A 72,089-nucleotide genomic window follows, 5' to 3' on the forward strand; every position below is an offset into this window, starting at 1 on the left:
TCAAACCATACATGTAATGACTAGTATTTTGACGGAGTAAAATAAATTTTTTCATGAGTCCTTATAAGTCCAAATCACAAAACGCCTTAATCATAACATATCTATTATAGTCATTTAAATATACAATTTTCCATAATTTTTGAACATTGGTGCAAATTCTTAAGAATTTGACACGTCGGTACAAGTGGGGGCGTCACAATACATAAGTGCCAATTTCAATCCACACTTCGAACATTTCAGCCTACATACTTCCATAGGAGACGAGGTAGAAACAATAGGTGGAAGATTCATGTAAATTTCTTCCTTTAGATCACAATAAAGGAAGGCATTTTTCACTTCCATTTAGTGAAGTGGCTATCCTTGTGAAGCAGCAATTGAGATGACCATTCGTACTATATTTTTTTTTGGCTATAAGATGAAAATATTTTTTGTATTAAACATCATATTTTGCTTGTTATGAAAGACAACTAAGTTTTCCTTACAGCAGCCAAGGGCACCATCAATGCAAAGCTTGATCAAGTGGGCCCATTTGCAGCTTTTGCGTCTCACATTCAGAAAACACTAAAAAATTTCTCATGTATGATTATCCTTAAGAGCTCGAAATTCTTTAGCCTCTAAATAGAATAAAGGATTGAGAATGGAGACCAATGCAGTGTGAAATCAATAAGAATTTGAAGAATGAAAGATTCTAGAAGAATATCTAGGAGCAGTGGCATAATTCCAGCTAGTAGGCTCAGGTGGCGGATCAATTTGCATATGCTTAGGTGGCAGATTTGGCTAGGAAAGTTGCAAAGTTGTATGTTTTCTTTAGTGGATAAATTTAAGTTCGAATCTTTTAGGAGTAGAATTAAATTCATCAAAATTTAAAAGAACAAAAATCTCTAGCAGAGATTCAACATGAGTAAACAAGATAAATTAATGTTCAAAAAATATGACTTGATGAGTGATTTGAAATTTTCCGGAGCCTGGATCATAACAATCATAACCATTATGATAAGTTCGATAAACAATAAAATTCATATCTAATAGAAAATAAAATAGAACCGAACAAATTATTTGCCCTCTTCTAAAGGCTTCTACTTATTATACGGAGAAAAACAGATATCATAGAAGAGAATTATTGAGTAATTTTCTCAACCAAACTTGTTATGATAAGAGAGAAATTAATTATATTCCTAAGAGATAAATATTCACAGTCGTATTAATTAATTATACAGATATCTAGCCATTATTCAGAAAGGGTAATTAATATGGAAATTAATTCATGTCTAGTAGATGGGTAGCACTCACTTTTCTTCAAGTTTGAGGGCATGAGAACTGCCAAAAGTTAGCATTTTCTCTAGGCACTTTTTGGTTAATTAAAAATAAGAAAAAAGGATCAAAATACTCCCTTGACTCTTGGTGAAAGATCAAAATAGTCTCTAACTATATTAAAGAATCATTTTGGTAACTCAACTCCTTAAAGACGTGGGAGTTTTTTTATTCTTTTTTAAAGATTTTGATTCATTTTCTCTAAAAATAAATCCATTCCATAAGATTTCTTAACATGATAGATTGTATCAAAACGAACGAGATTCAAAAGCACACAAGAACATGTGCTGCTTATCTCATTGTCAAAAGTTGCACCAAAATATCACCTCTATTAAACAAACGTGAATTGTCATATCATTCTTTTACCATTTCAATAAAGCATATAACAGAAATAAACAATGTAAAGCAGAAATAAAAATTAACTATTACCTGTTTATTTCCCCTAGAGCCCAAATGAGGTGTAGCAACAGTTATGAAATTCATTGCTTTTAGTCCACATATTGTTCCTTTAGCATTCACACCATGGGCACCATCTGCAAGATTCACTTGGGATTTTTCTACTGTTCTGTATAACATTCCTATTGTGTATCTTGCAACCAATCCACCCACAGAGTGCGCAATAAAAGAAATTTTCTTAAGTCCTGGTCTTTTACTGATGAGATCAACAACCTATTTAAAAAGCCTCATCAGCCATAATTTACATAAGAGTAGGACCTCACTTCATTCTTTCAAATTTATAAGAAAAATTCTAACCAAGTAGCAAAATAGTGCTCATCGAAGTTTAACACTCATAAATGTAAATTCTCATTTCATTATCTAAATTACAGACCAACCTCTTCAGCTAATCTTTCACCCATAACATCAACACCATCCAAAGTAAGTTTGTTCATGTTGCGCTCACTACCTGTAATAATATAAACATATACAAGCAAACAAAAGAAAATAATAGCCTAAGCAAAAATAAATAAAAAATAAATAAAATGTAGAAAAACTTAATTAGTAAGAAATTATACACGTGAGTGTCATAGTTAGTACAACAACAACAACAAGCCTTTGTCCCACTACGTGGGGTTGGCTACATGAATCCTTTTTCTCTATTGTATCCTATTAAAAGTCAAATTCTCATTTAAATCTAATAAAAAAAGATCATTTCTAATATTTTTTAGCCAAGTCTTTTTAGGTCTACCTCTACCTTTCTTAACATAAGTCAAATCTAATACCTCAACTTTCCTAACCGGGTCATCGGAAGGCCTCTGTTTAATGTGACCAAACCATCTAAGTCGACTCTCTCTAATCTTATCTTCCACTAGAGGTACTCTAACCTCTTCACGTATATGCTCATTTTTTTCCTATCTCTAAGGGTAAAGCCACTCATCCACCTAAACATCCTCATTTCTGCAACACTTAACTTAGTATCAGCTTCTCTTTTAATGGCCAACATTCGGTGCCATAAAGCATTGCAGCTCTCACCACCATCTTATAGAATTTTCCCTTAAGTTTGAGGGGGACTTTTCTATCGCACAACAAGTCCTATGTATTCCTCCACTTCAACCATCCAACTTGAATTCTGTTGATAATATCCCCATCTATTTCACCATCACTCTGAACAATAAATCCAATATATCTAAAACGTGTAATCTTATTAATGATTTGATCGCCCAAAGTCACAATCCCATCACTAGGTCAATTGCTACTAAAATTACACTCAATATATTCAGTTTTAGATCTACTCAAGCGAAAACCTTTAGACTCTAAAGTTGACCTCCATAATTCAAGTTTGCCTTCAACTCCCTCTCTAGTCTTATCAACAAGAAGAATATCATCAGCAAAAAACATACACCAAGGTACATCTTCTTGCAAATGTCTAGTGAGAACATCCATGACTAAAGCAAAAAGATATGGGCTTAAGGCTGATCCTTGATGTAATCCAACCGAAATAGGAAAATGCTTGGTCAAACCACCATGTGTTTGAACACAAGTAATAGATCATGCATACATATCTTTAATGATTTGAATATAAGAGTTATTAACTCCTTTCTTTTCAAGAACTCTCCATAGCACTTCTCTTGAAACTTTATCATATGCTTTCTCTAAATCAATAAACATTATATGTAGATCCTCCTTACTCTCTCTATATTTCTCCATCAAACCTCTCAATAAATGTATGGCTTTCATAGTAGACCTACCCGACATGAATCCAAATTGATTTTGTGAAGCATTAGTTTCATCCGCAACCTACACTCCATAACCCGCTGCTATAGTTTTAAACTACGACACATTAACTTGATTCCTCTATAATTCACACCCTCCTGTGCATCACCTTTATTCTTAAAAAAAAAAAGAATTAACACGCTCATTCTCCACTCATCTGACATCTTTTCAGTATACAAAATAGTATTAAAAATTTTAGTAAGCCAAAAAAATCTTCATCTCCTAAGCATTTCCACATCTCTATTGGAATATCATCAGGTTCAACAGCTTTTCTACACTTCATTTTCTTTAAAGCCTCTCTAACCTTGGTTTTACTAATACGCCGAAAAAAAAAATCTTTATTTTCATTTAGGGTGCTAAAGTTACTAAAGTCAATTGTATTTTCATATTCTTCATTAAGAAGTTTAGCAAAATATCTCATCAACCTTTGTTGAATATCATCTTCTAAGAAAAATATTTTTTGATCTTCATCCTTAATACATTTCACTTGAACTAAATCCTTACTACTCCTATCTCTTTGTTTGACTAACTTATACATATATCTTTCTCCCTCCTTAGTATCTAATCTATTATATAAATTATTAAAAGCTAAGCTCTTTACGATTAAGCTCTTTGCATTGCAAATAGCTTTCTTAGATTTCTTACGAGCCTATTTATAGCTTTCCCAATTATTAGAATTTTTACATCTAAACTAATTTTTATAACAAATCTTTTTATTTTTTTATCTTTTTGCACATTTGGATTCCACCACCAATTATTTTTACTATTAAGAGCTTTTTCCTTCGAAACTCCAAGCATATCTTTTGCAATATTCTTAATATCACTATCCACTTTTTTCCATATAATATTAACATCCTCATACAGAAACAGAAAAATTTTAAGATCTAAAATTTTACTCTAAAAAATATTTTTGTTAATATTCTTTAAATGTCCCCATCTAATCCTAGAATATTGTTTTACTTTATTTTTTATTTTCTATCCCTTTTATCTTAAAGTCCAAAATTAATAATCGATGTTGGGTACATAAATTTTCACTTGAAATAACTTTACAATCTTTGTAATCTAAACGATCTAATTTTCTTATAAGAAAATAATCAATCTGTATTTTTCTATATCCATTTTTATAAGTGATAAGATGTTCATCTCTTTTATTAAATAAGGTATTAGCTATTAAAAAATCATCAGCTAAAGAAAAATCTAATAAGATCTTACCACCTTTATTTGTTATTCCAAACTCGTGGCCACCATGAATGTTTTTAAATCATCTATCTCTCTACCAACATGTCCATTTAAATCTCCTCCACTAAAAATATTTCTTCAAGAGGTATCTTTTGTATTAATTCATCTAAGTCATTTCAAAATTTTAATTTGAACTAATATCCAAACCTACTTGAGAAGCATAAGTACTTATAATATTAAAAATCTTAACATCAATAACAATCTTTAAAGTTATAATTCTATCTCCAATTCTATTAATTTTTATAACATTATCCTACAAACTCTTATCTATAATCAAACCTACACCATTTCTAGTACGACTACTACCCGAATACCATAGTTTATATCCTAAAATATCAATATCCTTAGCCTTCTCTCCAACCCATTTAGTTTTTTGAATGCACAGAATGTTTATCTTCCTATAAATTATAATATCTATTAATTCCATTAATTTTTCTCTAATTGAGCCTATATTCCAAGTTTTTATCGTAATTTTAGTTTCATGGACTAGCTTCTTTGCCCACATCTGTCCTTGATGTGGGAACCTTTGCCTATTTAACACTGCACCCGTGCGCCAATGTAGCGGCCCTTGAACATTTGTCGCTGTATTCAGGCCATACAGTGCGCATTTCCAAGGGACGCCCTAATATTAACACAATATTTTAAAGGATTCATGTCATGATTATTCAATAAGTTTTACGCTGGCTGTCAACCACCTAACACAACCCTCCACTTTTCTCATTCAGGACTTAAGACCTGACAATGATAGTGTTAAGCGTAGTAAGGATTTAGTAAACTTTTTAATACTGAAAATCCCCAAAAACTTAATAAGTTACTAGGCATAGACATAAAAGATTAAAAATAGTTAATGAACATGCACACAACATTAAGTCACTGTTTTATTAACCCCAGAACGGTAGTTGGTGATCTGAATCTAAAACTTTGTAAATATTAGAATTATGGTCATTTGGAATTTAAATTTTTGCAAGTTTAAACATTAAATTTGAACTTAAGCTTTTTTATTTTTAAATTTTAACTGTATTTAACCTGACTTTATATCATGTCAACTAATGCCTTAGGTTCTTTTCCTTTTGGCCCCTCCTAATTTCTAATCCAATAGCCACACAACTTTCAAATAATCATATTAATCTTGAGTTGACGCTATAATTGATCATGAAATCATTTCCAATACTAATACAGGATACCAAATGTATCTTATGGAGTGGCAAGACAAGCCTGCATATGATAATTAATGGTTATTTCTATAGGAAGTTAAACAATTATGCCCAACTAAAATTGAGAAATATCAACTAAATAATTTATTGGTACTAAATATTTCAAGGTAGGCAAAATTTGATGTAAAACTCAAAAATCTGTAGTCCTTGGAAATGTAAATGTTTGTGTCAGTAAGACTGGTTTGAAATTTGGGCTTGCGCAAATATAATTTTTTAGCAGGAAATTTGAAATTTTAATTGTAGAAAGTTTGTTTAAATGGGCGTTTGTATTTACATACATATTGTTATCTACTCCTAAGAATGTTGTTACCTTATTTTGGGGTTGTTTTGGAGCTTATCATATATTATTTAGGTAATGTTGCTATTTTTGAGAATCTTTCCTCTAGACTACATATGAGTCAGTGTTCCTTGCGGCTAATTACCAAAGCTATAACTATCTTAGATTTCCGAGACCGTAACAAGTATAACAAGGACATAATGAAGTTAGAGATTGCAGTTCTTTAACAAATCCTTTAAATTATAAAATTTCTCGTTTTGATGACTTTTTTATTTTAATTTACTTCCATTTGAGCACTAGAAATAAGGATCTGAGGTATATAAATTAATTAATCTTGGTTGAATAAAATCTTGTTGTAGAAATGCAGATTCTTCTCTTTCCCTCCTTGTCAAATGTAAGAGTTAAAATTTTGGGATAGACTCTCTTGGAAAAATCATGTAATTTCCATTTTTTTATATCTTTCCACTCTTCTTCCTTCTTCCCCTTTTACTATACTAATCATTATTTGATTATTTGTCGAAAGCACGTTTAAATTTTATTAGTTTGTCCACAATATAGCTTTCTTTCTTTTAAAGGGGATTTTTCTATCAAGTGCATGATACTCATGATCCTTAAATTTTTTTCATAATCTATAGTAGAATATCATAAAATTTTCATCTACATAGATTTTTTTTTTTCATCCTAGACAGTAAATCATTTTTTTAAGATTAATAGATCGTACCCCTAAAAATTATGATCTATTAATGGCATTGTAATCTATCCTCTGATGTTTTGGAATCTCAATATTTTATTGAAGATTTCTTTTCTAACTTGAATTACCAATTTTGACTAGTGATATTATGTCAGTTGGTCACTGCCCTTTATCTCCATTAGGGATGCCATGGGTTTGGAGGCCCCCTAGAAGAGAACATTACCAGTATCAGATTAAGCCCTTCACAAAAACTGACAAAATAGATTCCATTTTTCCTTACTGGGAATAGGATAGTTTCCATATTCAGCAAGATGTTTGCTGATATAAAGTTTTCAAAAGCAGGATGGAGAAGTTTTGCTACAAATCATTTTTTTAATTTTGAAATGCTGAAACTAAGCTACAGTAAAGTGGGAAAATATCAATACATGTGCTCAGTAAGAGTTTCCTTACAGTGAACAATCACTTTGTCTTTAAGAGCCTTCGCAAACTGGTTTGCAGCAAACTTCCAGTCATCAGTGCTGCATATTAAATCAAATTCAGAAAGGAAGTTTTTTAAGGTGAAAAGAGAAAGGTTGAGTTTTTAGAAGAATAAAAAACAAAGGATCGTTAAAACAGCCAAGGAAATAGTAAAAGCATTCCAATAGCGGGAACAAGCATGTAAACACACACACGTTGATTTTAAAGTTAAAATAGTTTGATCAACCACAAACATTCGAAAGCGAAAATAAGAATCACCACCCCAACCAATCTCTGCCTGCCACCCTCCCATCACCCAACTCCTTCCTGCACAATTCACCCATCTGTTTACACCGCCATTGTTCCCCCACAAAAAGTCCTACAACTCCCAAAAACCAGAAAATAAATGATCAGCAGGATTCCCAAACGGTGCACAAAAGATGTAATAAAAAAACTAATAAGTTTATTCGAGCTTATACACAAAATCGCTAAAATATTGCACCATAAATGGTATCATGACCGCGTGCAATGATAACAAATGTAAGTTATTTTCGATAATGCTATGATAATATGAATAAGATCTCAAATTAATGAATGTTTATAGATGCGATAAATTTTCCTCGTTACATTTTCTAAGTTGTTCTTAATCACACTCTTAGTGTTAGAACTTATAAGTCAATCATTCGTAAGTTTAAATACAAGCGACAAAACAGCCAACAAGAATTAGAATTAGAAATGTAGACATACCATGAACCTATAACAAAGACATAAATGAATTGAAGCATCCGTGAAATAAAACGTATATAAACAGCAGAGAACGGAATGGAGAAGGAAACCCAAAATTTATAACAATTAGTAATTACGAAGCTACATGGTACAAATTCCAACAATCTCCACCTCCAACATCAAGTCCTAGTTCTTCGTCGTCTTTGACCAAAGTTTATATTATACTAAAAGATAACTCCGATTATTAATTACATAGTAACCTGTATGCTAAAGATCTAAATGAACCAATAAAAAAACATATCATTACAACGCCCACCCACTTGATCCATATCGTATCCTATCCATATAACAATTTTTTTTAATATTTCTTTTTCCTAGGTCAAGACAAGCAAGTTGCCCTACCTATGTTCATCCATATCCTGAGAGAATTATAAAATTATTATCAAATAGTTATTTTACTACCGCATACCCAGAAAAAAAAAACACTTGAATCCATCTGTAGCCAAATGTCTCACAATACACACACGTCGCCGACTCACCGGAAAGACCAACCACATTGAAGATCTCAGGAAAATAAGAAAAAACTTAAGAGGTATGACTTCTCAGAAGAACTAAAAATGGACAAAAGGAGAACGGGGTTTTGACCACACATAAAAACAGGACAACACCGAATTCAGTCTAGCACCAGTCAAATTCTTCTACTTATCCTCTACGGTAAAGCAAAAAAGATCAAAGAAGAACGAAACTGAAAAAATCATAATACCTTCCTAGGATTCCATGAACCATAATGACTAGATGATCGGCTGAGGCGGATACATCCGAAGAGCTAACATCGTCGACTCTTTCGAAGCCAGATTCCTCTGTGTAGACTCCACTATCGCTACCCATTTCTTTTTGCTCTCTTGCGATTCTAGTTTCCACGGTCGATTGCAAGCAAACAAGAATCGCAGAGAGAGAGAAAGAGAAATAGAAGGAAAGGGGGGTTTTATAGCCTTCGGGCGGGTCGCCTGACGGGGCCCGATTAAGTGGAAAAGATCTTATCTGAAATTGTGCACTCAAATAAATCACACCCACAACTTCACCTTATTTTGCTTGTATTTAGTGCAGGTGGTCAACAGAGTCGAGTTGAGCTCGAGTCAGACCCAACTCGAGCTCGACTCATGAGCTCATTCTTGAGCTCGAACTCAACTCGTTCCACTATAAACGAGCTTGAACTGCTTGACGAGCCTTCGGCGGTCCGATCTTCCTTTAGTGAACTATCATCTCCCGCGCTGTAATCTTCGCGGTTTGGTTTGCCTTCCGTGAACTCACAACTCGCAATCCTTCGCCTCTTGCAGTCCACGAACTCCAACCGCGCGTGTGGTTTGCCTCGAAAAGGCACACTTGTTCATGAACTCCTTGGGGGTATTTTTTCTTTTTTGAGAAAATATGCGCTAGATTTTGAATTCGAAAGTGGTATTTTAAAACATGCTCACGGGATTTCAAAGCAATAGGTGGGTCCGGTGGGATTCGAGCTGACTCGATAGCTCAAGAGCCGAGTCTCATCAAACTCGTACTCAATTTAGTTTAATAAACGAGCTCGAATTTAAGCACAAGCTCTCAATAAATAAGATTCACAAGCTCATAAGTGAGTTGAGCTGGAACATGCTCGATCAACTCACTTACAATTAAATTATATGCTTTAGACATGAACATCTGAACGCGCTTAGGGAAAGCGGTTGGTGTTTATAAGTAAACTTCGCCAGCTGTCGGTTTGAAACTTGGAAGAAATAAAAAAGATGCTGCTTGATCCACGCGGGAGTTAAAGCCGCTAAAGGAATATATAACTGCCACGTATATGAAAGAGATACGAATTTCCTGATTATATTTAAGAGGGTCATCTTAATTAAATTTTTTTGAAATTTTTTTTCCCGATTTTATAGGTGACGTCATTCGAAATTTAATGCAAAATTTAATAAAGTTTTTAATCTTAAGCTAAATATTTAGATCATACAGTTCATTTAATGGTTTATAGGTGAGATAGTATGATTCAAACGGATAATTTCAAAAAGCTAAAAATGGAATGATTTACACATTTTAAAATTATAATGAAAATTTTCTTAGGATTATTTGAGAGATCAAATATTTTTTGAAATTTATATGCTTACAATCAAAATGAGCATCTTCATGAGAAGAATTTAATTAGCTAAATATTGATTAATTCTAAAATCATTGGCACATAGATGCTGAAAAGATGTCAAATAGTCAAATAATTAATTTAGATTGTTCGATAAAGTGCTCTAATTTTTTAATAGAAGTAACCAAGATGTCGTCTGACGAATATATAAACAAATCATATACAAAATAAAGATGGGGACTTTTAGGGGTTCTTCGATTTGCTAAAAAAGAAGTGTCAAGTAAAAATGAATGCAGTGTAAAAGGAATGTAGTGTATTCGAAATGTTTAAAAATTACTTGGATGAGCTTAAAAGGAATGCAAGATTTTTTTTTATTTAGCTTGAAGTAAAATTAAGACAATGTAATGTAAAATAATTGTGGTGGCTGGCAGCGGCCGACGACGATAGATAGTGGAGGCTGGTGATGGTGGTTGGGGGTTTGATGTGGGTGGTGGTTGTTAGAAGCTGTGAGTGGTGGCAAAAATTTGGTGGATCTCGGTAGCAGATGACTAGCAATCGGTGGTGGCAGGTGACAATAACTTAGTTGGCTTATGGTGAAAAGAGAGCTTGGCGAAAATTAGGTGAGTTTATAATACATCAAATATGAAGTATGACATGAAAAAATCTACTATAATTTTATGCTGCGTTTCATTTTCATCAAACCAAACACCCAAATTTTATTTTGCACTACATACCTTTTGCTTTTCATTCTTTTTTCAAAAAAGTAACCCCTTGGTGGAAAGAGTTCTCAAGCTTAGAGAATTCTAGAGTTCTACTCATCACTGAGCAATATCATCATCGACTGACAACACTGATCTCCAAAACCAGTCAACACTAATACATGTTATTATCGTTGCTGGATGCCCACCATAGCCACTGCCAAAAGCCAATGGATGACAAAAAATAATGTTATTATCTTATGTATCTTTTTTTTTTTTCATTCCCAACATGTGAGGTATATTTTTGTTCTCTTCACTAGATCATATTGAGTCAATTGTAATATCATCTATACTTCGAAGATCTTATTAGGCTCTACTTCTATCTCCATCACTCAATTTGATTTGAGGGATGCTATCAAGTATGATGAAGGTCGTCTAGGTCTTTATTAACATCTGAACGCGCTTAGGGAAAGCGGTTGGTGTTTATAAGTAAACTTCGCCAGCTGTCGGTTTGAAACTTGGAAGAAATAAAAAAGATGCTGCTTGATCCACGCGGGAGTTAAAGCCGCTAAAGGAATATATAACTGCCACGTACATGAAAGAGATACGAATTTCCTGATTATATTTAAGAAGCTCATCATAATTACATTTTTTTTATTTTTTTTCCGATTATAAAGGTGACGTCATCCTAAATTTATTGAAAATTTTAATACAGTTTTTAATCTTAAGCTAAATATTTAGATCATACAGTTCATTTATTGGTTTATAGGTAGGATAGTATAATTCAAACGGATAAATTTCAAAAAGCTAAAAATGGAATGATTTGAGTTCAAATGAGTATAGTTTACACATTTTAAAATTATAATGAAAATTTTCTTAGAATTATTTGAGAGATCAAATATTTTTTGAAATTTATATGCTTACAATCAAAATGAGCATCTTCATGAGAACAATTTAACTAACTAAATATTGATTAATTCTAAAATCATTGGCACAGAGATGCTAAAATGATGTCAAGTAGTAAAAGAATTAATTTAGATTGTTTGATAAAGTGTTCTGATTTTCTAATAGAAGTGATCAAGATGTCATATCAAGAATATATAAATAAATCATATACTAAATAAAGATGGAGACTTTTAGGGGTTCTTCGATTTGCTAAAAAAGAAGTGTCAAGTAAAAATGAATGCAGTGTAAAAGGAATGTAGTGTATTCGAAATGTTTAAAAATTACTTTGATGAGCTTAAAAGGAATGCAAGATTTTTTTTTATTTTATTTAGCTTGAAGTAAAATTAAGACTATGTAATGTAAAATAATTGTGGTGGCTGGCAGCGGCTGACGACGATAGATAGTGGAGGCTGGTGATGGTGGTTGGGGGTCTGATGTGGGTGGTGGTTGTTAGAAGCTGTGAGTGGTGGCAAAAATTTGGTGGATCTCGGTAGCCGATGACTAGCAATCGGTGATGGCTTTAGGGTATGAAGTATGAGATGAAAAAATCTATTTTGCACTACATACCTTTTGCTTTTCATTCTTTTTTCAAAAAAGTAACCCCTTGGTGGAAAGAGTTCTCAAGCTTAGAGAATTCTAGAGTTCTACTCATCACTAGATCATATTGAGTCAATTGTGATATCATCTATACTTTGAAGATCTTATTAGGCTCTACTTCTATCTCCATCACTCAATTTGATTTGAGGGATGCTATCAAGTATGATGAAGGTCGTCTAGGTCTTTATTATATGCAAATTGATCAATTGATAGATTTGCAACAAATTAGGGAATTTTGTAGGAATAAAATATTAATCCCAAAATAGTGGAAAGTTTTTTTTTATAGCTTCATTTGGGATTGATTTCAACTTCTTTAATCATTTGAAGGCTTATATATCAAGTTGTAAGCTTGACTAATAAACATCGTCATTATTAGGTTACTCTCTCTTTATCTCTTGATAGCTGCTCTAATTTTTCATGATCATTTTTCAATCTAAGACTCTATTATAAATAAAAAAATTAATTTTTATTTAAAGTATTGTTGCTTAGATCTTAGATTTTTCCAAAAAAAAAAAAAATTCCCTAAAATTTATTTGAAATTATGAATGTGTCGACTATTAAATTATAAATTCAAACCAAACTTAATGTGTTATATTATTATTATTATTTATGAAATAAGTTTAATGCTTCTACACATAATTATTCATCATCAACATCATCATATTAGTAACACACACAAAATTACCAACCTCGTATTTTACTATCTCTAGCTTTATAGAATGGAGAGTTGGACGATAACTTTGAAATTTTTTTTATAGGTATCAATAAATATAATCAGGAAATATCTTATGAATAATTGTCAACATCCTTAAGCTTAATTTCGTATATAACAAATTTATGTCTAACACCACTAACATTATTATTATTATTATTTATATCTTCTAACTATAAAAGGGAATGTTTTGCATGCAATTGTTCTTATTAGAAAAAAAACATTGATTCAAAAGGGATGACAAGCTATGAAATATACTTGATCTATTCCATACTTAATAATGATTAGGATAGCTAAATACTATTACATACTTAATAATGAAGCACCACTCTTTAATACATAGAAGAACTACTCTAAAGTAGGATAACTAAATATTATTCTATACTAAATAATGAGAGTAAAGAAGAAATCATGGCGCCAAAAACAAAATTCATATATATCTTTTACATCTTCAAAGTGACAAAGTAAGAGCACAAATGCATGACATGTGACTTACAAGCTTTTTGTTTTTCATAGGACACATCATCAATATCTTCATTAAACCATTTCACATGCTCAACAAATCAAGCAGCCACATCAAGTCTTACAAGTATGGCCATTAATATACTCATTAAGACTTCATTTGAGACGGCTTTTTTATTACTTTTAAAACATAATTTTTATGCTAAAAACTCTGTTTTAAAAAAGCAGTAAAAAAATCGTCCCAAATGAAACCTAAATCTTACTAGTTTTTTTATGAAAGCTCTCCGCAAAATAAAATTGGTAGGGTTTAACAAAAGTGTGTTCCATTGTCATTTGAAATATCACATAAAGTTTAAAAATACATATTCTCTCACATGAAAATTCAAAATTGTGCTTTAAAAGTATTGTGGGTGCAAAGAGGTATAGTAGGACTGCACTTAAATTGAGATTTCGTTGTACCCCTGCATTTCTTAGGCATGGGCTGATCCATTTGTTTTCTCCGTAAGATTTCATACATTTTCTCATTGGACATGTTTGAATTGTCAGATACTATAGTTTTTTTTTTTTTGTGACGAGGAAACACTGTCTTTACGCCAATGAAAATCCCGGTCGACCTAGCATGCAATCCACACCAATTTACACGAGTCAATACTTAAGACTTTCACTGCTTGCCAAGGGATTCTAGCCAGGACTTGGGCTTTGCTTAGCCTGCTCTTCACCATCCGGACAAACAGCGGTGGGTGTCAGATACTATAGTTTCTTTAACATCAAAACATGCAAGAAAATTAAAAGCATATAGTAACTGCCAAGGCCTATAACTGTGCAATCAACAACTGCACTGTGAAGGCTTAAGAGGGCTATATTTACAGCCAGGTTTTTGTTGGGAGTTGGCTGGAATTATAGAAGATGGGATTCCTCACTGAGAGGAATAATTATTACGTCCAGACAAAAAAATTAAAAATTCGGATTTTAGTATCGAGTTCCAGGTGATGTGGCGCGTGATTATTGATCTCTGAACGTGTCCAATAACCGGACGTGATAATTGCTCCACTGAAAGAAGACAACCACGTCCAACACAGCACGCTATCTCAACTTTGCCTCCTCTCTAATTACAAGCCTGGCCATGCTTCTACGCAAGGCGCAGTACTAACGTGCCGATAAAGATTTCAGAACAGGATTACGAAATCTCATGAGATGAAGCATGGCTTTGCTATTTCGTTCATCTAATTAACTTCTCACCCACAAAAACATAGAAAACCCTAACTATCTTTCTATTTTGATTAAACCAACTAAAAATATGAATCCTACATTTTTTTTTACGAAATTTCTTTAAGGACCATCACAGCACTGTTTAACACAAATGAGAATTTATACAAGGAGCTTTTGTTTATATAAGGAAATATATACTCATAATTTCGGATTTAGTTTTGACAGCTTTCTTAATGATTTTTAAAATAATATTTTAATTAAAAACTTTTAATTCATTTTACCCACCGGTGCTTAGCTTAGTTGATGGACGAGTATGATTGGAACCCCCAACCCGTACTCCGTTCCTCTCGAATGACAGCATCTCTTAAGTGGGGCCAATCAAGTGTAGGCCAAGAAATTTTTGAGGTGGGTGCCTCTTCTAGGTCAACCGAGAATTAGTCACGCCACCAAGCGCCCTTTAAGGGGTGACAGCAGATGGATATCTCGTTCCAAAAAAAATTTTTTGAATTAAAAATTTTTGTACTAAAAAATTGTTTCAGAAAACAATGAGAAAGCTATCTCAAATAAAACCTAAATCTTCCCTGTTATATTTGAGTGTAATTCAGACAAAATATATATAACTTCGCTTGAACAAAATATATTTCAATACAATACCTTCATGATTTTCTTCCATGACTCAAAAACAAACAGAGCCATAACAACAATAAGAAGTTACTACAAAGGATACTGCCAATAGAAAAAAGGACAAGCAAACCCCAAAAGCAACGGTTCCTGACATTAATTTAATGAGCTTTTAGGTAATGTTCAACACTTGTTTAGGATGGAAATATTATAATCAAAATTATCTTCAAATTATAAATATTGCAAACTAAGTACTGTAGAACAAATAAAAAGTTTATGCAAAAATTTCTTCTAATCTCTTTTACATTCACTAAAAAAATAATATAGTGCAAAACTGAGATACTGGTCTTCTACCTAAGAACATCCAGCACCTTTTACATGATAAATCAAAATAAGGAAAAAAAAAAAAACAATAGTAACATCATACTTACCAAATCATGATTACAGGAAGCCAAACCAGACAAAATATCTAATAAACATGATATTGCAGGCCAGAGTTCCATATTATTTGCAATTCATCAAGAACCTTGCAGTATCTTCGGAAATTGGCAGTAACTGCATCTGTTGAGGCATACTTGCTTCTATCCAACTTCAGACCTCGAAATGTTCAAGTTCTGACCTTGAAATGTTCAAGTCCATGCGGATAACTGTGAAACAACTACACGGAAGCTTCTAACTGATGGTGTTCAAGATTTCTAAGAACTATCCTTGCAAAAACCTTGGCTTCTATTGGAGCTGATGCTGATGCAGCTGCCCCTCGCAACGCTCTAGTCACCCCAGCTTTCTGCAGGAGACTAGCATGGTGCATTGCATGCCTTCCACCAGGAATAGTAAACTGCAATTTTTTCATTGTAGTCTTATGATACATCTTGGTATTTAAAATAACAAACAACTTCAAAAAAATTCAACATAAAACATATTTTTATTGATGGAAAATCAAACACAACAAAACAAGATACAATGGTCTTCTTTCGATATGAGGACCTTCTCTCTTAAACCCTAGATCTAGATGCCACTAAGATCCCTCACACAAGATAACTACAATACTCAAAACAAATTTCTGTCTCCAAAAATAACATAAACTCTACTACTTATAGCAAACAATAAAGCAATAAATTCCAAAATAGCCCTCTCCCAATTCCCTCTCAAATCAGCCCCCAAATTAGCCCTCTCCAATTAGGAAATATCTCCTAATTAATACCCTCCAATTCAGCCCCAAGTCAGCCCCCAAATAAGTCTCCTTCCTAATGTGTTTCTCTCCTCAATTTGAAATTCAATTAGGAAATGATTTCCTAATTGATTTCCTCCTAATATAATGTTTTAATTCTATGTTGCCCCACCCCCTTAACCGGCTCCCCCACCGGAGCTGAAATTTGCTAGATCGACCAGACCAGTGGCTCTTGGGTCGGCTTGGTGCTGACCCTTGCTTCCGCCATATCAATATTGCTCCCCAAAAGTCCCACCTTGTCATCAAGGTGGAATGCAGGGAATTGCTGCTACATAGTCTTCCACCTGATCAACACTTCTTTGATCCCTACTACTCTCGGTCGCAGTCCTTTGCATCCAATGGTTCCAACAACACCTCCATCTCCTTTGTCAAGGTCGGGGGAAGTGTCAAGGAAGGAATATGCTATCCTATCATCCGTTGCAGCTGGGACACATGAAACATCAGATGGATGGCTACCTATGGTGGTAACTGTAGGCGATAAGCAATGGTCCCTATGCGCTCCATTATCTCGTAGGGACCAAAATATCAAGGGTATAATTTATCATTCCGTTTCTGTGCCAGGGTTAATTTATCTTTCCGTCTCTGTGTCAGGGTGAAGCTTTAAGTAAACCTTGTCCCCCACCTCGAACTGTATGTCTCGCCTATGCGTATATTCCTTCTTCATAATTTATTGAGCTACTAAACAAATGTCCCTTTAGCTCCCCCAAGATCCTGTCTCTGTCCTTCAAGTATTGTTCTATCGAAGCCACTGGTCTGCCGCCTTTCCCATAGTATATCAAGCAAGGAGAATCTCGTTCGTATAACACTTTGAACGGTATAATCTGCCATGCCGAATGAAAGACGTGTTATACTAATAGTCTGCCCAAGACAACCATTTGGACCACAACTTGAGTGTATCTGATATAAAGCACCGCAGATAGGTCTCCATACTAAGATTAACTACCTTTGTCTGCTCTTTCGTCTGAGGATGATAAGTAGTGCTTCTTTTCAGGATAGTCCTCTACATTTCGAACAATTTCTTCCAGAACTGGCTTAGGAAGATCTTGCCCCTATCGTTAGTGACAATTCTTTGTTCCAAAAAATACTTCAAACTTCTTTGGTTTGTTCTAATGATAAAATGCCTTCCGAGGAGATATGATCGCCATTTCTGAATGGCCAGCACAATCACCATCAACTCCCTCTTGTAGACTGACTTGAGCCTAGCCCAAGCCGTCAACACCTGACTAAAATAGGCCATGGGCCTCTGGTTCTGCATAAGTACTGTTCCTAGCCCAAAGCCCAAAGCATCTGCCTCCACAAGAAAAGGTTGGCTAAAATCCAGAAGGGCTAAGACTGGCACACTAGTCACAGCCTTCTTCAACTCCTCAAAAGCCTGGGTTGCAGATTCTCCCCACTTGAAGTTGTCTTTTTTGAGATGTTCTATCAATGGCCTTGCTATTGATCTGTATCGCTTTACAAACATTCTGTAATAGCTAATGAGTCCCAAGAATCTTCTCAGCTCCTTTAGATTCTTGGGTATGGGCCACCTAAGCATGACCTCAATCTTACTCTAATCAGCAGCGACTTCCTCCTGAGATATCACATGCCCTAAGTACTTCACTCTAGGCTGGGTGAAAGAACACTTCTTATTGTCAAATAAAGAGCGCTCCCTTAAGGTCGACAAAACAATTTCCGGGTGCTCTAAGTGCTCCCCTTCGGATCTGTTCTAAACCAATATATCGCAAAAACCTCTGTAAGTAGGGTTGGAATATCCTGCTCACCAGGGACTGGAAGGTGGCCGGTGTGTTAGTGAGACCAAACAACATCACCAAAAACTCATAATGTCCCTCGTGTGCTCGAAAAGTTTACTTGTGGGCGTCTTCAGGTCTCATTCTGATCTGATGATATCTAGATTTCTAGTTAATCTTGGAAAATATCACAGATCCATGCAACTCATTTAATATGTCATCAATGACAGGTATGAGAAACATGTATGGTATCATATCTTTATTTAAATCATAATAGTATACGCAGAATCTCCAGCTCTCATCCTTCTTCTTCACCAACAATACAGGATTTGAGAAAGGGATCACACTGACCCTGATGATTTCATTTTCAAGCATCTCCCTAATAAGCATCTCAATCTCATCCTTATGGATATGAGGATGTCAGTACGCTAATGGGGGGTACTCTTTCCTTCAGAACAATAGAGTGCTCGTGTCCCATGGGGGTGGCAACCCCTGGGAAAGTTGAATACCTCCCTGACCTACTGAAGCAAGGGCTGGACGATGTCTGGAATGTCCTCTTCACCCTCTGTTTCTGCTCCCTCCAGACTCTGGAGCTACACCAAGAATCCCCCTCCTTTCCCTTGAAGGGTACGCACCATGGTTTTCAATGAAACCATTGCCTTATATAAGCTAGGGTCTCCCTTAATTACCACCCTTCTCCCCCCCCCCCCCCCCCCCCCCCCCCCCCCCCCCCCAAACTGAATCTCCATGATCAAAGCCTTCTCGTTCACCTTGGTCTCCCTCAAGGTATTATCCATTTTATGCCCAAAATCAAATCAGTACTTCCCAACTCTAATGGAAAGAAACTCTCCCTGTTGTGGATCCCTTGCAGCTGTATCAGTAAACCCTGACATATCCCTCTACTCCTTTTTACTTTTCTTGTAACCATCATCACTCCAAACCATCTTGTGTCTATCAGTTTCAGCCCCAGTTTGTCTACCACTTGGTTCGATATGAAGTTGTAGGTATCCCCACTATCTACCAGGATTGCCACTACCTCTCCTCCAAAATGCCCCCTTACCTTCATAGTGTGATTGATGGTGAATCCCATTACCGAATTCAATGAAACTTCCGCCACCTCCAAATGCACGGGCTCCTCTTCCTCTTATTCCTCCTTCAATTCCTCTTCCTCATCCACCTCTTCCCCATCACACACAATGAGAACTTGCAATGCGTGATTTTTACACCTGTCCTTGTGTAAATTTCTTGTCGCATCCAAAACATAGCCTTTTAGCTCTCTTGTCTTATAATTTAGTATTAGTCAGCCTCTTGAAATCTCCTCTCAGTCGGGCTCCCAAACTGCCCTCCTTGACGTCTCCCTTTTAATTGGTACAATCTGCACCCTTGGTGCTAGGAAGATGGTCGACGTGCGATAAGAATCTCCTCCACTGCCCCATTTACTACTCTTCTGAAGTGACTTCTTGTTCTAAATCATCTGTGCTAACTCCATCGCCTCTCCCAGACCACGAGGTCTTTCCACCCATACTACTGCTCTTAACTCTGGTTTGAGGCCTTTCATGAAGTTGCTTTCCAACACTTCCTCTGATAACCTCCCTACTCGTCCAGACAGAAGCTCAAATCTTTCACGATACTCCATCATAGTGACAACCTGTGTTAAGGCAAAGAATTGCTCATAGTAATCTCCATCCTGCTGGGCTTGAAAACGCTCCAACAAGCATTCCTTGAACTCATCCCACGAATGGATTAGGTACCTTGCCTCTCACCATTGGTATTGTGCCAGTGCCTTCCCTTCCGGATATAGAGCGGCAACCATCAGTCTCTCATCTTATGTCAACCCGTTCACTGTAAAATACCTCTCCACCCAATATATCCATCCATGTGCATCATCCCCTTCAAATACATACATTTTCAGCTTTGTGATCTTTTGATCTTCTCTGCCCTAATGTCCTCTTCCGCCCCAACACCCCCAATGGCACGAACATTGTGGTCCCTCCACGGTTACCTCTCTTCCCTTCTCCGTTCATATCCTCTCCTTCCTCCAATTTCAGTCCATTCCCTCCTTCCTACATACTCCCTACCCATCCCCCTTCTTGGAATAGGCTCCAAGTGGGTATTCACTCCTCTTCTAAAATTTTCACCTCCCCGTCTTCCCTCGGCATGTCATCTTCCTGGTTTCATCTTGCTCATGGCAAGACCATTTTAGTATGAAGCTCCAACATCCGCTCCATCATCTCCTCCATTTTCCCAAACCTTCCTTCTATGGCTGAAATACGTTCCCACATTCGCTCGTAGTTGCCCTACCTCCCCCTCCAACCTTTCCTCCAATGCCTTAACTCTTTTTCCAGCCATTGGTAATCGGATCAAGGTTCTCCCGGCGATAAAAAACAGTTTTGACGGGCTCTGGCCTCCAAACAACAAAATTCAACGGACGAAAAGGAAGATCGCTATAGAAATCAGCAACAAAAACCCATATTTCGATCCAGGAACGTGCTCTGATACCAATTGGATACATCTTGGTATCCAAAAAAGCAAAATACTTCAAGAAAAATCAACACGAAACAGATTGTTATTGATAGAAATTCAAACACAAACATAGCAAGATAGAATTGTTCTCTTTCGAGAGTAGGACATTCTCTTTCAAACCCTAGAGACCGCTAGGAACACTCACACAAGAGAACTACAACACTCAAAACAAATTTCTTCCTCCAAACATAACATAAACCCTACTACTTATAGCAAACAATAAAACAATAAATTCCAAAATAGCCCTCCCCCAATTCCCTCTCAAATTAGAAAATATTTCTTAATTAATTCCTTCCAATTCAACCCCCAAATCAGCCTCCTTTCTAATGTGTTTCCCTCAATTTGAAATTCAATTAGGAAATCATGACTTCCTAATTGATTTCCTCCTAATGTAAGGTTTTTATTCTCTATTGGGCCCCACTCCCTCAACCGGCACCCCCCCCCCCCCCCCCGCCCCCCCCCCCCCCTCCATCCGCCGGCCCCACCTGGGCCGAAATTTGTTGGACCAGTCGGTCCCGTGGCTCATGGGTCTGCACTTGCTTCCGCCGTATCATCTTATAACCTCAAAGCACACACCTAGTCCATCAGATTATGCCCTCAAGTATAATGCATGACTAGCATCACAGTTTACACTCCAAAACCTGATAGAACATTGTGTAATCTATCAAAACCTCACTAAATCCAGCTGCTCGGGACAACAACATTATTTTGCAAAGTTGCAAATTGGTATGTAAAATTTATGATCATAGATGAGTATACACATTCTAACAAAATCCTCAAATTAGTACACATATTGTTAAAGAGGTCATGCATATAGTATTATTAAATGCCTAAAATAACTTTGGATGCATGCAAAAAAAAAAAAACTTTGGATGCATGCCTTTTAGATCCTTCAATGAGAAAATTTAATTTTGGGTCCTATCCTGACATGCACTCGCAATCACCAACTTTTTTTTTCCAATCATTTTTATATCAAAAGATAAAAGAACAGATTGTACCAGTTAACATTAGAACTTGAAAGGAACGACAAGGGCCAGTTAATTTGAGCCCAAAATCGGATTTCATCCTAAAAGTAGAGACCAAAGTGTGACTTCCAGAAAACATCGAGGATAGGTAAGTCTTATGCTAAAAATGGAAAGCGGAGATCTAACTGGAATTTACCCGACCAAAAAGACAAAGCAAGCTATTCTAGACAGGCAGGGTTCCAATAAGAATAACACAGCAATCAATGAAGATCCTATGCATGAAGCATAGTAGCAGTTTTATATTTGACATGGCATTATTTGCATCGTGTAGAATGATGAACATGTTCACTATAAAAAATGACAAAATTCAGGTTAGACACACGATCACCAAATGCACGTCAAACAGACATTTCTATGATAAAATGGAGAAATGAACTCTTAAATTACCTGCACTAGAGCAAAAGCAGCACAGGCTCTAAGTATGCTAGAAGAATTACGAAGCATTGCTACAAATCGTCCAATCTCAGCACCACTGCAATCAAAGTATCAAACAAAAAAAGTTTAACAGATAAGTAGCTACAAGCTAAACAAAAGGACAGTATTTCTGATACAGGTATAAATAGACATATAATTCATGGTCAAGTATGTATAAATCTTGATCACAAAAAGTAATCAGAAAACATGAGATTAATCATGTAAAAGAATTGCATGACGTAGTCAAGGTGAGATTTCTCAAGAAAATAGACAATAACATAATAGGCTTAAATATAAATACAGTATCTAAAACAAGGTTGACTGCTATCAGGTCAACAATGAAAACCATCAATTAAACATCATGCTTGTGATACAAGACAGACAGAAACCTGCATCTTAGATGTCCTGCTTCTTGTATGCGAGTCACTTCAAGAACTTGTGCCAAAGCTGTTGTTGCAGAGGATGCAGCAGCCATGGAGAAAAGCTGATGATCTGAAAATGAAAGAACAAAGGCTTCTATATGCTTTAACGCCATCTTCCTGGCACCTTCAAAGCTAACACTCTTTGAAGTACCTTCTGAAGAAGAACCAATCAATGCAAACTCATCCATCCTGCACAAAATATAGAAGTTAGAAAGAAAAAAAAGACCAAGTTTTTGAAGTCAACTTAATGAAATTACTTCCATAACCTAAGTAAGAATTTTGAGAAATTGGTTCTCTTTTTCCATCACAATTTGTACAAAATGGGACCAGTCTTACATCCCACCAAAAAGTCCAAGAAAACAATTTATCTGCAAGAGTTTCTCGATCACCATTGATAGCAAACAGCAATTTGCAGTCTCTTCTATGATCCCTTCTATTAGCCAATGTGCTCCTCTGGTCATAAAGTACCGATGCCTCCAAAGCCTGCTTCCATCGTAGAAACATGTCTTTCATGTCATCCTTCAATGCCAATTCACCTATCCTACTTCTCAATCAAATCAAATTCCAGCGGTGAGGACTTCTGTCAATTGGATATCAGAGAAATTCTCTTTTCTTCATCATTTGGTTTAAGATCTAAACTTCACGATGATGACTGCATCAAAACTCTCACTTGAAATCATATGAATTTCCTCCATCCATTACCATGACATCAATAAAGAGTATTGTCAGGTAATTGAATAGACTATGCCCATAAGATGCACCTTACAACAAAATATCAAACCTTTATCTAATTATATGGGGTCAGCTATATGAATCCTTGTTCACCATAGTGTCCTATTAAGAGCCAAATTCTCATTTAAATCTAATAAAAAAGATAATTTCTAACAATTTCCATTACCATAAGATGCATCTTAAATATTAAATTTTCCTGTAGACTTACAAAATGGATATAGTACAACATAGATTGACTATTTTCTTATAAGAAATTAGATCGTTTAAATTACAAAGATTGTAAAGTTATTCCGAGTGAAAATTTATGTACCTCAACATCGATTATTAGTTTTGGACTTTAAGATAAACGGGCTGAAAATAAATAATAAAGTAAAAAGATATTCTAGGATTAGATAGGGGGCATTTAAAGAATATTAACAAAAATATTTTTGAGAGTAAGATTTTATATCTTAAGATTTTATCTGTGCATGAGGATGCTAATGTTATGTGGGAAAAAGTGGCTAATTATATTAAGAATATTGCAAAAGATGTGCTTGGAGTATAAAAGGGAAAAGCTCCTAATAGTAAAAATAGTTGGCGGTGGAATCCAAATGTGCAAGAAAAGATTAAAAATAAGAACATATGTTATAAAAATTAGTTTAATTTTAAAAATTCTGATAAGTGGGAAAGATATAAAGAGGCTCGTAAGGAATCTAAGAAAGCTATATGTGATGCAAAGATCTTAGCTTTTAGTGATGTTATAAAGATAATTAGATAACTAGGAGGGAGAAAGATAATGAATAAGTTAGCCAAACAAAGAGATATGAGTAGTAAGGGATTTAGTTCAAGTGAAGTGTATTTAGGATGAAGATCAAAAAATACTTTTCTTTTAGAGATGATATTGCAACAAAAGGTGAATGAGATATTTTTGGCTAAACTTTTTTAATGAAAATTATGAAATTAGCATTGACATAGTGACTTACCCTAAAAAATGAAAAGAAAATTTCTGTTTTTTATGGCGTATTAGTAAAACGAAGTTAGAAGAGGCTTTAAGAAAATGAAGGGTGGAAAAGCTGTTTGGACCTGATGATATTTCCAATAGAGGTGGTGGCAAATGCTTTGGAGATGAAGGAATTTCCTTGGCTTACTAAACTTTTTAATACTATTTTGAAGACAAGATGTCAGATGAGTGAAGAATGAATGTGTTAATTCTTATTTTTAAGAATAAAGGTGATGCATAAGATTGTGCGAATTATAGAGGAATTAAGTTAATGTGTCATACCTAAAACTATGGAGCGAAGTTATTGGAGCATAGATGAGGCGTATACTAAGTTTCTCAAATATCAATTTGGATTCATGCCGGGTAGGTCGACTATGGAAGCCATACATTTATTAAGAGGTTTGATGGAGAATATAGAGAAAATAAGGAGGATCTACATATGATATTTATTGATTTAGAAAAAGCATATGATAAAGTACCAAGAGAAGTACTATGGAGAGTTCTTGAAAAGAAAGGAGTTAATAATTGCTTATATTCAAATCATTAAAGATATGTATGCATGAGCTATTACTTGTGTTCAAACACAAGGTGGTTTGACCAATTATTTCCCTATTTCGGTTGGGTTACATCAAGGATCTTCCTTAAGCCCATATCTTTTTGCTTTAGTCATGGATGTTCTCACTAGACATTTGCAAGAGGATTTACCTTGGTGTATGCTTTTTGCTGATGATATTCTTCTTGTTGATAAGACTAGAGAGAGAGTTGAAAGTAAACTTGAATTATGGAGGTCAACATTAGAGACTAAAGTTTTCGCTTGAGTAATCTAAAACTGAATATATGGAGTGTAATTTTAGTAGTAATAGACCTAGTGAGGGAATTGTGACTTTGGGCGATCAAGTCATTAATAAGAGTACACATTTTAGATATCTTGGATCTATTGTTCAGAGTGATGGTGAAATAGATGGGGATATTATCAGCAGATTCAAGTTGAATGTTGAAGTGGAGGAATGCATCGGGCTTGTTGTGTGATAGAAAAGTACCCTCAAACTTAAGGGAAAATTCTATAAGATGGTAGTGAGGCCTGCAATGCTTTATGGTGCTGAATGTTGGCCATTAAAATAGAAGCATAATACTAAGTTAAGTGTGGCAGAGATGATGATGCTCTGGCGGATGAGTGGCTTTACCCTTAGAGATAGAACGAAATGAGCATATACGTGAAAAGGTTGGAGTAGCTCCAGTAGAGGATAAGATTAGAGAGAGTTGCCTTAGATGGTTTGGTCACATAAAACGGCGGCCTTCCAATGACCCGGTTAGGAGAGTAGAGGTATTAGATTTGACTTAAGTTAAGAAAGGTAGAGGCAAACCTAAAAAGACTTGGTTAGAAAATATTAGGAATGACCTTTCTTTATTAGATTTAAACGAGAATTTGACCTTTAATAGGACACAATGGAGAAAAATGATTCATGTAGCCGACCCCACGTAGTGGGATAAAGGCTTGATGTTGTTGTAGACTTACAAAACTTTCATTATTTATAAATCATCATTCTAACTTTATTGATATGTTTTGTCAAACTCATAATCATTAAGCGAACAACAACATCATGGGCATTGGTGAATTATAAGATTCATGTGATTTTAACTTCAAACATAATTTATGACACTAAGCGGACCTAAGAATGCCCGCAATGATTTGTTAAAATAGTAACTAGAAGTACTTGATGAAGCCATTGATGAACCATAATGCAACTATAAATCATAAATCTCTCTCTAAATCAATTTCAAAAACTACCAAGATTGATGCATCTAATAGCTATTAATAATGATGATCTAGCATCTCATCAAGAATATAGAAATCATCAATGATGAATGTTTTGAAGACTATAGTTACGATTGTCTCGTCCCATGATGATTAGATCATATTATACACCAAGTTCTCAACCAAAGATTTTAAATGCTAATCAAATTCTAGAATTTCATGCATCTATCATCTACACCATTTAAAAATTTGGGTCCTTATCCTACGTTGGTTTATACAAATTATTAATGTGAAACATTAGATTCTACAAATAAACTTGATGAAGATCGAGCCTGTTATTGTGCAAGATTCTTCTCCAAACATATATATTATTCTTTAGGCTCCAAAAGTGCTTTTAGTTTGCTCACCAAAAATACATATTAATTTCATGCTAACATCATTGCAATCGTCGTGTGACCATATGATCTTCTCTGGTAACTAAAAAAATAAGTGTAAGATGTGTGATGAAGTCCAAAATCAAAGCTTCTAAATTATATATCCTATGTTCAAACAACACATGTTGGACATTCAGGATATGTTCATGAAGTGATTCAACTCCCTTCTCCATCATGAAAACCAAACTTCCAAGACATGGCTTAAGCCTTCATAAATTCTATTGGCCCCAGCAGAAATGATGCAGTACAAGAAGATTATTCCTGAAATTTGCTAGTGCTTCAAATTAGTTTTAGGTTTTTATTTTACTTTTCTTTAGATTTCTTTTTGTTTAAATATGATAAACTATCCTCCTCAACAATCTTGAATTTAATATCCAATTTGTTAGGATTAGATTTCAATTTGGATAGGGATAAGTTTTGAATTTTATTTGTAACCCTAAGTCTACTAATATGGTATGACGGATGTATTTTGATTATCATTAAATTGCAATTAAAGCTATTTTCTATATTCCCTTTTTCTCTCTACCCTCAATATATCCCTCTCTCGATTCTCTCTTGATCATAATAAGTGTTTTTGGATCTCCATGTATCCTTTATAAGAATTGTTACTCCCCTGTATAATCATTTTTATTCTATTAACAATAAACAACACATCACCACCTCAGGACATACAATGCTTGATGCCTCCAAGTCAGATTCCATCAAAGAACTACTTCCAAGGCATCCTTTAATGCCAATTCACCTCACCATCTTCTCAATCAAATCAAATTATAGACGTATCAGAATACTCCTCTTTTCAACAGAACATCCATATTAGTTCATACAATTAAACAATGAACAATAAGAATCATGGTCATTCCTTCAACATATTTATTAAAAGAAAATCTATCCAAGGCTTGGGGTACTAAAATTCATGAAGTATGAAGTAGGAATATTTCACTTTTGATATTATCTAAGTGACTGAAAAGATCTTGGTTATCGTCCCTTCTCAAAAGCATCATTTAACCCAACTACTAAGGTTTAATTTTATGAATCCTTTTTTGATCGTGTAAACTTTTATGCACAACTTTGCCCTTACCAAAGTCACGACTAAATTTTCCCCAAAATACATGTTGCATCTCTTTATATAAATTGGTAAAATGTATCAGCATGGAGTAAAATAGTTGCCTTCTGATACAAGTGACTAAAAAGATTTTGTTTGATATCCCTCTAATTCATCACTACATCTTTATCCTCAATATTAAAGTTGGTTTTATGAATCCTCCTTCTCTATTCATTTCTTTTGAGAAGAGTATAAAATTTATTATGTTTGCATAATTTCTAGCCCTTGTTGAAGTCTAACTTAATGTTTCCTAACCAGTAAATTTTGCACTTCATGCACATACGTGAATAAGAAGCCCCCAAATGAAAGCCAAAGACTATGTAAGTATTTTCTTTTTCAGCAAAAAAAAAGTCAGTTGAAAAAAAGTGAATATATTTTCCTAATTTAACATATGAAAAAGTAAAAAATATTCCACATTAAAAACGTGGTTACATTGATGTAAAAAAAGAACTGGCTAATGGAAATAAATGTCTTGCCTTCCATCAAACATATAAGCAAGAGCTAGTGCAGCCATGAAACGAGCCATTTTGGACCCTGATGATGAACAAAGGTGTACAAGAGCGGGGACACCCCCCTCTTCAATTATACGAAGTGCATTGCCAGGATAAAAGGCAAGATTCCAAAGTGCTCCAGCAGCTGTTTCGTGAACATCCTGTACAAGGAAAATAGTTTCTTACATCTGAAACAAACAAAAAATCAATCAATATGATAATGATGTGTTCAACATGAAACTCTATCTTCTTCACAATACACAGAAGTATTGAATGCTTTGTTGAGTAATAAGAGCTGTTGCTAGCCTTGGACAAGATTCAAAGCTAGTAATAGTTACTGCACATGTCAGGTTTTACTGAGGTTAAGGTATGCTTTGTAATCTTACGAATAGAAGTTCAGTAATCAAGCATTGATTTCAATTGAACGATTAACCAAAAGCTAGTCATTCATAAAAACAGGTGTACTAGCAATACAACAGTAGATGATGCCAGTTGAGTTTATACTATGATAGCCTATAGAATTTTTACATGTTAAGAAAGAAATTAATAGTAAAATAACGAGCACTGGTAACATCAGAAGACACTAAATATGATCTAAGAAACCACTACCAACTTGCACAAGTTAATCGGATCAAAAAAAGTTTTTTTTTCTTTTCTTTCTGGCGTATGCTGAACATTGCTGCTAATGAATAAAACCACAAAAAATTTCCTCTATCAGATGGAGCCAGGAGGAGCTAAGTTGTGGGGCGGGAGTTGGTGGTGGCTGCATGGACGAACTTAAAATTAAAAAAAAACCCTGTGCACTAACATTTCTTTGAGAGGCTTTTTTTTGTGGCTGAGAGCTTGATTTAGAAAGTGTGAGGCGTGTTCTTTTTGTTGCATTTTATGTATTAAGCAACTTCAACAATCTTATTGCAATACATCCATGAACACCCTCCAAGGTCCTATGAATAGAATGGGTGGCTCCATGGTTTAAAATTGCGCAACAAGAGGTGCGCCTCAGCGCGATTCTGACATTTTGCGCGTCAAGGCGGCGCCTTCAGGTTGAAACACGAGGCGTGCACCTCAAATGAACAGAGGTGCACCTTAAGGCGCGCCTTGCCACACTTTGACAAGGCGTTCGCCTCTTAAAAACTATTATATAAAAAACCCTAAACCTGTTACTTTGGATTCGACTTCGCGTGTGTTCAAATGTCTACTCTTTGACTTCGCCTCTGCGTGAAGTCGACTTCGCCTGTATGTGCATTTGACTTCATTCATCAACGACTGCATTCGTGACTTCGCCTGGAGTTCGACCGTCTTCATCTTCTTCGCAATCCTCCTCTTCGACCTTGCCTAAGCACCACAAGTTAGGTTTAGGGATTTGTTATTAAAGCTTTATTTCCTTCTTCGATGACGTTCTAAAAAATTCTTTGCCTTCTTCGATTCAAACATTCGTTGGTGGACAGTCCGAATTGAAAGTCCGTAAAGTTAAGGGCTTTCTTGCGCCAATTTCTACCATTTATTTGTATGTTTCTTTCTTATGCTTTTCTCATATTTTGCAAAATTTTCTTAGAGATATACATTATCGGTACAAAAGAATGTTACAATTAATTACTAATTATATATAAATTTACTATTTTCATATTAAAATGATTCAATTTCAAAGTTGTTTTCGGTATAATTGCTTGGTCCAATCATAGGAAAGATTATTGACAACTTTCTGTACTCAAATTGAATTTATTTTTTGTAGTAAAGAACTTGAAATAATTTGTCTTACTACTTGAACCAAATTCCATTTTGAAAGTGTAGCTACAGTTTTGGAATAGATCTTGAACCATTTGGTTTTAACATTATTCAACATCATCAACCATACAGTCGCGTATCAATGACATATAATACTGTAAGACCTTCATTAACATTTGCTTTCTTTGAATTATGTGGAATCTATCTAATATTCACTTGGTTATAGGAGCAATGCTTTCAATATTTAATTGTAGGGTTTCGTAAAGAATGATCAGAAGTAGAGATAAAGTTGCATCAGGCCATAGGAAGGATCTAACATGGAAACATAACACTCAAGTGGACGTAAGAGGCAGTGAAAAATCATACAAATATCTGAAATGTAATTATTGTGACAAAGTAGTGAATGATAGTGTCACTAGGACGAATGAGCACATTTCCGGGTCCTACAAGAATGTTGCATGATGCGCTAAAGTGTATGATACAATCAAGGAAGAGACAAATGCATACATGAATAAGTTTATCATGTCAAAGCATCTTGCCCAGAAGCAGTTTGAGGACAGAATTGATGTTGGCTCCTATTACAGGAGTGAGCATAGCGTCGGGAATCATCTTCTTCAATGAATCTCATATCTTCTAGGGGTGCAAGGGGTCCCATGGATCATTACATGGTGCAAACATCAAAAGATTGGCCTCCTACTGCACAGATGATGACCCTAGAGAATGCTAGGGAGGCACGTAAAATAGTATGTAAGGATATAGACAGATTCTTCTATGAAAATGCAATCCCATTTAATGTTGCAATATCACCTGCAACATGATTTGGTCAGTTGGAGCATATGAGAGAGGGTTCAAACCTCCAAACATGTATGATTTCAGAATGTGGATTTTAAAGGAATTGGACAATACTGAGAAAAGCATTGAAGAAATTAAGAGAACTTAAACCCTCAGTATCAATATGCAGAGAATAAGTCTACAAATCATAAGATAAAATTAGGAGTGTATCATTGCATGGATCGACTGATGGGTGATGCAATTGAAAGATCAAATGTTGACATGCAAATGGCACCTTTTAGGAATAAAGAAGAATTTTTTTATTACAACAGGCAAAGGACACTATTTCCAAACGATCTCTAGGTAATTTCATTTGTTTTTTTACTCATTTATTAAAAAGTTTCTTTTTGAGTACTGACTATACTAATTTATGTAAATCTTAGTTGAGTCGTGGATTCAATTTGGTGATGACACTTACTCCATAATTGCAATATTTTGCTGTGAAAGTTTTGAGATTAACATGCTCTTCATCTAGATGTGAACGGAATTGGAGCACCTACAACCAAGTGTATAGAAAGAGGATAAATCATTTGTCAACATTGAGGACGAATTCACTACTGTACATTATGTACAATAGGAGACTCAAAGACATGAGCATAAAAAAAAAGGATTAAAGGATGATAAAGATCCTTTAATTTATGAGGATATGACATCTGATGACGAGTGATTTGTAAAGTGAAGGTGACACTGTCTGAATTATGAGGGGAAGATTTAAATGTTGATTTCTTTGATGGTCATAGAGGATCTATATCCACCACAACTTAAGAACGAACAAAACAATGTATATAAATAACATAGTTTTCTTATACTTTACTTTTCTTAATATATTACTTATCTTCATATTGTTCAAAAATATTTAGGGAAGAGGAAGATAACTGATATAGAGGAAGAAGAAGCTAATTGTGAGACATTGAACTTCATAGGAGATGAGGAAGCAGAGAGAACAGTTCATCATAACGATGATTCAAATGAAGGCCCCCTTAGTGATGACAGTGCTAATGACTTCTGAGTTGTTATGTCATTGCTATTTATTTTTAAATTGCATGTTAATGAACAGGATATTGGGTTTGGGAAAGATAGAATTTTAAGAAGAACTATATTTTGTGTTGCTTTATTATTGTGATGTTTGGATTTCACTTTAATTTTAAACAACTTATTACTTGACACTTCATATCTTGTATTTTTTTATGTTTTATATAAACGACAATTTATTTCTTGTTAACTTTTAATATATTATTAGATTAGTCATTAGTATACAAAAAACTTATCATTTTGAATTTATGCAATTTTTGGATTTTGAGGCTTACGCCTTGTCTCACGAAAGAAAAACGCCTCAATACCTAATTGCGCAATTCTAAACCTTGGGTGGCTCATGAAGCAACTTTCCACTTTCCACTCATGGGCAAATCCATGGACTTCGAAACATGCTTGGGAGGGAGATTTTCGAAAGTAGCATTCCCTTTTAGAATTATCTTCTGGGAAGTTATTTATTTAAGTACATTGAGTTGGATAGGGCATTTTGTTCATGCAATTGTAAAAAGACTATGACTGGAAAGCGTAACTTTACGTATCAACGAGTTCCCATTTAATTGGAGTTTTATAACCTTGAAATTTGAATGATTTAGCTTAAGATATAATTAGACCATCCAACCATTGAATTATTTTAGCATCCAGAATTTTTTGATCCATCTAAAAGACCAACTTGGAAAAGATAAATATATGCGGTGTATGCAGCAATCGTAGCACACCACTTGTGATTATGTGAGATAAATATCTTACTCCAACTAAAAACAATCTGAAAGAAACGAGAACGCCCGGATAAAAAATCAAGAATTAATAGTAATTTACTATTAAACTTCTGAAAAAATGCACTCAGAATATCTTCGTCAGGTGAATGGGCAAGCCTAGAACTCAGCAAAAACTACACGAGAAGAACAGGAGGCTGGAGCCCTTCCAAGTTACCAGAGCTAACAGACTCAAGTAGGAGTAAAATAAACCAGATGCGCAATTGCTTTCCAATCACCAAGTTTGTACAGCAAGGTGCAACGTTTTCCTTGCAATAGCATATTCAAGAGTAACTAAGAGGTACATGAGTTGCATGGACTAAGTACAATTTACTGAAACACTAAGCAAGACTCCTCAATTGCATGGACATACAGAATAAGTAACTTGAGATCTCAACAAAAAGGATATCGTTTGTAAGAAAAAGAATAGGTAGATTATAATAAAGAATAATTAAAATAGAAGTATAGAACCTATAGGTCTAAAATTTGAGATGATATCCTAAAATCAGCTGTTTTCAACAATCAACAACAACAGGACTAGACAATGTTCTTAATAACGGCACAGCATAAAACAACCGTTTGTCATAAAACTAACAGCAAAAATGAATGCTTACTTCAGCTTCGGAGCGTGCCAAAGCAATAAGAGGTGCAACACCACCTTCTCGTCCAATTGCAACACTAAAACAAATATCTTCAATTTAGCAGCATTTATAGTCAAGGAAAACTAAAGAATTTCACAGAAAGTAAATCAAACGATTGACATAAGATAGATGTGAAAAGTATTTTATGCGCACAAGACTACAATGCATATAAATGTACATTGTAATAAGAGGCAAATATTCACGTTTTCCGTTCAAATGAAAAGAACAATTTAAAAGATAGTTTTGAAGAACATCTGTAACAAACCTCAAAAAGTTAATCTAATGAAAAAACAACTAGTTCTTTAATACTTACGAGATGATAATTTCCATAGGCAGAAATACAAGTAAAATGTTCTGCTAAACTAAATCTTCAAATAATTTGCAAACATTACTTTAAACTTTTTGGACTGAAAAATCCCCTAAGAATTCAGGAGACGTTATCACACTTGATGGTAACACTAGTTTAAGGATTGTTATAAGTTACTAGATCAAATGTCATTATTGTTGCCAAGCAGTTTGGAAATGTAAGGTTCTGTGCGCTAAATCAATCAGGAAAAAAGCACTACAACTGCAGAAAAACTAATTTTACTAGGATCATTCTGCCTAATTAAACACAGTTTACGTAATCAGGTAAATATGAAGGATCCAAAAAACAGAAAAAAACATATAAACAAAAGAAATACTTTCCATAAAAAAAAGCAAAAGAAATAATTCAGTTTTATTAAAAAGTTTATTGAAGTCTACCGTGAGAGTTTTCAATCAATGATTTTGCATATTTAAGTTGAGCCCACAATAACAAAAAAATCTTTCTACGATAAAATAAGATTGATTAGCAAAAAGAAAAACATGAACAGAAATAGCATTGAAGTTTTACCAAACTCAATAATGGCACGATATCAAACTAATCATAGGCACCATACAAAATCTTGTATTAAAATAGGATTCCCATCCCAAATTAGTTCATATTTATGGGGGGGTAGGACACAACCCCAATAGTAAAGACATCCATCGAAATTGGAAATTCTTATGTGGGTGGAAATGAATTTATGCAAGAGAGTGGTAACTTATGAAGCTTTGGTAATATATTTCCTATGAAGATCTTACTTGGGATATCTATGTATTAAGAGGATTAAAAATATCATATATTTCATTTTCTAGCCTTGTTCGTATGATTTGCTGCAGTAAAAGTATTTAACAGATTTGGTGTGACAAAAGTTGATATCAAGAGCTAAATTGAGTAAAATAAATAAGAAGATTAAAATTTATCAACACAAAAGTTTAAGCTAGTAAGGGCCACTACAAGTATATTAGCAACTCAACTTTCAATTCTGAAAGGGACAATTTCTGTTGTCATGTTTATAAACAATCTTCACCTCACATTTGAGTTTTCCACATCAACAATCACTCCCTCTACAACAGAAACTTTCAACCCCAAGAAGTGCTATGCAATAAGACTTCACTAAATCATGTGGTGCCTGCATGGGGGCCACCCATTCTTCAACAATGATCGATTATCATAAAAGCAGCCAAGACCCATAAGAACCATAAACCACATAACAATCAAACCATCGATTCTGATACTTGTAAAGGGTGGTGGAGTGCTCGGGAACAAATTGAGCCCAATCATTTAGTAGATAAACACTTAACACCACAAAATCATAAACCAAGGCAAAAAGGGCACTACTAATATGTTCATAACTCAACTATTATTTTTACTTCTGATAAGAAATTATTATCACTCTCATGGATATCTCAACAATATTAGGTGCTCAATCTGTGTCGTTATGAGTCACAATATGATGTCGCATATGTGTTTCATTAGTTGGCAATTTGATATTGGAGATTGTGTAATGCAGTATCATCATTTCAGTTTGAAGACTGGGAAGGGGAAGGTGGGGGAGAGGATTAGGATGCATCTAGTTAGAATCCTAAACCTAAAGCAATTCCTTGTCACTAAAAAAATTCCTTATCAACAACATGGAATCATGACAATCACACTTTTTAAACGGATAACCAATGAATTCAATACAAGGAACATAGCATGATACTTCAAGTAGTGTTACATCAATCCAATAATAAAAGACTTTGTGAGTGTACCACAAGTATAGCATTACTTGATGAGTGGAAGTAAAGAGTAATTATATGAACTAGGAAACGATGATATTGATAAAAAAAACCCTGATTCTCTGTTGATGATCCTAAGAAATAACAAAAGCTAATCACTTGTCACAAAAAAGATACCACAAGTTTTAAATTTTTAACCCTATATTGTGTATAGTACTTTTAAAAATTTAATATAGAATGAAAAGGGGCGCTAGTCACCAAGGAAAAACAACAGGCACTCCTACAGGTGCAGGGAAATCTCCAAGTTGATCTTACACCTTCCTTTGCGACGTTACCCTTTCTAGTTCCTGCTCCTCCAGCAAAGTTGAATGAAAATCACATATGAGGAAAGAAAAGAAAAAAAATCCAACAATCACCACAGATACATAAATCCATAAGCATAATGTTTTTTTTTTCTTTTCAATGTCCTTCCCACAATTCAAATGCCACCAAAAATCCAAAACTCCTCATACACACTTTTCATTGACACTCTTTTAATTATATCGACTGACAGGTTGGCACTTCCCATAATACCCCACCCCTCAATGCCAGTCACTAAAAAATTATGAGTTATTTGATTGGTTGAAAAATGGATGCAGTATAAAATGAATACTTTAGAGCTGTTTGAATGAATGTAAAAAAAAGCAGGAGAATAATTTTTTTGTTTGGTTAGAAGTAATGAATGTAAAGTACTAAATAATAATGACTGGCGGCAGCGGTGGGTGGTGATGGTAGAACCCGGCGGCGATGGAGGTGGCTGACAATAGGCAGCAGGATGGTGGTCAGTGGCGGTCGTCGGTGGTTGTAGGCGGCGGAGGGCGGAGGGAGGGCAGCCGGCGGCAATCAAGCAAGCTTGTGATGTAAATTGTTTTCACTCAAAATTGGTGTTTGATTTACACTCAAAATGAACTACTTCACTTTATATTACATTTACTATACTTTACATCATTTTGTATTCCAACCAAACACCAAAAAATATAAAACTCCTGTATTTGGAGTACTTTATACCCTAAAGTAATCCAACAAAACACCCATTACTAAATGCACAAGCCAGCAAAAGTTAGAAAAGTTCATAGATTCAATAAAACCCATTTTCTATTTATTAAAGTTTAAAATCAACTATTCATCATGAAGAAGACTAGTTATCACACAATTGCACTACACCTTTGCTTTCAATTAGTAGAAAGATCCACCAAGAAGCTTCTCCTGATCTCCAACAAATTACTGTCACCTTCCTCAATCTTCGTTCATCAATTTCTAGTTTCTCCCTGAACCTACTAATCTAGAAAGCCTACCCCCATCAATCTAAAAAACCTAGTTATATAAGTACTAATGGCAGGAAAAAAAAACCATAGTAAGTTGTATATTTCAAGATCAACCGGGAGACATTGCATTTCACGCTTCACTAGCCCAACTCAAACACAATAAAAGGGTGAAAGGCAACAATGTACAGAGTTTCAACACAAATGCATGAGTGTACTTTCACAATACATCTCCTCCCCTCCGTTCCCATGTGCTAGCACCACCACCAACACCAAAATTATTCAATGATGTGTATTCATCAACCTATACTATCCACTGACTCACCTAACTTCGCATATAACCAATGCTAACAGCCAGTGCTCATTACATATCAACCAAATAGCAACTAGGACTATCAAATCAAACATAAAACTATTTTACAAAAAAATAGACCGAATAAACCTAAGTTTTAATGGAATTATTATCAAACAACTAATGCCCTACATATTCATTCAGTATTCTGGGAGACTTTGCATGATTTCCCCTCTCAACTGCCCAATATCATTGCTTCCTCCATTCCTCTCTCTCTCTACCCATCATCATTGCCTTCATTTCTTTCTCCCTCCTGCTTTGTTCTTTCTAACTTGTCTGCCCAATTTTATTTTCACCGCCACTAAGCCAATATTGCAACCTAAATAATATTTTCATTATTCCAAGCCCAAACATTTGTATCATACACAGATCACCTTATTTAATTATCTCTATTATCTTCCCCCAATGAAGTATAAGCGATCAAGTAGTCAAAAAAGAGAAGACTGAAGGTTAAGACCATTGATGTTGTACCTATCCTACTCCCACAATACTTAATACTATTCATACATACTGAAGGTTTTCCAGTTGGTTGGTTCCTTCAAATGCATTTCTAGTTGATTATGGCTTATCTCATGACTTGCAATATTCATTTATTCAATTAAGAGCTTCCTTGGAAGCTATTGCAGTGGCTCCCTCATGTAAGATGTATTAGGCTTCTGTTATTGTAGCATCATTAAGTTTAGATAGTATTTGCAATTTCTTGAAATATTTGTTACTTCTTTGTTTATTAGTGATAATCTAAGGGCTCCTCTATTTCCAGATCTTTGTAGCTTAGCATTTCATTATTGACGGTTGTAATAAATTGATATCTATGATGCACAGACATTTTTCCTCAAAGAGGCGTGCAATGTCTGACATGTATCTGACACGACACGCGTCCAACACTCCTCCAACACGTGTCAAACACGCCGAAAACGTGCCCGATTGAAAAAATATTAAATACAAATTAACACGAGTGTCCGACATATGTATATTAAATATTTTATGAATTTTTTAAAATATAATTTCTTGCATTTAAAATTTTTACTTATTTAAAATATAAAAACTAAATTTCTTATTTCTAATCCACAACACCAAATCAATCGCCCGCACAGCTGCACTTAATACCCCATTCATCGAATATTCTCATTCTCATTTCTCTTTGGCGGGTTACAACTTTGATTTCACAACAATGCTCGATGTCATCTCAACATTGACGTCTTATGTCGTTACCACATCAACATTTTAAAACGATCTTCATATCAAAGTCTGACGCCGTCATTACATTGATGGTCGATGCTAGCAATTTCTACACCCACAACTTAACATCTCATCTTTGCCAACTCCTCAACATCGACGACCAACGCCCTCTCAACATCGACGGCCAATATTAGAGGTCTTTCACTCCATCTAATCAAATACCACAATTAACTCTTTAATTTAGAACAAAAAAAGTATAAGCTTTTGAATAAGAAGCATAATGTTTATGATTTCATACTTAAGCAAGTGTTTACATGTAGAAAAAAGAATAATAAAAGCTTCTTACTAAATACAATTGATCAACAATGGCTAAAAAATTATATTGAGTGAGAGATTAGGAATGAAGTGCATAGAAAATAATGTGATGTACAGATCTTTGAGAAACAAGTGCAAAGCACATGTTAGAAGCAAGATTATACATATAGGTTCCAAAGAGTATTAAAGACGTGTCTCAGAAGTGCTAGAACTTTTTAAAATAAAAAATTAGATGTCAAATGGAGCATTATCTATTTTCTTACCCTAAACCCTAAGAAGCAGTTAACATTACCTATTTGCTTCTGACACCGACAATCCCCACAAAGCTCCAGCAGCCCTCTCTTGTAGGCCATGAGAGGCATTTGCACAAGCATTTGCAAGAGTAACCTGAATAATAAAGGAAAATGAGAAGATTACTGCCTAAGTAAAAAAAAAAAAAAGTGTCATCATGTAGAATGACGCTGACAACTTTTCAAGTGAAAATAACATATCTCATGGCCTTAATTTTGGAAAAAATAAAATAAAAAAGATAATGCTCAACTGGAAGTGATGAATAGAATATGAACGGGTCTTACAATACCTCAAAAAAAACATGAAACTCACGGTATTTTAGTCTTTGCTTCAATTACATATGTCAAACAATGGACAACAAAAATCCAAAAAAGAAAACGATAAGTTCAATCAGGGAAAACAAGGAAAAGCAATGATTGACATGCAAGTTTCACCATCCAACTGCTTTCCTGGACTGTAATTCACTAATTCCAGAACTTCTAAAACAAATATGATTAATAACACCATTAATCTAGTTCAAGCTGTAATTGAAAACTCCTAACAAGGGGGTTGGCAACACTACCACTAGAACTATGCAGATGAATGACTTTGCAATAAAAAAACTAGTTTTTAAAAAACAGATAGACCAAAAATAAGAAAGGATAGATTCATATAAAGATAAATGAAAGATTAACCTACTAGACATTCCATATTGTTGTATACATGCAATAAGAGTAAGAATGTATGATATTGCTCCACATAGAATCTACAAGCTAATTGCAGAGGTAACGACCAGTCTACATTATGTCCTGATGTGCGAAATGCCTTGCCATTTAAATGATGCAAAGTTCTGCCACTTCCACAATTAAAAACATAACACAAGTTGTGACTGGGTCAAGCTAAGCTTCAACTGAATCGCAAAATGTACTTAAATTTTACTGGTGAGAAAATTCATCGAAGAAAGATTAATTTTGATCAACGAGAAGGTAGCAAAGCAGTTTACCCACTGTTTTTGTTTATTATGGTGTATTTTAAAACGAGCCTCTTAATTTATAGTATATCCAACTAATCTTCCTTTTCCCAAAAGTTACAAGGCAATTTCGTGTCTTCTGATTGAAAATAGATAAAATAAACCACCTTTCTATTTAAACGTGCTGGTTTAGATCACTAATAACAGGGATGGATAAGCAGAGAGTAAAAAAATGACTACTTCATACTAATGATAAATGAGCATAACAAACCTCTAGTGCAACTATTTTATTTCACCATCATTCATCTTCTCCAAAATCTACATAAGCCACTATCACATCTCCAGGAAAACCCTTATACCTTCCATCCCAATTGACACACACAGATAAGAGTAAGTGAAGTGGGCCATCTATTGTTGGCTTTGATTATTCTTCTGCAACAACCATTTAGTAACTCCCCTTACTGCATCTGCCTACAATTGTAGCTTTCTTTGGTTCTTCTATAGCATTTGTATGTTTCCTCCACCTCACCTCCACCTGTAAACACAGAATTTATGGTTCTCAACTATTTTATCTTTCGTTGTGAATTGGAGTGAAACTACTTGTACTTTTCCACTTCTTTGTTGTGATCAAGGGCTCTGTGCTCCTTTCCTTCATCTATTGTGATCGAATGCAGAGTCATGACTTTTATTCACCTTCTAAGGTGATCAGATACAGGATTATGTATTGTGACTATTGTGGCTGGTCTTTTGGGAAGACCCGCACAATCACGATTTTTTTTAAATTTTCTTCCAATATTTTATGTTTATGATTCTCATGGTTGTTTAATGCTATGATAGAATTTTTACTCAAATTCAATGCAATCTTATTTTCCACAAGAGTGAATTTAAACTTGTGTGGCCTCCATGATTCTGGATTTATATTCATTATATCTAGTGAAAAAGTCATTAAATTTTCACTTGAATCAATTTTCATCGAATTTTCAATTATCATCGAAAGTGATGAACATTTGTTTAAATTAAGAATTTGTGACCCATTAAGTTTTGAAAGCAAGATGCATGCATTTATGCATCCCCTAATAGATCTGTGTCAAAAAAATACATAGTATAAGAAGTGCTACATCATATTTGATATCATTAGCGTAAAATTTGAATCATAATATATTTTAAATGTAGGGTATAATATCAAGATTAGTTAATAGCATAATAAACATGTTAGTTTTGCGTGGAATCTGATTATATAGATCAATCGGGTTGTACTACTTCTTCACAACTCAATTCAGTCTGTCAAGCTCGCTGAGGTTTTGTAGGAGGTTCTCCCCCTACTTGAGTTCAGGTGCGCCTAGGCTCTGTATACCCAAGCGCCCCGACACTACTACAGTTTGGTGGGAAAAGGCAGAGCAGAGGACTGTGGTGCTTAAAACGTCGACGTTGCGTCGCTCCAAACTCCGGCACTATGACAATGTCATCCAAACAAGAAACAAAGAATTAAACGCCAAAGCGCAGCGAGATGGACATAGTAGTTTTCTTTTTCGTTTTTCATTAAGAGATGCGTTCCTTGGTTGTTGTTGTGCATCTCTTTGTTTGTTCTTGTGCAAGAATGATGCAAAAGAGAAGAGATACAAGGAGATAGTGAGAGAGAAAAAAGATTTGTACTATCTCCCAATTTTCATAGTGAATTGCTTGGTGTGATGTGATACCCGTGTTTTTTTTTTTCAATTTCAAGTTTTTCCACGTTAAATCCCGGTGTTCTTTCTTTTCCACTGCATTTTCTATTTCTTGTTTGTTTCGTTGCATCTTTTACTTCTCGCAACACTTAACTTAGTATTATGCGTCTCTTTTAATGGCCAACATTCGACACCATAAAGCATTGCAAGCCTCACCACAGTCTTATAGAATTTTCCCTTAAGTTTGAGGGGTACTTTTCTATCACACAACAAGCCCGATGCATTCCTCCGCTTCAACCATCCAACTTGAATTCTGCTGATAATATCCCCCATCTATTTCACCATCACTTTGAACAATAGATCCAAGATATTTAAAACGTGTACTCTTATTAATTATGATGCACCGACACTTCTCCTCAAAGAGGCGTGCAGTGTTCGACACCGTATCTGACATGACACTCGTCCGACACGACACTCGTCCGACACATATCGGACATGTCGAAACGTGTCCGATTAAAAAATATAAAATACAAATTGGACAGGAGTGTCCGACACGCTTATCTTAAATATTTTATGAATTTTTTTAAATATAATTTCTTGTATTTGATGAGATTTAAACTAAATTTCTTATTTTCTATTCCACAACAACAAATCAATGTCCACACTTAATACCCAATCATCGAATATTCTCATTTTCATTTTTTTTTTACAGTGAAGGTATTTTTTTCATCTCCTCTCCCAATGACTGATAAACGACATTGATGTCTAACTCTCGACATCCTAATACTAATCATTTTAAGCACAAATTCTAGTTAAATGACTTATTATTTTTAAATTATTTTTAAAATTATACTTATTTAATTTTTATACACTATTTTTTAAATATAAAAACTATAATACCATGTCTAACCCATGTCTGTGTCCTATATTTTCAATAACTAACGTGTCCCATGTCTGTGCTTGTGTCGTGTTCGTGTCATCGTGACCGTTTCTGTGCATTATAGCTTATTAATGACTTGATCGCCCAAAGTCATAATCCCCTCACTAGGTCTATTACTACTAAAATTACACTCCATATATTCCGCTTTAGATCTACTCAAGCGAAAACCTTTAGACTCTAAGGTTGACCTCCATAATTCAAGTTTACCTTCAACTCCCTCTCTAGTCTTATCAAAAAGAAGAACATCATCAGCAAAAAAACATACACCAAGGTACATCCTCTTGCAAATATCTAGTGAGAACATCTATGACTAAAGCAAAAAGATATGGACTTAAGGCTGATCCTTGATGTAAGCTCTCTCAAACTATTGTTACAAAAAAAAAAAAAGTAACGCAAACTCTTAATGATATCCTTAGTTCTTTTTGCATCCTAATTTAATACCAAATTGCAGAGTCAATCCTATCCAAAATCATCTTCAACTCTTCTGACAAGGAACAATTATGTCTTGATGATAGATTTAAACCCATTGATTGATCATTAAACTTTAGTGAAAGTAAAGGACTAGCTTTGTAGCTCAAGGTCAATGAAAAAGAGACTTTAATAATAGTATCTCACAGGCCTTAGAGTGAATGTTCATGTCAATATCCATCTAAAGTTCTCCAAAATGGTGTTTGCCAAAAAAACAAGTCATGCAGACTCTTGATTGTCTCCTTGGTTCTCTCCACATCCCAACTTAATACGAAATTTAGTTGACTCAAACATATTCGAAGTCATCTTCAACTCCTCTTACAAGAAAGTCATCTAGCCTTAATGACAGATATAAACCCATTGATTAATAATCAGATCTTGCAAGTAAACGACTAGCTTGACAGCTCAAGGCTACATAATGCATGACAAAGAGACTACTATTCTCTACCTTTTATTTTGAAGGTATTTCACAATCCTCTCTAGAGTTAATGCTTATGCCAATCTCTATAAATAGTTATCCCATATGGTGTTAATAGAAAAAAGGTGTGCAAACTCTTGCTGGTCTCCTTAGTCCTTGCTTCGTCCCAAATTAATACCAAATTAATGTCCGATTGAGAACGACCAACATGCCTAAAATCCTGAGCTAGCTCAATGGCAAACAGAAACACCAAACCATCCTTCTTAAATTTTGGGACCAAGGAAGACTTCTTCCCACTATGCTCATCTATGAAAGAGGATTCCAAAGAAGATCAATGAAATAAAAAATCAAATCTAGTTCAAAAATAAATAAATAAAACAAAGGGTAACTTACCAACTCACAATTTGATTGAGTTATGGGGCATCTAAAATGATTGATACAATAGCCATCAACTTCTCTGAGGTATTGATGCCAAGCTAATAAAGTTTCTCATTAAAGGACCTATAAAATCAAAAATGGCATTTTACCAATAGCATTGACAAAGACAACATATCTCCCTTTATTGAAGAAGGCCATTACCCTCACTTCATTCTAACAAGAAATCGAAAAGAAAACAAACTATTATATCTTTCTAGGTCAAAAAAGTAGGCCAACAAACCAAAGAATGTCTTTCAGCTCAACAAGTCAATATATGTAGATAATAAGTAAAAGCTCAAAATAGTCCCCCGATTATTAATAAACATACAATTTAGTCCCAAAATTTTGAATTGCCCTACTTTAATCCCTTGACTATTAGAAATTGAGCAAATTTGGTCCCTGGCCATTTAAATTAATGGGAGAGAGAGCCAAAGAAGTTTGTTTCTTGGGGGCATTTAAGTAAAAATACCTGCTCGATGCTTCCATCTATATGTCGTGCACGCATTCTGCTAGACGCCTGGAGACCTTTCTGCGTAGGAGAAATGAACGACCTAGGAGGCAGAGCGGAAGTTCTTGCATGTTGTACGTGACGAGTGGTGGAGAACGGTCACGCGTAAATGTACGGGAGGTCAGACAGAAGCAGGGGTTCGGAAGTGCTGGGTTGGGCACAAACGGCGATGAGCGGTCTGAGGGGCTCTCGTGCACCGGATCCGACACAAACGCAGTCGGAGCTTGCGTGTATTGGGTTTGTGCTGGCGATGTAAGCTGCAGGCAAGTCACCAATGTGAAGCGGAGACAGCAGCGCTATTCATTTTGTGCAAGATGAATAATACAGGGAGGCATGATCGAGGGGGAGAGCTTGGGCAAGCAACCGACAAGTGTAAGTAAGCGTGCCTTCAATTTTTTTGTTTTTTCATTGTTTTATACAAGTCATTCCCTCGATGACGTGCACGTTTGATTTTAACGACTTGTCGACGTGCTCCCTTTCCCCCTCTTTAATTTATATATTTATTTATTTTACTTTTTCTTTAATTTAATTCCAATAAGCCAAGTCAGCAATTTTATCTCAACATCCATTTATAATATCTAAAATACCTCTCCTATTTAACTTTTGGAGTTAATTTTAACTACTTTAAGCTCTAGGACAATATTGGGTCAATTTTAAATAGTCAAGGGACTAAAATGGGGCAATGCAAAACTATGGACTAAATTGGACATTTATTGATAGTCGGGGGGCTATTTTGAGCTTTTACTTTATAGATAACTATGCAATCAAATTTGGGGTAATCAATGTTGGTATTAATGACAACTAATTTAGGAAAGCAGTTATAATGAGGGTACGATGAAGGGTTGAACCACATTTAATTGATCCACAAAGAATAAATCACTTCCTGAGGGAAAGTATAGGGGTGCTCCTAAGAAGATGAGGCCCTGAATGCGAACATCTCAGGGGCTTTAAAAATACCTCTCACCCAATCAAACTCAACCTTAGCAACAACTATAAACTCCATTGTGGTTGACATGAAAAGAGTCGTGAAAACTACAATGCAATACAACACTCCAAACAAAAGAAAATGAATAGCTCAAACCTTAAAACAAGGAAGATGATGAAAGATATGGTTCCATTATCTCGATTAATAAAGCAAAGTGGTTCCCTTTGTATGTTTCACTCAAATGTCATAAGCATTTAGGCTTCTTTGAAATGATGAGAAGACTACATACTCCACCATGTTTTCTAATTAGAATAGAGCATGTAGAAAAGCCATGATGTCGAGACTATATTTTTCTAGAGGCATTAAATAAAAAAAAGATTCAATATGGCATTCATATTAAGCAAGTGTAAGATAATCTCTCAAACAAAAGAAAGAAATAAAAAAACATTTAAATAAAGTCCCACCAAAAATTGTAGATTTTCATATGAAATTGGGAAGCAATAGTTCGACACAGCATGATGCTAAACCAAACCAAAAAAAAAAAAGATAAACGCAATATATGTTGTCATCCTCATTTGAGAAGAGCGATAAAAAATAACATCAGCGGTAGAGACATGAATTGAATAGACTAGCACTTCTATTCTAAACCTTTTTTGAAGTAAAAAAAAAAACAATAACTCCCATACACAGACTCCACGAAAAACAAAACATGTGAATGGGCATAATATAATGTATGGTATCTTGATGAATTTGAATGATGGTGCTTGAGAAGTTGGTTCTAATCACACATCATAGTCATGCATAACATGCTTATATTGTCCTAATAACTTTCAAACATATAACATTCAATTCATAAATGATGATCTTACATGTCAATCACTTATAGCACAATGAAAGGAGTGATAACAATAGGAATAATACTCACAATGATGTGCTTATCATGCATGTTGACATAACATAAAGTGAAAAAAAAACCATCTTATTCATCATAAGGCACTTTTGGAGAGGAGAGGGAAGGGGTATTACTCTTGAAAAAACAAAGAGTGGTGAAAGCAAATGTCAACAAATATTGCAAAATTCTATGGGAGTGCAGCAAAGGGGGGCTTTAGTAGCTAAAAATTTGAAAAAAGGAATGTTTTCAACGATTTAAGTAGTACATTTTCAACAAGTAGATATGGACCGAAATACGAGGAACATGCTGAGAATAGCCCATAGGAACAACAGAATAAATGTATTAAACAATTTATATTTTATTTAGAATTTTCAAAAAACACATAAGATGTGAAAGAAATTTTGTATGTGCAGAGGGATAACTTGCAATGTAGCAGCACTCTCAACAAATGCAGTGAAATTTGGAAAGGAAATGGGAGCTTTCAGTAGGGTTCAGTGTTAGTTTTAGCAGGATTCGAATGCTCAGTTCAAGAAAGCTCCTATTAAAATGTATTAATCACCATCTAAAATGCAAAAACATCACAACATAAAATAGATTTAACCTATAACATTTTAAGTTGAAGGAAGGGGTAAATAGAGAAAGGAAACCTGTGAGAATGAAACAACTTTGCTTTGATTCATATGATAGCGTAGTTGTTGAAGCAACAGTGAGCTAAACTTACTGATTCTTTCTCTTATTCTTAAGCTTCCAATGACTATGGAGACTATCCTTGTAGAAGCAAGCTGGCTTTGGATTGGATGTAGAGAAATGTGCCTTGATGATTAAGGTGGAGGGAGAATGGGAAGGAGGGAGGAGATTGGGAATAATAAGGTTATGAAGGACTGATGAAGAATGGAGGAATGGTGGTGGTTAGGATTAGAAAAGAAGGGGCACAACTAGTCATGTAAGAGGGAAGTAAGGAGAGGGAGAGAGAGAGACAGAATATGTGTGTGTGTGTGTGTGTGTGTGAGAGAGAGAGAGAGATAGAGAGAGAGGCAAAGAATTGGGATGAGAAGAGATCAATTTCATCAATTCATCATTCAACATTCATTTATACATTATTCAATGATCACTGTTGCATTATAAGCATCTTTGCATGCTTAGTTTCCACCAAAAGACCTAAGAAAATTATCCTAGTTTTACCACAACTCCTAAGAACATGAAGTGAGCCCATGATATTAATGAGAATGAAACTACAAATATAAACATGAAATGACTAAAACATCATCATAGCACCGTAGGATGATCAAGACCAACAGTAATATTGTTTTTGATGAAGTTCATTTGTATGGTCAAGAACATTTTCAAACCTAACTACAATTGTAGTCTTGATTGTATGTTTGTAAATTATGACATAAGCACACCAAAAAAAAATTGAGCATAGTCACAACATGCAAACCTATTTCTGATAGAAATTGCAGAAGCTATGCATCTAAATAACACTTATGGAAATAAATGAAATGAAGGTAAAAATATAAATAGCACAACCACAAAACTTGTCACAAGTTCAAATTTAAAAAAAAAATGAGACTCTAATTTTCGATACGACAATGGCATCTCCAACTTTATTAAAAAAGTAACACTGGCACCTTAAAGACACGGATGCTTAACATGATCCTACAAAATTATGATCTTGATATGATAATAGCACCAAACATAACATTCAATCAAGACCCTCAGGTCATATATTGGCATCCCTAAGTTTTGGTCAAATTTAGCAATTTCAATCGAGCCTTGAAAATTCAATTAGGTTTCCAATTCCAATCGAATATGGCAATTTTTGCAGAGCTTCAATAGAGTTTCAATTATTTCAATTAAATTTTGACCTCTTCAACAAGATTTGATAGTATCAATTGAATTTCTCCAAAACTTGCATGCAATCATCAACATTGATCCAAATTGACAACCACTAATTTCAAATAGGTCTCAACCAAAATCAATCCATTAACCATCAAACGGCAAAACTAAAATACCATCATAAAACAATATATTTGATAGGGCACTTCAAACCTTTCCTAAAATTAAAAAAAAAAAAAAACATAATATTATTATTCTTTATAAGCTTTGAAAATATTTCCTACATGTCATAATTTGAACCATAAAAAAACCAAATAGTCTTTCATCATTAATATGGATTTCCAGCTGTCAAATATCATGTAAATTTCTACCATGTTATGCCAAGCATCAACAGATCAAGCCCTCAACAACCAAACGACAACTTCCCGCTCGCTCATAATTACTTAGTTTCCCTTTAGTAGGTATATTTAAGCTAGATCTATCCAACTCACACGAACTTGGATTCAATTACTTGAATTGTCACATCATCTTTCAAACCCGCCAACAAACAAATGATACGAGATGGAAAATATGGGTGCAAGTACATGGCATTTAGAAAGAGGCGATTTCTCTTATTCCCTTAATCCTAATTCCATAAAAGTTAAGTGAGAATGCAAAGCAGTAATTGTAAGAAAAATGTGCAGCAGTAGCAAGATAATAGTGAAACGCCAGTAAGTTGTCCATGGTCACTCTCTTTTTTTCGTTGTGCACAACATTTTACTCTGATTCTCAAATAACCACCACAAACAGAGAGTGGGCTTAGTAAAGTACATACCAGCGCTTCAACACCCCCAGCCGCAGCAATTGCCTCTCGATTTCTATCATCAAAAGATAAGTTCCACAGAGCACCAGCAGCTTCTTGCCTTTAATTAAGTGAAGAGTGGAGGTAATTAGTTAAGAAATGAAAAAGTAATTCAAAACAAACATCTGGCTAAATTCATTGAATGATGGAACCTCAACCATAAAAATACAAATAAATAAACATGCAGTGCAACCTGCAGCCCAATTTTTATGGAAAAAAACGTTCACATAACATATGCAGCCCATTTTCTTCGGCTACAAATGCACATATGAAGAAGACAATTGTAGTTCTGCAAATCATACATTACACGCAGCTCACATGGGGTTTACTGAGCAGGGGAATGCAGACAATACTACGATTCAACATGTACACAACTGGGACATGTAAACTCATAAGTATGAGAAAAACATTACCTAACACCTTCGTTAGGAGAACAAGTCAGTTGCACTAGTGCATCGAGAGCACCTGCCTCTTGACCGACTGCAGCATTGTTGCTATTGCTATCCCCATGAGCAGCCAAATTAGCTAAGGCTCGGGCAGCCTGTAATTGAAAGAATATTCAACATTCACCAAGTTACTGAAAGAGCGTCCCAATAGATTTTCCAATGAAGGAAACAATACTAATTACACTCCAAAAGAAATTAGCTCAAACAAGCAAACTCAGCAATAAGTTTATACATAAGTTTGAAAGATTAAAATTAGATAGCAAATAGACTTAATTAGCTAAACTCGTTGTGTCTAATCATCTTATTTGCAAACATTACATATGTACATCCCAACTTAAATATATGACAGACCAAATATATGCTCCTAAATAGTAATTAATTAGGTATCCTAACAAAGAACCTTACATAAACCATATAAGCTTCTAAATTTATTCATGAAAAATATCAAATCACCTTGCAAATAATATAAACCAAATTACCCCATCAAATAGTCTTTTCCTTACGCCACAAATTAAGTATCATATAACAAAATTGGTATAATGCTTCAAATTGAAGTGTGAAACATTGTACTAGCTGACAAATTGGAAGATCCTGTAACTTGTCTACCATGGAATGATTATTTGAATGCAGTGTGGTGATGCCTATGCCATTGAATAAGAACACATTAAAGAACAGCATCTAACAAGAATAGCAAAAAAAAGATTAACCATGATCAACAGAGATAAAACTAGTATTGAGCTTATCATAAAACGCATCCTGCTGTTACTTTCATAAATAACGCAACTATAGTACAAATGCATTGGATCACCAAAGAGGGGGAAAAGTTTGCAATGATTTGTTCGTGAAACCTGTTCTTGCACTCCTTCAACCCTGCAAGATCTTGCCAGCATCACCAAAGCATGCACACCACCTGCCATTGCCACCTCCATGCTACACTGGTCATCCGCAGCTAGATTTGCAAGTGCACCAGCAGCTCGCTCCTTAAGTATAATCATATAGAATGAAATCAAATCAGATATTAAATACATGTATTGTGCACATATTATACATATATTTAGTATCAAAATCTCAAAGAGCCTATTAAGAAAAATTATAGCATACATACAAGGACTCCATCTATCCCAGTTGGCCATTTGAAGATGAGATCTACCAGAGCTTTAACACCACCAGCTTCAGCAATGGCAGTCTGAAAAATGTAACAACTTCTAAAACTTCTAGGATCAATCAGCCATAAAATTTAGCAAAAATTCAACACAGTTAAACATCCTCCAGCATGTAAACCTTGTGCTCTTCTCCAACCGAAAGATTCCAAAGCCCTCCAGCAGCCTCTTCTGCAACCAGCCTATTTGTGGACCTTGCTAGGACAGCGAGTATACTGATACCACCTTCGTCAGCAACTGCTTTTGCAACTTTAGCATTAACTGACAAGTTAGCAATCGCCTGTAAAACCCAAGGTAATAAATATCACACCCAAGTAAAAAAAAAAAGCTCTCTATCAATATAGAAGTGAACAAAATCAATGCTAAACCACACCTTTGCAGCTTCAGACTGTACACCTTCCCTGCATGATCTAGCAAGTTCCAAAAGCAACGGAATGCCCCCATTTTTCATGACTGCCTCTGCCCTTGATGGATCCACTGTTGCATTCTCATCATCAATCACCACAAATGTAGCAAGCCCAGCTGCTGCTCTCTCTTGCACATCCTCCTGAGAACTCTTCACCAAACTCAACAGCAATGAAGCACCTTGCCTCAACCAAAAATCATCCATGCCAACTGGATTCATCTCTGCTATGCGAAGCAATGACTGTGACAGTATCCACTCGACCCAGCTTATGATTTCATTCAGGCTCTTGTCATTGTTTCCCTGAGAACTCCAATTCCAAGAGATCTCAGTTTCCTTTCCTACAGAGCTAGAGAATAAAGAAGTAATCCTCTTGGAAATGTCAGTGAAGAGGGTGAGAAGTATCTTGCCCTTGGCATGGCTAGAGCCCAGCGGGTTATGATTGGCTTCCTCTTCTAATGCCAAACAGTTGAGAGCGCACAAAACCTTCAAATTCTTAGAAGAAGAGAGAATTCTAAATAGAGCACTCGGAGGAATATCAGTCCTAGAAACATCCAATCCAACAAGGTTTGGTAGCTTGCTCCAGTAAGTGACAGCTGATGCCCACTTCAAACTCCGGGAACCTGCAACTGACAAAAACTTTAGGCATTCTACCTTGCCAAGGGCGGTCTCATCAATGTTCCCACAATCAAGAAATGCAATCTCCTCCAGCCGGGAGCAATGCCTCGCCAAGGCGCCAATGGCGAGGCCATCAATCTCTCGGATGCCCGAAAGGCGCAACCTTCTCAATCTCGAGCAACACATGGCCACATGCCGGATTGCATCACTGCTAATCTTTTCACAAGGATCAGGGCCAATCTGGAGGCTTTCAAGCGCCTCATGTCGAGCAGCAATCACTGATAGCGTCGCGTCAGTGATGTCACGGCAGTAATCTCCGGCGATCTCTCTTAAGTCACGAGCGTGAAGGTTTATAATGGCAGCAGCCGACTCCGATCCCCGGAATCGTAGACGGCGGAGGCTAGCGCAGCGCGAGGCTAGTGCGGTCGCGGTATCCGCGTCGCAGCGATGAGCGCGGAGGTCAAGAGAATTCCAAAGGCATGGAGAGGAACCAAGGAGGCGCCAGGTGCGGCAGGTAGAAGAGAGGCAGGCTCGGTCTCGGTAACTGAGGCAAGAGAAGAGCTGAACCACGGTGTCATCGGGGAGGCGAGTCCACTCCACGTCGTGACCACCTGCAATTTCACCACCGGGACGGCATATATCGTACTCCTCCGCCGTCTCCGGGTACACCGGAGAGGATATAATGACCTTATCTTTGTCTTTTGACTGCGAGCCTCGCCTCCTCACTCGCCGGCTCATCTCCCTAAATCCCAAAAGCCGCTAAGAGGATCTTCAGGCGCCTATATGGAAAAACATCCTAGGTTATGGAAGATTTCTGCAGCGATTGTCGTGCGAGGACAGCAGGGAGACAGTAATTAATTCGATCTAGGGTTTTTAGTGTGATATCCGACGAAAAAAATCGGCGAAGGCCAGCCTGTCGGCGGCTTCGACGGTAGGGATTTAGGAGGAGGCCGCCAAGGGTACGTCGACGAGGTGTGGTGGATAATCCCTCAGGTAATCAATCAGTCGATGTCTTGTGTCCCTGCCCTGCTATAGAGCCTCGCCTTTCCGCCGTTTCTTAATTGCGAACAACGGCCACAGCTCTAATTATACGTGCTCCGTGCAGCGAGGGTTGTGATTGGTGAGGTCCGACTACAGGAAAAATTATTAGGTGCGGAGTGCAGACGGGCACAGACACAGAGTACCGAGCGGTACCCAGCGGTACCGAGTGGTACCGAACGGTATCGAACACTGTTTTATACTAGTGTGCAGACGGTTCTCCCGTCCGCACTCCGTACCTAATAATTTCTCCCAACTACAGGGCTTCTTTCTTTCAAAAAAAAAAAAAAACTACAGTCCTTTCTGGTTTGTTGCGTTTGGAACACTATTGGATGCATGAATTGGCATGAATTGGGCGTGAAATAGGCTATCTTGGTTGTTTAGCCTAGGTTGTCGATTTGGATTGGTGAGCCGATTTAATTTAAAGTTAACACAAATTTCATCTGATTATTATATGTGTCAAAATATTTGATTCAAATTCGGCTCAACCTGAACCCGTAAGTCCAATCTGATCCATTTAACTAATTTATTATATAAATCATGCAATTGTTTTGGATCAATACGACCTAATAATTTGAATATGAGTTGTTTAACATGGACCCGAACTATTTAGCATGAAATTGAACAGTAGTCAAGCTAATTTTGAGTTTTGGGTGAACCCGAAAAAAATGAAAAAAAAATAAATTGTTTGAGTTAATTTTGATTTACTTGAGTTAAACTAAACCTAACCCAAATAATGAACGTGTTTATAATTTGGACCCAAATTAGTAACAAGTAGTATAGGGTTAACTTGAACCTAATTTTTTTAGTCAAGTTCGAGTGGGTTTATTATGTTTGATCATTTATTGACAATACTTAGCCATGTAATGCCCTAACAATATTGGTGGACTAGTCCAAACCTTGCCTTGTTAACACCCCCTATGATGTCATAAAGGATAAACTGCAATATATTTTGAGAAAGTATCGTTGACTCATAGAAATCAACTTATCTCTAATTGATTCAATTCCTTAGCACCCCATTCCAGTAGGGTTTGAGTTGCATAATTGTAATTCTTATGATGGGTAATCTGATTCTTATGAGCATATTGATTATTATATGACCATCATGTATATCAAATAAGCTTCTGATGCACTTTTCTACTAGTTATAACGCACAACTTATAATTTCAAGCTCTTACTAGATTATAATCTCTTTTTGAAAAGATTGTCCATAACTTTGCCAACCTCCTCAAAAAATTTTATGAGCAATTTGTTTCAAATCAAAGGACTATCATAGACTTATCTCATCTCTCTAGTATTCATTAAAAAATGAGGATGAGAATCTTGAGGAATACTTCAAAAATAAATTTTTGGAAGCTCATAAAACTTTAAAAGTAAATCCTAAGCTGCTGCAAGATATTTTTTCCTTTGAGGTCTTCACCCTGGATTTTTCCACTTCTCGCTTGTGTGTGTGAGTCCTCTACTAAAGTACAAACATAAATTACTATTGAAGAGTCCATCCTCAAGTAAACATAAGAACTCACAACAAAAAACAGTTGGCCCTTCCAATTAAGAAAGCAAGGGTAGTCAAGAGACCAGAGGCGTCATTCCCACCAAATTCAGTAGTCCCAATAACATGATGAGGCACCGCATTAAACATGTCTAAAAAAACATTCTAATGGAGATTTAGGGCATTTAATGGGAGATCAAATTAAAAAAAAAATTGTAAAGGAAAGCTTGGTTGTGTTGGTGAAAAAGATTTGGGAGGAGGTAGCAAAGGGAATGGGGGAGGAGGTGGGGCAGATAAGCTATTGGTTAATCAATTGATGCCTTGTGTCACTTTCATAGAGCTCCACCCTTTCACACCATTGGTGTATTGATGGTGAACAACATATACAAAATTAATTATGAGTGTTCCAAGCAGTGAAGATTGTGATTTGTGATGTCAGACTACCATGTTTTACATTGTGCATTTTTCTTATTCATTGTGTTTGGGTCAGTGTTAGGTGCATAAATTTTGTGTGAAATGGAGTTATTTTATTTCGGTAGCTCATGTCCAATTAAATACTTTATGTTTCATTAGATTTTAAGACCTTGGTTATTCCTAGCCATTTTAAAGAATTTTAGTTATAGTTAGGTGCCTTATCACTCAATCGTCCTAGGCACTCTTGGGGACACCATATATATGTTTATTCGAACTCCTCAAATTCAACACAAAAGGGGTTATAATGTCAATTCTATATTCAAATGATTTACTCAAATGGGAGAACACTTCAAATGGTTTGGCATAATGTAAGATAGACATGATACATCATCGAAAAATTTTGATCAAGCATAAATCTTAGGAACACCTAAGCTCTGACTTAGCAAATTTATAGTCAAACTAAATATTTTGCAAATTTATAGTCAAACTAAATATTTTGTCTAGGCAACCCCAAAATTATTATAAGTTTTTTTTATCTAAGTCCAAATTAGTCCAAACCAAACACTGGATGCATGATAAAACTTCATAATATTAAGTAAAGGACCAATTAAACTTTGAATCTTATATGCTTCTAGTCAAATCAAACACCTAATTAAGAGGAATCCAACAAGTTTAAGATCATTCAATTCTGATGTCATTAAGATATTTAAATGATATAAAAATAATTTAGGACTAAGGGAATCAATATAAGTTATCTAATGGAGTGTTTTGGATATTTTAGCTAAAGTAATCAAAATGCCACTCCCAAAACAACAACAGCCACAACAAGGCTATATCCCAAAATGTGGGATTGGTCACATGAATATTTTTTCTCCATTGTGTCATATTAAGAGTCAAATTCCCATTTAAACCTATTGAAAAATGTCAAGTTTAATGCTTTCTAACCAAGTTTTTTTAGGTTTACCTCTAACTTTCTTAACATAGGGCATATCTAATGCATCTACTATCATAACAAGGTCATCTGAAGGACAACATTTTATGTGACCAAACCATCTAAGGCAACTCTCTCTATTCTTATATGCTACTAGAGCTACTCCAACCTTTTCATGGTTATAATGGTTTCACATTTTGTCTATAAGCGTAAAACTACTCATCCACTTAAGCATCGTCATCTCTACAATACTTAACTTAATTCTATACTTTTCTTTTAATGACCAACATTTTGTGCCATAAAATATCACTCCAAAAAATTATAAATATAGCCTCATTTTTCACAAAAAGGGGAACCAAATCTTGAACTAAATTTAGAAAAAGCTTAGAGATTTGAGAAACTTTAGAGTCCTATCTAATGATTGTTGTGAGACTGTCATCCCCACCAACATCTCTTGGTTATCATCACGCTCCACGACTTTTCTAGCAATCCTTACGACAACCACAAGAGAACAAGCTATTATTCCCAATCTCTTAATCCATCTTCTCCAATTAAGCAAAAGGGAAAATTTTTATATTGTTACTTACATAATGGATCATTTCAATGAAGACAAGCTTCAAGATTTTTTTTTGTTTTGCATTTTTAATTTTCCACATAAGAATCATGTGTTTTTTTATAAATTTGTATTTTATCTATGTGTGTGCTAGTTCTTTATTCAAAATTATGACATTAAACTCTCTCTGCTATCATAAAAATTCTAATATGAATAACTTGGCATTGTTTATGGGAAAATCCACATCATCCCAAGCTTTATAAATATTTCTTTGAAGGAAGACAACTAATCATCTAATCAAGGACAATATAATATAACAAATGAATGTAACCCAAGTCTAACTATAGAGGATCGACTTTGTAAGTTGGAGTAACATCAAGCTTAAATCCTTTAGCTTTTATAAGATAATGTCAGACAGACAGTGTTAGTGTTGGGGAAGTAAACCAGGTGGCAAATAAAAACAAGAAAGAACAAATATAGAGAAAAAAAGAACACAAGGATTTAATGTGGAAATGCCCAAACTCGAGAAAAAACCAAGGAAACACACTACACCAATGAATTCACTATAAAAATTTGGAGATATTTGTGCATATCTCTTACTTTCTCACTCTCTCCATGCATCTCTTCCCTCTTACGCCATTATAATAATAAAACTAACAAAGAGATGCAATATAACCATTAAGGGATGCAACCCTTGGTGAAAAATGAGTTAAAAAATGCTAATCCACCTCGCAACATCGCAACGCCAAGTTTTGAGTGTTGTGGTATTCCACTCTCTAACTTATGTCTGTCTGACAACGTCGCAGCAACAGGGTCTAAACAGCGGAAGTGCTCCATCGTAGTGCGCCAATGCTCCATGGTAACACTATAATGCCCCATGGTAGCATCGAAGTGCCAGGATTTATAGCATCACAATGCTTCTCTCTCTATCTATCTTCAATCAAAGTATACAAATGTCGTAGTGCTCACATACACAGCGCAACAATATTGTATGGTAGTACAAAAAAAAATCTTTGCAAGGGAGGACCCTTTGCAACCCCCCAATGAGTTCAACCAATGGAAATAAAGTACAAAGGTAGTAGTACATTTCAATTGATTGACATAATCATATTCCACACAAAACTAATAGATAGGTTTATCTCAACATGATGAAGTTTCTCCTCCTTGATAACCTAACCCAAATCTCCTTGAAATTAGTAGTTCAACTTATCCTTCAAGTGTTACTCAATTGTTGTGCAAGGGTGCCAATTCAAGTTGACAAGACAAGTTTAGGCCTATCCCGAAGTTAACCCAATATGAATATGCTTGACCCAAACTCAAACCTTCATTATATGTGTCAAAATATTATATGAGACCTTAGGTCTGTTTTTTTTATTTTTATTAACCTTATAATTTATGGTTTGTGACCTTAGGTTTGGTTGATATCACTCTCTGACATCCTAATCCAGCAGAGTTTAAGTTATTTGTTATTGATTCTTATGATGAGTCTTGTAATCCTTACTGGCATATTAGCTACTATTGGATTATCATGCATATACAACAAGCTTTTAATGCACTTCTCTGCTAGGACTTCCCCACTATTGTTAAAGTTTGAGCTCATACTTGGTTATGCACTTTTGTAGGAAGAACTATCCATAACTTTGCCAACCTTATCAAGATTTTCATCAAGTAATTTATAGAAAAAAAATTTATTAAGGACTTATCTAATCTCTTTAGGATTTGTTAAAATAAGGATGAGGCTCTTAAGTAATAATTTTCAATATTTTTTTAGGAAACTCATAAATTATAAGAGCAAATTTTTACTGTTGTAAAGCACTTTTTAGGAGTTCCTCTCTAGATCTTTTTACTCCTCACTATGGGATATATAGTTTGCATTGACATGGATCTTGTTCATTAAATAGAAGCACAAATTAGCATTGATGAAGCCATCAATGCCCATTAAAAGTTGTTTTAATAGTTCTCAAATAAATATAAAAACATATAAGAAGAAACCGATTGACCTTTACAATAAAGAAACCAAAAGCAATCAAGAGATCAATGATATCATTCCCACCAAATTTTATGGCCTCCAAGATATAGCAAGTCACCTAATTACATCCTATTAAATATGTCCATAGGAAACATTTTAATGGAGATCTTGAATTATGAATACGTCACATGGCCAAAGCCACTAAACTAAATGATGGAAACCATTCCCAATATTATCATTACCATTATTCAAAAGGACATTACATTAAACAAAATCTTCATATAAAGGAAAAGATTGAATATTTGATATACCAATGAAACATAGGCCATTATTTATAAAAGTAATCCATAGATCTTCATCCTTATAATAAAGGATATCATAAGATTAATGGAAAAAAATATTAATTTTTTTAATATTATAATAGAAATGCCTCCACAACTTACCTATCCTCATATATAAAGAAGTTGTGCTCAAGAAAAATCAAATTATTTTTGATAGTTTTGAATTTAAGGGAATTTTTGGGACATTAAGGCAATTAAAACAAACTTACACACACATCGCATACGTAAGACTCAAGCCCAATATCTCTTAGTTGGTAGCCAAAACTCTCAATCAATAGACCAAAGTGAGCTGCATGGAATATATTTTTTATATCATGATTTTTAATCATCTTAGCTAAAATTAGAACATCAACTATTAATATTATAAAAAATTTGATTTAAATTGGTACTTTAATGAATCTTATATCTCTTTCTACCTTCATGAATCATAGATTAAACTATATTGAGCTCCAACTATATCCTCATGACATTCATGATTTTAGACAACACATTGCAAAGATTTAAGAACATTCACTATTCCAATCACCTCGGGTGAAACATTTTTAAAAACAACTCTTTTGATCGAATTTATGATAAATGACATTGGTTCAATAGATGACTTAATATTTAGTTGGTATTTATTATCTAATTTTATGTTGTTGCATTTATTTGTGACTTAAGGTTCAAGGTTTTGACACTTAGGGTATTGGAGAAATATGGTGTGATCAATCATTAGCTTTCTCATGCTAACTCAAACATGTCGAATAGAAATATCTCATCACTGAAATAGCCCAATGAAATTGAGCTCCTCACCTCACTAACTCCTCATCTCATAAGGCTTTTTAGAAGAATTTATGTCTCATAAATGTATAATCTTATTCTTTTGGAGGTAATTAATGATCCATCTTTTTTAAAGCCCATGAGGGCATATGGAAGATATGGTATCCACTCTATACCCCTATAAGTTATACAAATAAGGAAGCCACATTGGGAAGGTAGTATTAAATAGGGTTCTCAATAGAAAGATTTCATGAGGATAAGTAGTTGATATGGTCTTTAGTCGTCTAGAAAACTTTGATGATATAAGCTTTAGAAGGTATTTATTTTTTAAAACTAAAAATATTAAAATGCATAATCCAAATATATAAACTGCTTGGAATCACCCCCAAAGATCAAAAATAACCTAAAGAAGTGTACTCCAAAGTGTTTGGGAAAATTTTGGAAATTTTAATAATTTTTAATTATTTAATTAAGGCAAAAAGGTGATTTTTATTTAAAGTTAAAATAAGGTCCAAATTAAAGTCCAATTAAAGGGATTTAATTATATGAGATTAATCATTAAAATCTGAAGAGTTTGAGGTATTATGGATAATTTTCTGAGTTAAAATGGATTTATTATAATTTTCAAAAGTTATCGAGGCTTAATTAACATGTAAATTAATATTTATTAATTAAAGGGTTTAAATGGTCCTATAATTTTTTTAAGTTTGATAGATGGGTCTTTAATTATTGTCCTTAGGGTATCACTATGTTAAATAGGTTTAAATCAAATGTTCAAGACTAACCCTTGGCATAATATGCAAGAAAATACATAAAAATAGTAAACACATCAATCCTAATATTTAGAAAAGCTTAAGATAAGTGCTCGTACATCCTATACATGCGAAAGAACACAAAAAAAGAATAATAAGTGCAATTAATGGTATGATTAGTGAATGATGAGGCTCAATCATCTATTAATTCACCTCCCCATGAATACTATTCATATGCATAATTAATGTTTAAAATGACATGAATAGATCTCCCCAAAATTAGGAATATAATAATATATGTAATTTTAAAATTACATATATATATATATGCTAATTAAAAATAGTTTAATGTTCATATTTATGGAAGATCCACTTACCACCCAAGAAAGTTCCAAACTAATTTTTAATTTTTAAATAATTAGTAATAAATTAATTATTTAAATAATAATTAAATAATACAAATAATCAAATAACACAGAAAAATACTAGAAGAATATATTTTAATATATGAAAATATTTTAAAAAATACATATTCTTTTGAAAAATATGAGATATTATATGTCAAAATCAGATTTAAAATAAACTAGATATGAATTAGTAAAGTTTTAAGGTAATTAAAAGTAATTTTAAAATAATTTAAAACAATAGATATTAAAAAATGATTATCAAATTAAATTAAGTTAAATATTAAAGCTCCTGTAAATTTAGAATAATAATTAATATTTAAAATTATTTAAAATATACATAATATTTTTAATCAAAATTAATTTTAAATTAAAGCGGAGATTTTTATTAAAATTTAGATATAAAACACATAATTTTTGGATTAAAATATAATTTATAATATTTTTTTAAAAGAATTCTTATTTAAAAACACATTTAAAACAAATTTAAAACCTAATTAACCATAAATTTGGCGGTGGGCAACGTGGCAATCCATGATTGGCCTAAGCAAACCGTGGTAATCATTGGCGGTGACATAATCATTGCACCGCCATCTAATGATTTTCGCAATTACTGGTCGCAGATAGTGCCCACTAATCCACGTCAGATCTCGATCTTGGTCGTTGGATCTATGCGATTTGAAATGAGCAGTGGATATCACATCGGACGAAGGGAATAACTGCGTGATTGGATCCACTGTTTAGTAGGTCCGCGGAGTGGCGAGATTAAAGTCGTTGATCTGATGATCAACAACTCAGAGAAAGGGACATTTCATGCAGAGTTTAACCGAATAGAAACAAAAATGCCTCGTTCTCTCAACCCACTTAATGAAATCACTTGAAATTTGAAACTTAGATCAAGCTAATGAACAAAATTAATAGGGAAACAATTTCGTGGTTTGAAATTCAGTGCTTAAGAAGATATATAAATCTAAGTGTTTGACCTAATGTAAGGGTTTTTGAGAGATTATACCATGGGATTTTGGAAAAATTTTGAAACATCTGAGCTTATAGACTATCCTCATATGTTTCTGTAGTTGAACTCGAAGCTTAAAACATCCCCGAATAGAAGATATGAGCCTTGGATGAATTTGAGGTTAGTGACTGCTGGAGGCTCGCCGGCGTCTGTTTGGATCGGTCCACTTAGGTGGAGAAAGGTGCGGAGAGGTTTTTGGAACTCGCCAAAGGGAAAAATCCCGGTCTTGGGGGCTCTTTTGAGGAAATAGAATGCAAGCCCCCTCTAAAAGAAACACTAACACCCTTATATATTACCCTAGCAGTTTGATGAACGACTAAGATCATATTTAGGGTTAATTAGGGTGGGATTGAGCTCAAGTGGTCATAGCCTTGCTTAAGGGATGATTAGGAATGAATTAAAGGCATTTAAAAGGTTTAAATTGACCTAAAGAGCTCAAATTTGATCTAATTAAGGCTTGGGTTAACCAAGTCAATGGTTGACCTAGTCAACCAGTCAATTAGGTCCAAGGAGAAAGGGGTTTGAGCTTAGGATGGCTTTGAATTGAATTGAATTTGATTTAGACCCATTTAGGCTAATTTGGTCAACCTGGGTTGACCTGGTCAACTAGGTTGACCCAAGATATGGGTCAGGGACCAATGGGTTGAGTCTGACCCACTGAGTCCAAAGGAGGTTGGAATTGAGCTTGAGAAGCCATGAAATTGATTTGAGATCAAATAGAAGCAGTTTGGGTCAATTTGGGACCCAGGGCCTGGGTCTAGGCTCTATAGACTAGGTTTGACCCATTGAACACACAGGAGATGGTCTTGGGGCCTGGCTTGGTCAGTTTGACCAAGTCAAGGCCTTTGACCCAGAGTTTGGAGAAAAACAAGATCAAATATTAACATAATATAGTGATATGAATGAACTGATGGAAAGTTGAAAACACCATAGTAAAGTTGGATGTCTTGCCTTATTAAATCTTATACTAAAGCATATATACATTGATAGATTTAAAGAATTGTACAATGCATATATAACATTGATAGATAGATCATGATGTGTACAAATACATGTATTGACAGCATATAATGGATGATTTATAATAGTTGTTATGATTCTTTATTGATTTGTGAATGCTTTTAGTATGATTACTTTACGGATTTATGATTTTTGTATTGATTCTTTGATATGATTTCTTATTTTTGTTATAGATCATTACGAATGATAAATGGTCATTGATGAGATTGAATGCTATTGATTATATTAACTGAATTGAGCATTCATATTGATCCTTTAAACCTTACATTGGAAGCATTAGTAAATTTGAGTTACTATTGGGCTTTATAGCTCATTATATGAATTTTATTTATTTCATGTGAGTAAAGGGATCAAGATCAGGTAGAGTGAGGTTGATAGAGGTTCTTAAGACTTATGTTAAATCAATTTGGCTAATTTGAAGTGTTAGATCCTATTGCGATTACGTGGGTCAAAAGATCTAATTAAGCTACTCCAAAGGTCTATTAGGCTCAATTAGGTCCTATTAACTCTATTAGGACCTATTAAGATAGCTAGGGTTGGGTCTTATTGGCTTAATTTTGTTTAAATTAGGGCTTAGAGTGTCCTAGCATGGTCCAATGATTAACTAAGCTCAATTCAATTATATTTTGATGTAAGAACCTTAGAAAAAAAGGTTTGTTTAATCAACTGTATCAATTAGTTCAAAACTAATAATTGAATATAAGAACTTAGGGATTTGGGGTATAATTTTGACTATAGTAGATTTAGGGGTATTCTATCTCCATTCATAGTGGTTTAGTTAGATTAAAAATCTAATGATATAATAGTTAATTACAATCATACCATTGTAACTAAACCATTGGGGAAGGAGGACTGCTCACACCACAAGGATTAATTGGAGTTAAACTAGGATTAGATCTAACCTTGGGCTAGCTTTTGTTAAACTTAGTAAAAAAAGAAGTCTGAGATCATGATTTGAAAGATATAGAGTCTCTTTTTGTTAACATCATTTTAGGATTTGGTTTTAATTAGCTTGGCCTATGGGTTGAGCAAGGTTTATGGCTTAGTTAAACTATGATTCAACTTAAGAATGAGTTAGGTAATGTAATTGAATTGAACTCAAAGATGAGAAATAGCTTAAATCATCTCTTTGATGATTTAAAGGATCAAGGAAAGGTTATTAAACTTAGCCAAGTGCAAGTAACTAAGATTAAGAATGGCCAACTACATATAACATGAAAAGCAACATTAGGTTATTTGGAAAACCAAAGACCAAGTCCAAATTTAATTCAAGGACACTACTGCATAAGATATAAAGAGAACTTAGGCCCAATAGAATAGGTCCAACCTAAGCTAGAGCTCAATGAGTCTACTCCAAGGGAATGGATTTCCCATTATATATAATAGCACCGGAGTAAGCTAATGGTTTCAAGGAAAACCACTAAGACAATAGACTTTTGAACTAACCTAGTGTAATATAGAAGGATTCAAATGCATAAAGCAAGCTTATAATGATCTAGAATTTTTTAAAGTTCAGCTTGATTTGAGATTTAAATTATTCGGGGTTTAACTAAGTCAACTCTATGGAGATGTCCACCTAGAAAAAAAACTTAGCATGGTTAACACTACAAAGCGTAAGGATAATGAATACAACTATTAGATCAATCCTAGCAAAACTTAAGCCTTATTATAAAAAAGGGAAATAGATGCCTAAGAATGTAGAAGATTAATTGTAGAAATGAAAATCAAGGACATGATCTTGTAAAAGCGGAGGATGATAGATTAGATGATGATGTGTGTAGATATGAAATCGACTAATTAACTTATGAGTAAGTGGCTATGCAACAACACTCAAGGAGGTTTGCAACCGAGGTGCCAAAGACACATGAATGTGAGGGATGCAGAAGGCAGGCGGCGTAGGTTTTCCCTAAAATGTATTGGGAGTATGGAGGCTCAAGTCAATGATATGCATGCATAATAGAGAGGTGGAGGTAGATAAAAGTATTGCCTAAAAGCTTATGAGGGATGCTGTGTTGGACAAAATAGTGACATAAAGGCATAACCAATGTGCCCAAGATGAGCACATGAGGAATTAGAGAACAAGAGTAAGAAGTAGAGGTAGCTCATGGCAAGCTCACAAATGAAAGATGTCTGAGACTAAGAGTTGCATGATTATTAATAATCTTGCTCTAATACTATGTTAGAGGGGACAAAGAATTGTATATATAGGATCACATCGTGTCATTCCACAATAAGTAAATATGTGTCTATACATAAACAAGAGAACAACAAAGCCTTTATCCCACTATGTGGGTCAGTTACATGAATCCTTTTTCTTCATCGTGCACTGTTAAACATTAAATTCTCATTTAAATCTAATAAATAAAGGTCATTTCTAATATTTTCAAACCATGTCATTTTAGTTCTACGTCTACCTTTCTTACATAAGTCAAATCTAATACATCTAATTTTCTAACCGTGTCATCAGAAGGCCTTCTTTTTATGTGACCAAATCATCTAAGGCGACTCTCTCTAATCTTATCCTTCACTGGAGCTACTCCAACCTTTCACGTATATGCTCATTTCGTATCATGTCTCTAAGAGTAAAGCCACTCATCCACCTGAGTCTCTGCAACACTTAAGTTAATATATTATGCTTCTCTTTTAATGGCCAACATTATGCACCATAAAGCATTGTAGGTCTAATTAACAACCATCTTATAGAAGTTTTCCTTAAGTTTGAGGGGAACTTTTCTATCACCCAACAAGCCTGACGCATTCTCTACTTCAACCATCCAACTTGAACTCCATTTATAATATTCCATCTATTTCACGATCACTCTGAACAATAGACCCAAGATATCTATACATAAACAAGAGAAGATAATAATAATAAAAAAATGATAAAAAAGGAATATTATTAACAATGAGAAAATAGAGATATGATAAAAGTATCAATCTACTTTTTTATAAATCCATCTCATCTTAAAGCCGAATATAATCCAGCATAGCTAAACATAACCCTAATGCAATTATTTAGTTCCAACTCATTAATCAATTGGAACATAAAACAAAAGCTATACATATCAACTCTAGCGCTAAATACTTTTATCACTTTGATCTCACTGTTTGGTGCTAAAAAAGCTAAATATTACTGCTAAACATGAAGTCCAGCTCCACGCCAAAATAATTTCAAATTGCAGACCAACATTATTAAAGCTGCTTTTAAATATTCTCAATCCAAAAAATAAGCCAGGAACAAATTTATATCAATTTTTATGGAAGCCTAGCTAACATCATTTGGTGCAGAACAATCAGCATCTGTAGAAGAAGAACCTCAACCATCTGCTTATATAAAATTGAATCCCAAATAGCTGCAATAGCCTCCACTTCAAAAACATAAAGGCAGATAGAGAGCAAAATGAATAAAACTATTGTAGAGTATAACTTGATTGCCAATTCAGTAACCGGAAACTCAGGAGCTCTGTTTACCAAACTTCACACATATTTTTCCAGATATCACTTAAAAGAAGCATCACTAGCAGTTATAACTCTGCTGCATTACACTGCTAAGCATGTGAAGATAAAGCAGTCCTTCCAACTTTCCCCATTAGACTTTGTTTGGGACGGTTTTCTTCTTGCTTTCTGAAATAACTTTTTAGTACAAAAATTTTTTGAATTTGAAATTTTTGTACTAGAAAGCAGTTTTAGAAGCAGTACAAAAGCTGTCCCAAAGAATGAGACTAAGGCTTCATTTGGGACTGCTTTTGTATTGCTTTTTGAAGCAATAAAAAAGCTGTCCCAAACGAAGCCTTAGTCTCATTCTTCTTCTTCCTCCTCAAAGAAGCTAGAACCTACACAAACTATTCACAAGTCTTCCCTCCTTTCCTTTTAATTTCAGATATCACATAATTTTTATATGTTTACATATCTAATACTTATATGATCCAATATAGAGATAACATAAAATCAAAGACCTATTATTCTAAAAAAAAATATAACACAAGATTACATAGAAAGAAGCAATTAATCAAATAGTCCCTGTTAGTCAATAGTTGAAGCTGCTAAGGAAAATGAGCTGTAAAAATTCATTACACATGCTCTTGTCTGTGGTTGCTTGGGAAGGCGCATTATATTTGATGTGGCTATAAGTGAAAGCTTTGTCAGAACATTTAGTTTCTTCACTACAATTCATAGGACAGATAAATTTTGCATAAAAAAACATTTGGTGGGCACAATAGCATTGATCCATGCAGCATAAAAATCAAGACATCTTTTCATTTGCGCTGAGTTTTATTAAGATAGTAATAAATTTTGAATAAAAGTTAAAAATACATTGGAGATTAGAAAAATATGATATATTAGTTTATGTGATTCATTGAAATTCACTTATTTCTCAGTGATTTGAAGTAGTAGTACATCAAGATCTTTCTTGGTATAAATTTAAAGATAAAAGTAGAAATATCATTTTCTCTATCAATGAATAAGAGAATATAACCACCAACTATAAAGATGTGGTTTGAACTAGAAGAAGAAGAAGAAATCATTGTTGCTATTACTTTCTCCCTTTTATTACTTAGAAAGCTTCTCCCTAGCATGTCGAAAGCTTTTTCATTTGATGGAACTAAAACAAGTAACATCTTTAGGCTTCATTTGGGACAACTTTCTTACTACTTTTTAAAACGGCTTTCTAGTAAAGAGCTGCTTTAAGAAGCAGTAATAAAGTTGTCCCAAATAAAGCCTTAATCCTCTTAAAAAAGCAAAAGATTGATTGACTTGTGATTGCAAGATATAAATTCTTCGCTCAAAAGCTATTTATAGTGATAACAGAAAATGAGTTTTAAGATATAAAATGTATTACAAGATCTTTCAAAGCCTACAAATGTTCTCACAAGATCTAAGAAATTTAAGAAATGGTCTCTTAAAGTTTTTTATATTAAAATAAGATCTCATAACCGATGAAAACTAATCAGTTAAAATTTTGTATTTAAAAAATGATTCAATCATATCTTACGAAAATTTTATCTAGAAAAAAATTTAGCTCCACATGATTAATAGAATTCAAATAGCATAGAATTATAGAAACACCACCTAACAGAGCAGAAGAATCCGAGTTCTTAACAGGTTATATCTTCTATTTCAATTCCGTTTTAGATCATTGATGATAAATTATGGCAGTAAACTATTAAAACAGCAATGAAGAGCTCCATATCAGTAAATATGGTAACTACCAGTAGCACACAGGACAAGTCTCACGAATGTTGGGTCCCAAGCAGTGGCATGTATTGGCCCTTTCTGAAGAGTTACATAGTGTCATTTGCTCCAAGATAAACAAACTGAGAAACATATTTTTCAAAATATCTGATGTAGAGAACAGGTTATTTTTGTGCTTTTGTTTTGCTTGACCGACTCAGAAGACTAGGCCTTTGTTTGGGACGGTTTTTTTTGTTGCTTCTTAAAGCAGTTTTTTAGTTAAAAAATTAAATTTTTATACTAAAAAACTGTTTTAAAAAGTAACAAGAAAATTGTCCCAAACGAAGCCCTAGAATTGAAGATAATAGGAGTTCGGAGAAGAAGCAGTTGGACAAATGTAGCAAACACTATAATACAACATTCTAAAGAAGAGAGAGAATACCGTAGGTGGTGAGGGGGGATAAATTATATAGAGAGAGGAGAGAGAATATAGGAGATAGTCATAAATTTCGTTCAATCAATCAATAATAATTCAAGTAGCAGCCGTTCAATTCATAAATTATAAAACAAGCCCGTTATAGGGATGTATGTTCATATTTAGGGTTCAAGACTTCCTACCAAGAACTAGTCTCCACAATAGTTACTCTATTGAGATCGAAGCCCTCTACATTAAGACTTTGTTTGGGACGGCTTTTTTTACTGCTTCTTGAAGCAGCTTTTTAGTACAAAAAATTTAATTTTTATACTAAAAAACTGCTTCAAGAAGTAGTAAAAAAGCCGTCACAAACGAAACCTAAGAAGATCACTATGTTCTAATTGATATGCAAGTCTCGAGATCGATGGCATGTATGTTTGTATCCCTCATGTTCTTCACATTGAGACATATATAAAACTTTTGTTATTGGAGAATAAATATACTTACAAATCAATAATTAGTTGAATTTTAGTTATGTTTTATCCTTTCAGTCGTGCTTTCATGTTCAATTTTTTGTTGCACGTTAACAGATGTTTTAATGCTCATATTAAAATGTTATATGATGTGTAGATAGCTTTATGCCTTTATCATGCTAGTTCTTGATTAAGCTCTTTACACATGACAGGATATATTTTCCAAGTTACTAATTGTCTTAACTGATATACAAATTAGATCTTGTCCATGTAATGTCTGTTGTATTAATATGAAATAAGCTTAATCATATTTTTAATAAATTAATTGTATAATGTTTGCTAGGGATATATATAAAATGAATATGCTTGTATGTAATGGATGTAACTGTCAGTTGCAAACCTTGTTGATATGATTGGTTTGTTATCTCTACATTTTTTATAAAATGATGACTTTTTTGGATGTTATTAGACTGCACTAGGTGGGTGAATATGTAATATTTTGATAAATGTTTGACGAGTATTTTTTGTAATTGTGATAATGAATTGTTTGATCATCTTATTTCAGTGTTTGAAACTTACTTTATGAGTTATTGTAGAATAATTGACAGTAGATGGTATTTTTTTATCTGTGCTACAGGTTTCCAGTGAATTTCGGATGAATTTTTTGTTAGAAATTCGATACGACGAATTTTGAACGAGATGATAGCGGCTTATTCGTCGGAAAAACCGGTTTTTCTTTTGTAAACCCATTGAAAATCCACCAGAAATCCATCAGAACCATTTCTATCGGAGAGAAATAGTTGCAAATAACTTTCTGATGCTCAATTCACTGGCGGAATATAATCCGGCGGGAAATACAACAGTATTTCTTGTAGCGAATGTTTGATGTAATTACACACTAATATACGTGCTAGCATATAAAAGTATTGATATTGTTTTCCATATGAATGATTATTAACATCATTTGTTAGTATTTTTATTCATTCATATCATATACTATTATCCACTCTAATTCCATGTAATGAAATTTATTATACTGATACTAAATTAGAAATCACGCATCTTCTATTACTTGATTCCATGTATCTTATCACTAATGCTTTAATGAATAGAGCTGATCAACTAAATTTCCATGACAAACTCTTTTGTTGTTATCTTTTCACTTAGCAGGTCCAACCAAGTTGATTAATGAATTAATCATCACAGTATAAGAGCTAGCAAAAATTCCAGCCATAGTTATTTTATTGATTTGATATTTCTGCTCTCCACGTAGTGCGATAAAGACTTCTTCTTGTCGTTATTGATATTTCTTCCTAAACTATAGTTCTTTGGGTTTTGAATTAGTTATTGCATTTGTGCTTATTTTCTTTCAATTAGTTGAAATTCATCAGTGGCCAAATATTAGATAAACATGCAGCATGTGTCCTCCATTATTCCATGGAAGTTGCTTGATATAGATGCCATAAAGAACAGAAAAAAGTTTCTACTCGTAGCTACTGATGGAGATAGGAAGGCAAATGGTTGGAAATTTAATGACTGTATATGCAATGTCCCTCATCTGTTTTTTTTTTTTGGAACAGGGTATCCACCCGCTGCCACTCCTGAAAATGTGCTTGGCAGCGTGACTAATCATCGGCAGATTTAGAAGAGGCACCCACACCCTAGAAACCTTCTGGCCCGCATGCACTTGATTGGGTCCCACTTAAGAGGCACTGCCGCTCGAGGGGAATCAAGCACGGGTTGGAGGGTTCCCAACCGTTTTCGCCCACCAATCAAGCTAAGCAACGGTGGGTGTCCCTCGTCTGTTCTTTTAAAATTGGCAGTACAACTGATCCTTTTCCTTAGCTATAGCAAGCCAAGTCATGTGCAAATAAGTTTGCTTTCTGTGACAAGCCTGCCATTGCATTTATTATCAGCTCAATACTTGTAGATCTAAGGAATAAGATTGACTGAGCTGAGGGAGTTTGAGGACTGCAATAATAGTACTTGCATGCTTGTGCTGCAATAATAATATTCCCATATAGAATTCAGTTCAATTGCCAGATGAGTTTGTTTGGCCATAATTGGAGGAAATTCTTTAGAGCTACCATTTGCTGAGTTTAGTTTAATTAAGCACAGAGAATATATTTCAAATGGATTCATTTTGTTCCTTTTTCTAACATATAAAAGATAATAATTACTTCAGCTTTCCCCATAATAATCAACTTGTAAAACATTTTTGCTCCACAAACACTTAGTCAATGATGCCATTTTAATGAGAAAGAACAAATATTTCTTTCATTTGCATGTGCAGATGCCAAAGCAGTCTTAGCAAGAGAGAAGAAATGTTTATTTCAGTAGGCTAGTGGAAATAAGGTAGAAAAAAATTGGAAAAATTTGTTTAAGGAGAACCCATGGGAATTCTTGCCATCCACATATATGTTGGAATTTTTTTGGTTGATAAATTATCATGAAGAACAGAAGTGAACGGTTCCTTGACAAAATAAACATTTTTATGTAAATTTTGCATTATGGGAGAATTATTTATTTTTGATGGAGAAATTTGTCGGAAATCTATATATTTTCGTTGGAAATTTTATTATATGTAGAATTTTAAACTATAGGTAAAAACTCATTGAAAATGCCTTCCAACGGCTATTTTACACCTAGTAAAGAATTCTGATAAATTTTTTATGAATTAGTCATTATATATTGAGTCTAAAAAATTCGTGATAAAAAGATATTTTTCGACGAATCACCAGCAAACTGTCATCCAAAAATTTGGTGGCCCAGTCCACCGCTAAGTTCCAAAAATTTAATCACAACATTCCACTGGCTAGCTATTTTTTATTCGAGTAATTATCATTTTTGAAGAATTTTTTATATTAAACCATTACATAAATAAAAAAGTTAGTATTATTCATGTGCTATTAACCAAAAAATAAAAAATAAAAAAAATAAAAAAATGTGCTATTAACCATCCAAAAATAACACAAATAATATACCACAATGATTTCAACATAAGTATGCATATTAAACTATCTAAAACATCACAACAAATAGATAGTATACAATAATGTTTGATATGAAATAATAAATAGAAAAAAGTCATTTTAGTAGCACAAGCAGTAAGTTTTCAAACAATTATATTATTACAAATGCCACTTTTTATACTAGATATCAAAAGTACCCATCTTTCTAGTCTCTAACTCCTCAATAGTATTTTTTAATAGAGCTAGATTTTGTTTTCTTATTTTCTTATTTTATTTTTTTATTTTTAAAATTTTTAAATTTTTATTTTTTATGTTTTTTACGGAACTAGATATGTTAGAGGATTGTGCTTCATATTGCAAAACATGTGAGTCTAAGCCATAAACCCTTCCATTCTATATTCCTTCTATTACTTGAGGACATAAATTGAAGTTTGATTACTAGGTTGATCCATCAAAGGACTCCTCTCCTGGAGCAATTATTACGTCCGGTCAAATCCGAACGTATCCAAATGTATACCGAGCAATACCGAGTTTTAGGTGACGTGGCGCGTGGTTATTGGTCTATAAACGCATTCGGTGACCGGACGTAATAATTGCTCCCTCTCCTAGGGAAGTCTGACTCTAGAGAACTCAAAGATTAATAAAATAGACAAATTTATAAATAAATTGAAGTTTGATTTATAGGTTTGTACTTCTATGACTTTTAAAAGGAGAAGGCAATAAGTTTTGGGGATTTTAATGAGTTAGCTTGGGCTTATGTTGGATTTCCATGTTATTATTGATGATCAATTTAGAGAAAGATAAATGGGCCGTTAGTTAATATTTATTGGCATCATTAAAAATAAAATTTCTAAGAAGAATAAAAGCTTCATTATGCATCGTGTGTCTTCAGTATCCTAATTTAACTAAAAATAAAAGTTTTTAATAATGAATGAAGCTTATAATAAATTTTATTTGGTTGACAAAATATCCACTATCGAAAAATAAACTTACACATCAATTTTAGCGGCGATTTTAATGTTTGCAAAATAAAAAAATCAATGATATTTAAATCATTGTAGTTGTCATATGCTATAACCAAGGGCA

The 72,089-nt window shown here is 34.4% G+C and overlaps 2 protein-coding genes across 3 annotated transcripts in view; both read right to left on the reverse strand.

The window, feature by feature from the left end:
- Positions 1-9,096, reverse strand: part of LOC110106430 (putative lipase YOR059C) — a 16,958-nt gene extending 7,862 nt beyond the window's left edge. For both annotated transcript variants that reach the window (XM_028697509.1, XM_028697508.1), the window contains exons 1-4: positions 8,889-9,096; positions 7,394-7,461; positions 2,145-2,215; positions 1,741-1,980 (exon numbers count right to left, since the gene is read on the reverse strand). In XM_028697509.1, coding sequence (XP_028553342.1) covers positions 1,741-1,980; positions 2,145-2,215; positions 7,394-7,461; positions 8,889-9,013 — 504 coding nt within the window. In that variant the 5' untranslated portion in view covers positions 9,014-9,096. The remainder of the gene's footprint in view (positions 1-1,740; positions 1,981-2,144; positions 2,216-7,393; positions 7,462-8,888) is intronic.
- A 6,644-nt stretch (positions 9,097-15,740) lies between these two features.
- LOC110106426 (protein ARABIDILLO 1) lies at positions 15,741-52,393 on the reverse strand. The gene is made up of 12 exons (XM_020836332.2): positions 50,639-52,393; positions 50,387-50,545; positions 50,211-50,291; positions 49,954-50,085; positions 49,073-49,200; positions 48,633-48,720; positions 38,803-38,897; positions 33,273-33,336; positions 28,304-28,479; positions 22,792-23,013; positions 22,376-22,460; positions 15,741-16,320 (listed from the first exon to the last, which is right to left on the reverse strand). The coding sequence occupies exons 1-12, from the start codon at positions 52,022-52,024 to the stop codon at positions 16,144-16,146; spliced, it is 2,793 nt and encodes a 930-aa protein (XP_020691991.1). The 5' UTR covers positions 52,025-52,393; the 3' UTR covers positions 15,741-16,143.
- Between the last annotated feature and the right edge of the window lie 19,696 nt (positions 52,394-72,089).

The sequence above is a fragment of the Dendrobium catenatum genome, unplaced genomic scaffold (assembly GCF_001605985.2).
Source record: "Dendrobium catenatum unplaced genomic scaffold, ASM160598v2 fragScaff_scaffold_948, whole genome shotgun sequence".
Lineage (NCBI taxonomy): Eukaryota > Viridiplantae > Streptophyta > Magnoliopsida > Asparagales > Orchidaceae > Dendrobium > Dendrobium catenatum.

Coding starts and splice junctions, on each gene's coding strand:
- LOC110106426 (XM_020836332.2), bottom strand. CDS start 52,024: ATGAGCCGGCGAGTGAGGAGGCGAGGCTCGCAGTCAAAAGACAAAGAT. Junction 50,292..50,386: donor CGGTTGGAGAAGAGCACAAG/GTTTACATGCTG, acceptor TACATTTTTCAG/ACTGCCATTGCTGAAGCTGG. Junction 33,337..38,802: donor TCGGTGTCAGAAGCAAATAG/GTAATGTTAACT, acceptor TATTTGTTTTAG/TGTTGCAATTGGACGAGAAG.